The sequence below is a fragment of the Lolium rigidum genome, chromosome 5, assembly GCF_022539505.1.
Source record: "Lolium rigidum isolate FL_2022 chromosome 5, APGP_CSIRO_Lrig_0.1, whole genome shotgun sequence".
In the NCBI taxonomy this organism is placed as follows: Eukaryota; Viridiplantae; Streptophyta; class Magnoliopsida; order Poales; family Poaceae; genus Lolium; species Lolium rigidum.
This window is the reverse complement of record NC_061512.1, coordinates 103,181,910-103,253,998: the sequence shown is the minus strand read 5'-3', so window position 1 is coordinate 103,253,998 and position 72,089 is coordinate 103,181,910. Positions and strand designations below refer to the sequence as shown.

Here is a 72,089-nt window from a genome sequence, read left to right as displayed (position 1 = left end):
AGCTCGTCATCGAAGACCGCAAAGTCAGCACCAGTGTTTCTTTTTTGAAGGTGGTCAGGATCAGTGGTTCTGAAATCTAGTGGTCCGTCCCTGGATTCCAGCAGTAGTTCAGGCTCCAGCACCACGTTGTCAAGTTCCGTTAGTGATTTCAGTTGACGTCCAAGAGAAGCGATGGTCTTCTGGCACTCCACAAGCTTCCCAGCTGCGTTAGCAAGCTCCTTCTCCTATACAAAAGACCATGATTCATGTTTTAACAGGTACAATCTTTGAGCTGCAATAACGTCAGTTGTCCTCATCTATTCGATGACAAACTACAGCTTCATAATGGTGTGTTGGGTTTGGGGACAAAGCAGCCAGATTAAGTGTACAGAGAAATTTACCTGTTTGGTCTTCAGATCTCCATTTGAGTTCACAAGCCTCCAGAGCTTCGCGTCTCGAATATCCCTTGACAACTGAGCCTCCAGCTTTCGGCATTTCTGTTCATAATCCTCTGACAGCAACCTCTCCTGCACAATCTCCCCTTGGAGCAAGCTCACCATGTTTGTCAGTTTTACAACATTGACCTTTGATGCTTCAAGTTGATGCTCCATTGACATTCTCTCTGACTGTACAGCCTCTTCCTTGGCAGTGAGCTCCGCTGCTGAAGTTATCTGTTGCTTCAGTTTCACTTGGAACAACTCCACCTTCTCATTAAGCGTTTGGGCATCCCGTTGCGCAGATTCAACCTCCGACTCCAACACCCTTTTTATGGCCTCTAGAGCTTCTAGCTGCATCTGTAGCTCTTCAGAAAACTCCTTTTCCTTTACTACATCATGCTCAAGCGCAGTCACCATATCACGCAGTTTCACAACTTCAGAGTTGACTAACTGGAGCTCTGCCTCCAGTGATTCTTTAATAGACTCCACAGAATGAGATTTCTCTGCTTCATGTAATGCCTTCACCTTTTCCAACTCGCTTTCTAGTGCTTTGACAATGTCACATAGCTTCGCTACTTCACTATTTGCTGAACATAACTGTGCCTCAAATGATTCCTTAACAACCTCAGAATGAGTTCTCTGTGCTTCAATCTTCATCTCTAACTGTGCTGTCAGTTCTTCATGCTGTGTCTTCTCCTTTTCTATCTCAGTCTCTAATGCTTCGACAATGCCACGCAGTTTCTCTACTTCAGTGTTTGCTGAACACAGCTGTGCCTCCAATGGTTTTTTAACAGCCTCGACAGCTGCTTCAATCTTCCCCGCCAATTGTGTTGTGAGTTCTTCGTGCAGTACCTTCTCTTTTTCGATGTCCTTCTCTAATGCTACGACTACGTCACACAGTTTCTGTACTTCAGCATTTGCTGAATACAGCTGTATCTCCAATGATTCTTTAACATTGCATGCAGCATCTAATTTTGCTTTGTACTGCACAGAAAGAGCCTTCTCGGTTTCAATCCTCTTTTGCAATGATGCCAGTGTCACCCGAAGTTGTGCAGCCTCTGCTGACACCAATTCTAATTGTGTCTCAGATTCCTTCTTTTCCACATTTTCTCCCAATGAAGCGACAACCGCATGTAGCTCCTCAGCTTCTACAGATTTGGACTCCAGCTGAGACTCCAAAGCCTTCTTCTCTTCTTCCAATCGGTCCACATCTCCCAGAGCAATATATTTTGAGTCATTTGCCGAATCCAACTGCATTTGCATTTCAACAAGCCTGTTCCTTGCTGCCACCAGTGCATCACAGGAGATGTCAAGCTGATTTCTAGCATCTATTAAGGCCATCTCAAGCTCCGTCTTCTCGCTTTCAACTATTTCAACCTTTGAATGCAAATCTGCCACATGATTCCGCAATTCTTCATTTTCTATTTTAAAGGAGTTGTTTCTCGTCACAGCCTTATCGGAATCTGTCTCCATATCAAAGGTAGAGCTTGTCTGGTCTGATTCATGCACTGCAGCTAACCTTTCCATCTCGAGGAAATCATCCATTAGGTCGATCTCAACAGGATTATTCGTAGTATTTCTTGCACTAGCCTTCCCATTCCTGAACTGATCAAGCTCGGAAATCAGAGCAGATGCCCATGAGTCAGAATTTCGCAACTCGCTGTCAACAGCAACCATACGTTCTGCACTGTCAGAGTGGCTATCAGTTAGTGATTCCACACATGCATTGCTTGGCAGAGGTCTACAATCATTGACCAGTGCTGTTTTCTGTGTGAGATGATATAACCTTCGGCATTCAGCCTCAACCCTGGCAATCTTTTTTGCACTTTCCAAGTGCTGTTTGCTAGCTGTCTCTGCTGCTTGATTGCTCAAGTCTTTTTCCAATGAGAGTATCTTCAGATCCTTGGACTGTACAAGGAGCTTGGCCTTGAGATCCAAGTTCTCTTTCTCCATTGTCTGAAGCTTTTCGTATAGATCTGGCTGTACAGACAAGGAGGCTTCTGATTTGGTTGCTTCCAGCTGCTTCTTCAGCTCAGCAATATGGTTCCGGAGCTTAGAGTTCTCAGACTCCAACTCCAGAGATGTCTTGGTAAGTGCATCCCGTATTTTCTCCTCTTGTTCTTCCCGTGCCAGGCGCAGCTGCCTGACACATTCCTTGAGAGCCTTATCTAGGTGGTTTACTTGACTCTCTAGATAAACATTCCTCTGGGAAGCAGCTTCAAGCAGCTTTTTGATGGCAGTAGCTTCAACTTCAGCTTGTTCCCAACCTACATAAAAGTTATCAAAGACATTGTTATGAATATTGCGAGTTGCAACATTGAATAATAAAGCTAAGTGCATCAATTTATTTTCTCGCTTACAGTAAGAAATACAGTATATTAACAAAATAACTTTTAAAATTATTGTATGGAATAATCAAATGGCACAAAAATAGCAAAATGAACAGACGAGGGAATAATTCACTTCCCTTACAAAAAATTATTGATAATGTTCCAAAAAGGAGAAAAGATTACCTGCAACAGCCTCTTCTGTGACTTTAGCATGCTGCTTAACCAGATCCTCTTTATCACTGATAGTCAAAAGTGCAGCAGCAAGTTTCTCATTTAAACTCTTCACGGTTTCCTTGTTCTCTTCATCTCTGACATTTGAGGATGTGTATGATTCTATTGACTGGCCATGCTGTGGAGAAAAATCATTTAAATCAACTCTTGATGCTAGTTTCTCATTCAAGGATTTTGGTACTCCAGTTTCTTGGCTGTCATCATGCCTAATCCTTGAAGAGACTCCGGGTGATTGGCCATGATGTGCGGAAGCATTGTTTGAGACAGGCCTCAAAGCCTCCTGGTTAAGCATGAGCAGTAATTTAATTACTTTGAGTAAAATCATCTTTTCTCGTAAAAACAAAATATTTCTTGAAATATACAAGTAGTGTCCAGAGTTAGCAACACATGCCATCTAAATACATATTGCATTTAGAAAGGTACTCTTAGCTACTGAACTAAATTACCTTCATTGCAATGAAAGGGTAAAGATGTCAAGTTAATCACAAAAGGACATACACATGTACTGTTGCAGATCTTAATACCACCGAACTTTAAGTGAAGCATAAATTTCAAAAGCAAAATCAACTAAACAAGGGCCAACCAACTACCGTGGTGTAGAAGTCAAACATGAACTGATTTAACTCCAACAAGGCTGATGTTAAGTACCAAGCATGGGCTAGAAGTCGAACATGAACTGATTTAACTCCAACAAGGCTGATGTTAAGTACCAAGCACTGAGTACCGAGCATTACTATTTTAGAGCAACAACAGAGCTCAAGTTTGTATGAATTAACCACATCATAAATCTGTGAAAGACCTGATCTATTATAGAATTTGATGCATCATGTATTCACATGATGCATCAAGCCCTTCTGACCACCAGAACCATTTAGAAAACAAATAACCTATGTTATTCAGGCTTTCTATTGCCTCTGTTTGCCAATCACTCAGAGTAGCCTATGCCCTATAGTTGCTGAGAGCTCTGGGAATTAAGTAGGTTATTTTGTGAAGTACTGCTAATATTGAGCCATTAGGAAATACACTTGTATCCTGAACTGACTACAGAGTCAAACCTAAAAATAAGAATAAATGGCATCTCGAAGAACAAATACTGCCATAATAATTCACTGGTATCTCCTAAACCTAAATTTTCATGTCTACAGATATTTCCTTATAAGTTGCATGACACAAGAACTACCAATAGTATAAAAACCGATCTCAAGAAAAAGTATAAAAACCTAATAAAATATTTGGAATCCTCTTGTGAATCTTTACTACTCTTTGAATGGGAGTTGGTGACTGTGATGGTTCATCCACACCTCTCACATCCCTTTTCAACCGACAAAAACTAACAAACTAACTAAGTCAAACAGAACAAAGCTCATCCACCTGTATAGTTTTAAAAAAGTAGAGCAGAAATGTATGGATATTGAGCTTTGGGTATTTTATCCATAGCAAAGCACGAGTATTTTGCTAGTAGACAAAGAGCCCCACTCAACATAGTCCCATAGTTCTAGCTAAACAATTCAACATGTAAATTCTATACACCTGGAAGTAATCTTATTAGCATGAGAGTCGACAGGTGACCCACTGCCCTTTACCAATCACAAGATTTAAACATTAGCATCTGAACCCTTGTGCACTACGTGAATCAGGTCAGACTGTGAGTTTTGCATGCTTTATCAATCAGTCCAAGGCAGCGAAAATGACATCTTGCCTATAAATGCTAAAAGCCTTAAAGTGATACTTATGTTCCATTTAAAACATACAAGGTTTTTCCAAGCGCACCTAACATACGAGTTCTGAATTTCTTTTCTAGTACAATTCATTGTTGAAAGACTGAAAATAACGGTACAGTTAGAAAACAACTACGATAAGAACTTACAACTGCTGCAGCAAAATTGTCCTACTGAGGTCAAAATATTTCCAGGATGCACAATTAAGGAATGGGGTTAGAACCTGATCACCGCGGCCGCGTCCAGACTGCGATGACACGGGCACAGAGCTCTCGCTTGCCCCAGGACTATTATCCGATGACTTGCGCCTCCAGAGCCAACTGGCGCGGTCCATAACCATCAACTGTTCGGAAGATCACAATGTGGTTCTCCTTTGTCGGCTAGCACGGTATGCAGGTTTCATCTATCAACATTGTTGCGAGAAGCGACACAGAGAGATCTCCTCGACGTGTTGAGCTAAAGGTCACCGATCTGCGTCAAACAACAGGCAGTAGAAAATCGCAAGTATTAGTTATCACTCGGGAATGATACCAATAGCAGGGGGAAATGATGCAACTCGCAGAGCATCATCCTACCTATATTAAAAAGGAAAGAATATTGCCATTCCAATTCAGAAGAGCAATTTATCAACGACTAGAAAACAACCATGACTTTATTGGAAAAAAAAAGGAAATAACCAGGAACTGGTTGGATTCCAGCAATACCCAGCAATCCCCAATTTTATTTTGGCAAAGCTCAAGAGCGTGCAAGACCAAAATTTACCACCCAAAAAGTTAAACTATGCTATATCCAGAAATTTCGAGCAAGAACATCCAAAAGAACACAGTACTACTGCCCTATCCAGAAATTACTTGCAGAATGGAGAACAGCACCGGTCAATGAAATTACTGGCATAAAATCCAGTCAAAGTCCTCCCTCCTGAACTAGCTCAACGCTCTTCTGCCTTTTACACCAACAGAAGAAGATGCAAGCAAAGCAAAATAGTGCCCAAAAAAAGTTGCATACAGTTTGGTAAGGATTGCCTCGCTGCGAAAGTTGTAGCCACCGACTACTCCCAACTCCCCAAGATAGAATAGAGACCTACCAGAAGTAAATATCAATTTTTTTCTTGAACCAACCAGGGAAACCAAAATCACTGGGCAAGAACAAGCGGCGCCGGAAGCACGCAACCCCTAAATCAGCTCCTGACGCCCGCACAATCCCTCCTCGCCAATCAGCTAAACCCCAAATCTAGACCTAACTTCAAGGGACCAGTCCCGGCGAAGCGGAGGGGGGAGCAGAAAAATAAGCAGAGCAGGCAGACAGAGAGATTTGATGGGGGAAACCAAGAACGAGGAGGGTTCCGGTGCAGGAAGGCATGAGGGGATGGGCTGCATTAATACCTGGGGTGAGATTTAAGCATTACACGGAGGAATGCCTCCGCATCGATAGCAAGAACTCCGTGAACACGAGAGAACAATGCTCCACTGTTTTCCCCTTCCTTCAAAAAATAATTTTGCGCTCTCTCTCTTGCCTGTTTTTCTCTCTCTGGAAGGATTCGGGATGGGATGGGTGTGCAGGCTAGGCTAGGAACGGAAAGCGAGAAGTGTCGGTGAGGCCGCCCAGCTCACGCTCACGCTCACGCACTCGCACAGACAGATCGGAGCAGCGAGACAGGCACGCAAGAAGAAGAATACGAGCCGAAAACGAAAAGCGGAGTGGGGAAAAAGGGAGCTGGAGAGGAGGTGGCCATGGGCGGCGGCACTGCTCCTGCAGCAAACAGCTTGGCCACCACCAGCACCGCCTCGTCAGTCAGCTTTGGCCATGTGAGATGCGCCGATGGTCCTATACTATACCAGTACTTTCCAGTTCCCAAGCCAAGGAGGAGTGAAGCCCCAAGCTCTGGGGTCTGGGCTGTTCAGCGCATCGGAGGAAGAAATAAATGCTCGCAGCAAGAATCCAAGGCCGCTCTTTCCTTCCCCTCATCAATCAACTGAGATAAATAAATGCAGGGAAGCAGCAAGCGAGGATCCGAGGTGCACTCACCCGCGTCAATGGCGCTCGGCCGGCGCTGCTCCCTTCCCGCCCAGGCAGAGGCTCCCCTCTCCCTCTGCCTTGAAGTAGCAGTAGCGTTCGTCAGTGCATTGATACTAGTGCCTTTGTTGATGCAACCACTGGATGGACGGTAGTAGTAGTAGTAGGCTAGTAGGTGGTGTGGTTTGCCGTTGAGTGACGGGCTGCTTGACTACCGCAACGGATTAGGGTTCTTGGCTTAGCCTGCGTATTTCAGCTTAGTTTAGCTTGCCGTGATCTCGATTTCGATTCTCCCGGGCCGGGGAGCGCGTGCGGAGGTTGGGGTTGCGTTGTCGTACGCGCACCTGACGACGCGCGGTTCGCGTCTTGCCCCCGCCTTTTGCTCCGGTTCTCGGTTCGTGTGCCGGCGACGGGGTCCAGCTCAGCTCCCAGCGGCCTCGCCGACCGGCACCCAGAGACGACGGGCCCTGCCGCGCAGAGGGTACGGGGTACACAACGGGCGGCATGCGCAGATGGCCACGATTTGTTTTCTCGGAACTCACGCGGTCACGGTGATGGGACGCTTGAATGAAAATATACCCATGCTCGTACGGCCACGAATTACGGTATCTTGTGGCTGTGTGAGTGCAGCCTGCACTGTATCGAGAGGCTGAAACCAGCGCATCATGTGATTTTTGTTTTCTGAAAAGAACAACACTCGATGCTTTGCCAGGCCCTCGATGTAATCTAATGGAAATAGCTGCACAATTCACATGAATTCGAGGGAAGAGGGCCTGCCTCCATCTAGGATTTGAGCTCCCAAACATATTTCATCTTGTCTATATTGTATACTTGCATCAATTTAGAGATTGAGGTATAGGAATGCAATACATATGAATTTTTCAAGTGGCATTTCATTTGATCCAAAGGACTTAAGAAAAAAAACATGTAATGGAATATTCCAAAATTTCTATGAAAACCCTTCAATCCAAAGAGGCCCCCACGAATTCATTCCCTAGGAATTTCCCGTGAACCTTGCTTGGTTCGTATCGTATGGATCTTCTCTATAATCTACTTTGCATGCAATTGCAAAGATAAATTGCTATTCAAACCTCATGGATATTTTGATGTGTTCAATTGAGAAAAGCTTTTAGTACATATCTATGTGTTTTTAGTTCTAGTGGAAATCAATAAGGCATGGTGGCATAATATTCTACGTTTTTCTTGATCATGTTTTTTATCTAGTATCTTGTGAACCAAGTAGTCCATAAACTCTTTCATTAACATGGGTATTATTCCATGAGACGTGTTTCAAAATTTACCTTTTTTAGGGTTTAAGGCTGGCGCTCTACCAGCCGATTAGATTGGAAAGTAAGTAATTTACATGGGGATCTCAAAGGAAATCAGATTTTACAAAAAGGAGACCGAAGCTAGAAACCTGCTAGGGGCACACAAAAATCTAGCCTAGACGGTCTCCTTGGTCCTTCCTTCAAGGCATAGGCCTCATGATCAATCTGGTTGCGCTCAAGGCATGTCACATCCTGCACCGGAAGCGCCACATTTGTAAAAACTCTTAGGGCGCATTTGGTAGGCTCATGTCTTTGGCGTATGGGTTGAACAATGCTAAGTGGGCTTGGTCGGTCGAATACGAGAGCTAAGCCAACATCTCCGTTTGGTAGGCCGTGGAGCATGCAGTGGACCGAAATGGCAGCCCGTTGAATTGACTGGTTCTTCACATCGAGCTCACAAAAATAGAGGTTCTTGATATTATAACACTAGTAGTAGTAATGACAACTATACATAATACCATGCCATAAGACAACATCTTCATCAGTAATAGATCGGCTCCCCAAGCTATGCACATGTGATGTGCTCCTAGGTGATGGTGATAGCCCTGAAGAGCTTGATCTTGAAGCCCTTCTTATTGTTGGTGTACTTGAAGACGATGACGTCGCTAATCTAGAGGTTGATCTTCCTCGCTAAGTCCCTCCACCTTTGAAGAAGAAGAGCTCGCCCTCGACCAAGCTGTTACACTCCAGCGGCAGGTCACCACTGCGTTCTCTACCTGCAGGCTCCTCACCAGGGTCGGCTTCATCCTAGGAGGGACTTGCAACGCGAGGAGGTCGGAGGCCCTGATCTGCACTTAGAAGCGATGAGTCTCATCCTCCACGGGGCGGTGGCCAGTCCTCAGAGCACGCCCGACGGAAGGCTTTGCCTCCATCTCGTCGACAAGCTGCTGGAGATGCAGAACCACCGGCTTGACGACCACCTCCATCTGACGGATGTAGTTGGCGACATCCTCATGTGGGATGATGCACCTCCTGCACATGTTGAGTGATGTGAATCAGAGGGAGTATTTCAAATTAGTTTGTACACAAATCATGTTGTATGGGGGCTCTGGTTCACTTTCTTCCCCCATCACTCTCCCTCGTCTACAGTACCTTTGAGAGGCGCATGTAGTTGATCGGGCCTCCGATGGCCGCTTCGTCGGATTAGATGACCAAATTTGGTCTTGGATAGGCGTCGGAGTAGTTTTGGTGTAAATATAGGTGTTGTCTTCCTGGTTTTCGGCCGATGCCACATTTTGGGCATATTCCCTGTAGTGGAGATGGAGCTCTGGATCTCCGCAAGATCCTCGACATCGTACGGTTGATGCTACTTCTGTTTCGGCTTCTCAGGTCAAAGCTGAGCATGAGGAAGAACGACACCATCTTCTTTAATAAGCTCTTGGCGGTGGATCTCAGCTGTGTGCCTGGAAGCCAAGACATGGAAGTTTGGCTGCTCTTCTACTCTCGGTCGGCCTTGGTGGCGAGGGGGAGTGCGGGAGCAGGCGGCCGCTCTTCGCTCCAGTGATGAGATCCAAGATCGTAGGTGAGTGTTGTCTCGAGTGGTGGATCTCCAAAGTTCTATTTCTTCTCTATCTTGTCGTGGAGGCGAAGGGAGAGGTGGCGACGGAGTTGCGACCTCCTTAGGATCGTTCTCGTTGTTGCCTACGTGGTGCTACGATGATGAGCTCAACCACGCAAGCGGCATCCTAGCCGCTGCGATCTTCCGCCGGCAGGGCGGTATGTCTACTACCTCCGATGCGGAGGCCCATCTTCGAATCGACCGTTGGAGCTCGACGCCTCTTCGTCACCAATTGGTTTGTCCTCGGTGGCTTGGAGGTGGCCAGGCGTGTAAGGGTATTTTACCTTTATCCATTATTTTGGTAACAATGACACCGTTGCTAGAGTATTCGGACTAATACATGCATATAAGATTATTCTCAGGTATTAGCCAAACAGGCATAATGGTGTATCAATGGAACAAGAAGTTAAAGGGAGACCCCCCCACTTCGACAAAAATGAAGCAACAGGTTTTCTGCCAAAGATCGGTATGTGGTCTGTTGGACCGGCCCTGGGACCGACTGGCCCTGGCGAGTCCAGAAACATTTTCCCTCCGCTCGGATCTGGCCCGGCGCACGGTCCGGTTTGGACCGGATGGTCCGGCCCCTGGCCCGGCCGAACCGGCCTCTGGACCGGATGGCCCGGCCCCTGGCCCGGTTGAGCGGCCTCCTCGACGGTTCGCTGAGCTGGACAAGTCACAACGGTTGGATTTCGTGGGACCATATAAATACCCCTTCACCTAGCTCAGAACACTCAGGCACTACACTACAAACTGTTCTTGAGCTCTCTCTCTCATACTCCATTGATAGAAACACCAAAAGTCTCAGATCTCCCTCCCCCTCCACCCAAACTCGAATCCTCCGGGGAAAACATAGAGGAGGTCTTGATATATAGTTCCACCGAGCCAAATCTTGTTCCTCCTTGTATTCATCGAGATACTTTCTCTCTAGGGTTCCTTGGAAACCTTAGTTGGGCAAGAGTAGTCCGGAAGCATCCGGGCTGTGAATTTGGTCCTGACAAGATTGTGATGGTTTGGAGGCTGCCTCAAAGTCTACCACAAGTGAGTGAGCTATTCCTTTGTGGGATAGGCTCCGGAGAAGAAGGTGAGCCTTCGTGGCGTTGGGGAATCCTTTGTGGGACCCCCACCTCTCCAAACGTGATGTACCTTCTTGCAAAGGAAGGGAACACAGGAATAAACCTTCGCCTCCGCGTGCTATCGGTTATCCCTAACCGAACTCTTTACTTGTGATATAACTGCATGTGAGAGCCTTCGCGCTCGAGTTACTTATATCATCATATAGGGTGCTTCACCTAGTTTGCATTAGGCTCATCTTTATCTTCCGCAAAGCCTACCATTGCAAGGAAAGAATTAAAATTTGTAGAAACCTATTCACCCCCTCTAGGTTTACCATCTCTGAACTTTCAATTGGTATCAGAGCCTGGACTCTTTTTAAGTGCCTTACATCCTTAAGAGTGAGATGGATAAACTATTCGAGGGTCTGGACAAAGATTCTAACCTTTCGGTTAAGGAGATGAAATCCAGATTCTTAGCATATGAGGCTGAGAGAAAGAAGAAGGAGGATGAAGTCCAAAGCCAAATGGCACAAATGAGTGCCATGCTTAAAACCTGACTAGTGGGGCTTCTGGTGGGGCTTTGGTCCCTCCGGAAACTTTCCATGAAGTCAATCATGACTATCCTAGAAACACTTCACCAATGCCTCATATAAACCATAGTGGGAATATTCCCCATTTTTATGGAACTCACTTTTCCTTTTGGAAATCCTCTATGGAGTCCCATATTCGCAGCTGCAGTGTGGAGATGTGGGAGATCATTGTGGATGGATACCGGAAGCCACAAGATCCCATCAGGCTAACCTCCACCGAGTTCTACAACCGCCAACTCAATGCCTTTGCATGTGACAAGATCAGAAGTGGCATCAATCGCAAGCTCCTCGATCAAGTCAATGATATAGACTCTGCAAAAGAGCTTTGGGATCGGATTGTTGTTCTTCAAGAGGGAACCAATCTGATCCAGAAGGCTCTCTATGAGTCAGCAAAGACGGAGGCAACTTTGTTTATGATTAGAGAAGGAGAATCCTTGGCCGATGCTTATGGAAGGCTTGGTGCTCTTCGAGTAAAGGTCAAGGGCCTTGGATGTGAAAAATACAATGATGGCTTTGAAATGAATGAAGAATTCATAAAGTCCAAGGTCATTGCCATGATTGCAGTCAAACAAAAGGACACCAACCTTGCACTCAACTTGCAAATCCTCACCAAGCAAGCAGATCTGAACGCGGATGATCTAGTCTCCTATGTGGCAGCCAATGACAACATGGCCAAGGCAGGAGAGAAGCTCATGGCGATGAACCGTGTCGATGGACCCTCTCACAACCTTGCGTTGAAGGCCAGAGCTGTCCAAGAAAGTTAAGAACTCTATGAGATCGAAGAAGATGAAGAGATGACTTCAACTAGTGACATCGGGATAGATTTTGCTTTCTTTACCAAAAAGTACAAGAAGAATGTTCCCAATGTCCTTCAATGAGAAGAAGAAGAGAACGTGCTACAACTGTGGTGAAGATATTCACTTTGCAAATGAGTGCCCTTATGAGAAAAGGGTAGACAAGCCGAAGTTTGTCAAAGGGCTCAAGCCAAGATTGAAGCCAAACCCAATCAACGAACGATACAAGAAGAACAAGGGAAGAGCCTTTGTTGGAGCTGAGTACATTTCCGATAAAGAGGAAGAAGATGAGGAGAAGGAGGCTGGAGTGGCTGGTTTGGCTTTCTCCAAACCCGGGTCACTCTTCACATATGATTACTCCAAGCATTACTCCACGGAGTCCTCAACTCCAAATGATATTGGTTCTTCCTTCATGGCAAGAACAACTCATGATGATTACTCTCATGACTCTCCCTCCTCTATGATCGTCGGCTCTTGTCTAGTGGCAAGGGAAGCAAAGGTAATGGAATCTCTACCGTCTTTATCTAGTATTCTTGATGATGAAACTAATAATATAGATGAAGTGGCTATGCTTAAGGAGCTTTACAAAGTTAGATGCACTCTTCGTGGTGATGCTCTTGTCAAGTTTGATTACTTAATGGACTCCCTCAATAAGGGACGAGTTCATTGAGGAATTAGAATATCATTTGAATGATGAGAAACGGAGATTCAATCTCCTAAAACAAGAGCTGAAAAACGAAAAGGGCATATCTCAAGGCCTTAAGAAACTAGTTGAAACTTTTGAACTAGATAAAGTTAAGGACCTAGAAACTATTGAAAGGGCTCAATTATTGGCCCAAGAGCTCGATGCTTCAAAGAAGGAGCTTGAAGTTCCTCATGCTTCTCTCACTAGGGATCTTGACCATCTTGAAAAGGCTAACAAGCTTGTTAAGGATGAGCTCAAGAAACTTAGAGATAACCATGACCTACTCCAAGAAACCTACAAGAAGGCTCTTGGATTAATGAATGATCCCATTATTGCTGAAAATGTTGCTAGTTCCTCCACACCATTTACTTGTGAGCATGCCAAACTTGTTGAGGAACATGTTCGCTTGAAAGAGGAACTATCTCTGTATGTTGAGACCAATACATATTTTGAATCCGTGGTAACCAAATATGGTCTCAACTATCATCCTATTGACTCGGCTTGTGAACAAGCAACTATTCTTGAGGAAAATGCTATGTTGACAAAGAAACTAGCCAAGTTCACCACCGCCAAGAATAAGATGAGATTGGATGACCTCTTGAGTAAGCAAAGGTCAAACAATCAAAAGTATAGACTTGGGTATGTTCCCAAGTCTTACAAGAAGAAGAACTAAAAGAAGGAGAAACACGCTCAAGAGAAGAACAAGAAGGCCACTAATGGTGGCAAAGCCCCAAAAGGCAAAGCCACTAGTGGTGAATGCACGGGACCTAACAATCACTATGCTTTATTTGTTGATTATTATGGTGATATTTATGTTGAATATGTTGGTCCTCGTAACGGCTATGATTATATAGGGTACTTGATATGGGTACCAAAAGAACTTGTTGTCATTACAAAGGAACCCATTAATCGATGGGTTCGTAAATCCTCTACTTGATTTTGTAGGTGTATTCCTCCAGTGGTCCAAAATGGGTGTTTGATAGTGGATGCACCAATCATATGACCAGAGGAAGAGGTGTGCTTGACCAATTCATAGAAGATGTTAACAAAAAGTCAAGCATCACCTTGGTGATAATTCAAAGGGAAAGGTACTTGGGTATGGCAAGGTGGCAATCTCTAACGACTTGTGCCTTGAGACGATCATGCTTGTTGAATCCCTTGGCTATAATTTACTTTCTATATATCACCTTGCAGATGTCGGCTATAATTCCTACTTTACTAAATATTGTGTAAAAGTCTTTAGGAGTTATAATCTCAGATTGGTCCTTGTTGGATATGTGGGAAAACAACCTTTATGTTGTTGACCTCTCGAAAGAGAGCCCGGAGAACTCCTCTCCCCCACATGTCTAATGGCCAATCATGACGAAGGTTGGCGGTGGCACCGCCACCTTGGTCATGTCAACATGAGAAATCTTAAACAACTCCTAAAGGGTGAGCACATTGTTGGACTAACCGACATTTCTTTTGAGAAAGATCGTGTGTGCAGTGCATGTGTAGCTGGAAAGCAACTCAAGAAGAGACATCTTATCAAGAGTATCGTCTCCACCTCGAGGCCTTTGGAGCTCCTTCACTTGGATCTCTTTGGGCCATCTCATTATGATACTCTTGGTGGAAGTAAATATGGACTGGTCATTATTGATGATTACTCAAGATACTCTTGGGTCTTTCTCCTCAAGTCTAAGGATGAGATCCATAGAGAGTTCATCATCTTCGCCAAGAAAACTCAATGGATGTATGAATCTGAGATCAAGGCGATAAGGACCGACAATGGAACCGAGTTCAAGAACTACACTATGCAAGAGTTTGTTGATGATGAGGGCATCAAGCATGAGTTTTCAGCTCCATATACTTCTCAGCAAAAAGGTGTTGTTGAAAGGAAGAACCGGAATATTATTGAGATGGCAAGAACCATGTTGAGTGAATTCAACTCACCCCCATAATTTTTTGGGAGAAGCCATCTCTACAGATGTCCACTACTCCAAACGGCTCTTCCCTCGTCCCCTAGATAATAAAACCTCATACGAGCTTCTCAGACGTAACAAGCCTAATTTCATGTACATTCGTGTCTTTGGATGCAAATGTCTTGTTAAGAACAATAAAGGGAAGCTCGGTAAATTTGAAACTAGAACTATAGAGGGTACATTTGTTGGATATGCAGAGAACTCCCACGCCTATAGATACTACAAAAAGTCCAATGGGACTATTGAAGTATCTTGTGATGTGGTGTTATTGGAGGATAATGGCTCCCAAGTGGAGCAAGTTGTTCCATGTGCTGCAGGTGATGGTGATTGATACGTCCAAAACGTATCTACTTTCCCGAACACTTTTGCTATTGTTTTGCCTCTAATTTGTGTATTTTGGATACAACTAACACGGACTAACGCTGTTTTCAGCGAGAATTGCTCCGGTGTCTCGTTTTTGTGCGAAATTCAACTTTCGGGAAAATCCTCGGAATTTATGTCGAAGGGCTTATTTTTCCGGAAGAATCATGGAGCCGGAAGGGCGGGCTCGGGGAGGCCCGGGGCCCCCACACACTAGGCCGGCGCGGCCCGGAGGGGGGCGCGCCGCCCTAGCGTGTGGCCCCCTCGGCTGGCCTCCGACGCCCCTCTCTGGACTACTTAAGGGTTTCGATCTAAAAACGCGAGACGAGAAGTCGAAGTCGCCAGAAACCATCCAGTACACCGCCACCGTCGCGAAACTCCGTCTCGGGACCAGAAACTCCGTTTTGGCACTCCGCCGGGACGGGGAATTGGAGGAGATCATCGCCATCATCACCACCGACGCCTCTCCATCGACCAGCCATGTTTCCCCCATCCCTGTGTGAGTAATTCCTCCGCTGTACGCTGAAGGGGATGGTAGGGATTGGATGAGATTGGTCATGTAATAGCATAAGATTGTTAGGGCAAAGTGCCTAGTGTCCGTAATTGGTACTTTTATGATGTTGTTGCAACTTGTTATGCTTAATGCTTTTCACTAGGGCCCGAGTGCCATGATCTCAGATCTGAACATGTTATCAATTCATGATGATATTCATTGCTTTATGATCTTACCTGCAAGTTGTATACACGTATTGTTGTCCGGAACCCGAGGCCCCAAAGTGACATAAATTGGGACAACCGAAGGGGAAGGCGGTGATATGAGGATCACATGTGTTCATGGAGTGTTAATGCTTTGCTCCGGTGCTCTATTAAAAGGAGTACCTTAATTTCCAGTAGATTCCCTAGAGGCCCGGCTGCCACCGGCTGGTAGGACAAAAGATGTTGTGCAAGTTTCTCATTGCGAGCACGTACGACTAAATATGGAACACATGCCTATTGATTGATTAGTACTTGGATACCGTTTTATTATTATCCGCAAATGCCCTGCCTTGATTGTTACATGAGTTTCTCTCATCCATGCAACGCCCGTTCATCCATCCCTCGTGCCTACGTATTTTAATCCTCGCTGTTTACTATAACCACTACTCGCTGTCTTTGTTACTCTGCTGCTCGTTATTTCACCACTGCTATCGCTATAAAACTCGTTACTACTGATAAACTCTTGCGAGCAAGTCTGTTTCCAGGTGCAGCTGAATTGACAACTCCGCTGTTAAGGCTTTCAAGTATTCTTTGTCTCCCCTTGTGTCGAATCAATAAATTGGGTTTTACTTCCCTCAAAGACTGTTGCGATCCCCTATACTTGTGGGTTATCAAGACTATTTTCTGGCGCCGTTGCCGGGGAGCATAGCTTTATTTGCAAGTTCACTTGGATTGATATAGTTCGCTGCAAATTCTCCATCATGGGTAAACCTCGCGATCCTAAAGTCGCCATATTACCATCCACTACAAGAAAAGGTACAACTCTGAGTACCTCTGCTGCTCTTGATTCACCATCTGTGATAGATAAACTTGTTTCACCACCACAAGCTTCACATGCTGGTACTTCTGCTAGATCTGAAATTCCTCTCATAATTTTGATGATGCTTTTGCTGTGCTTGATAATGATGGTTCGTTAGGATCTTTTCTAGATGCTACAATTGCTAGGTCTAGACAAATTGAAAGTACTGAAACTCCTAATGAAAATGCTGCTACACCTGTTAATTCACACTAGTCTGTTGAATACTCTAGTGATGATCTTGATGAAGATTATGTAGAACTTGATGATGATTTTATTGATAAATGCAAAGCTACTACTAATGCAAGAAAAATTAAAAAGTAGCTTGCACAACATACTGTTAGATGTAAACTGTCTCCTGATCCTAAATTTGCCACATCTCCTATAAACATTAAGGATAAGGATTATGACTTTTCTCTTGATTTATCTCATATATCTATTGTTGAGAAAACACCTTTTTGTGGTACTGAAAAAGAAAGTGTTGTAGAACACATGATTGAGCTGTCTACTTTGAGTAGCTTGTTTTCTGATGATGTTAAGAAGCGTACTTATTTCGTTGCTAAAATTTTCCCTTTCTCATTAAAGGATGATGCTAAAACTTGGTATAATAGTTTGCCACCTGATTCTGTTAATAGTCCAAAAGAATTGCTTGATGTTTTCTTCCGGAAATACTTTCCTGCTAGTGCTCAACATATTGCTTTGCAAAGAATTTATAATTTTGATCAGGAAGATGGAGAGAAATTGCCTGAGGCTTGGGCGAGATTTTGCTCTCTTATTAGAGCTCAGCCTGAACATGATTTGGAAAAGCATGATTTACTTGATATATTTTATAGTGGACTAACCATTGAGTCTAGGGCATACCTGGATAGTTGTGCTGATTGTGTTATCAGGAAAAGAACTCCAGACGACGCTGAAGAGTTATTGGCTAGAATAGGCCGGAATCATGATGATTGGTCTACACCTGAACCAACCCCGACACCAATATTGAAGAAGAGGGGTATGATTAAAGTAAATGATGAAGATATGAGGGAAGCCAAGAAATATCTTAAAGAGAAGGGTATTAAATCTGAAGATGTGAAGAATTTACCTCCCATAGAAGATTTAAGTAAGATCACTCCCCCTTCATCCATGATTGAGGTACACTCTCTTGAACGTTTTACTAGGGAAGATATTCCGTATTCAAAACCTCCTGCTCAATGCTTAGATGAGTTTGATAATTATATTGTTAAGCAAAGTAATTTCAATATGAGAGTAGAGAATCATTTAATGGAAAATTCTCGAGCTATTAGTGAATTGCATGGTATTGTGGAGAGAACCTCCAATGATGTTAAGATGCTTGTTAAACATTTTCATATGATTCAAGCTCAAATTGATCAACTCACTAAAGTGCAAAATGACTTGTTAAAAAATAATTCTAAAGAAAAACATGCTTACGAAGTAACAACTAGAGGCGGTGTTTCTACCCAGGATCCTCTATATCCTGAAGGGCATCCCAAAAGAGTTGAACAAGATTCTCAACGAACTAAAACTAGTGCTCCATCTAAGAAAAAGAAAAAGAAACATAAAAATGTTGTAGAATCCTCTGAACCTGTTAATGATCCTAATAGTATTTATATTTATGATACTGAAACTGAAAGTGGTAATGAACATGATAAAGATAATGATAAGAATGATGCTTCTGATAAAGAAGAGGTTGAAGAAGAACCTGAAAAGCATGCTAAAAATAAAAAGTATACTAAAGAAGATTTTATTGCTAAGAAACATGGTAATGAAAGGGAACCTTGGGTTCAAAAGCAAATATTAACCGATATATCTACTATGACTAGGATCAAAACAAACTATACACAGCAAGCAGAAGAATACTCACATAATGACGGCCAGGAAACAAGATCCTTTCGACTGATACGGGAATAGCTTCAGCTACATCCTTGCCGTAGCTAACTTGACGGCTTTCAAGATTCTACAACAGTGGTAGAATAAAGCAGGTTGCTCACCCTCCAGGCCCCTATCACCAAGTCAAATCGACCAAATCTACCAATAAATGATGCAATTCTATCATTAGTGAGAGACTTCACATCAGCAATCTCAATTAGCGTGCCAGTTTGTGCCTGATCCCACCAACCCCTCAGAATCCTCCTGTTATCTTCACTTGCCTTTTCCTGCTAAGAAACTAAAATCAAAGGAAGAAGAACACTATAACAAATTCCGTGATTGGATGAAACCTTTATTCCTGCAAATCCCTTTGACTGATGCTATTAAATTGCCTCCTTATTCAAAGTATATGAAAGATATTGTCTCTAACAAAAGGAAAATTCCTAATGAGGAGATTTCCACTATGCTTGCTAATTACTCTTTCAATGGCAAAGTTCCAAAGAAGCTTGGCGACCCTGGTATACCGACTATTCCTTGTTCTATTAAGAATAATTATGTTAGAACTGCTCTATGTGATTTGGGAGCGGGTGTTAGTGTTATGCCTTTCTCTCTTTATAAGAGACTTTATTTAGATAAGTTGATACCGACCGATATATCTTTACAAATGGCTGATAAATCTACTGCTATTCCTGTTGGTATATGTGAGGATGTTCCTGTTCAAGTTACTAATAACTGCTTGATATTAACCGATTTTGTTGTGTTGGAAATGCCTGAAGATGATAATATGTCTATTATTCTTGGGAGACCTTTTCTTAACACCGCAGGGGCTGTTATTGATTGCAATAAAGGAAAATTTACTTTCAATGTCGATGACAAGGAGCATACCGTTTATTTTCCCAAGAGGATTGAGAAAGCATGTGGAGTTAATACAATTTCTAATGTGAGAACTATCAAAGTGGGAACTATTGATTGTCCAATATATGAGCCTAAAGAAGAATATCAAACTCTTGCGATTGGATCCATATCAATACAATACAAGGTAACATGATTGATTTGAGGTTTATTTCTTCTTATGCTATGTAAAATTTATTTGGTGGCAAGACTTGATCAACCTTGTTAACAAATTCATTTTATATGCATAGAGGAACTAAACAACATCTCTTTCTTCCTCCACTTGTTTTACTTGCTGTAGCACTTTTGTTTTGCAAAGTTCTTTAGTTAATTAGAGATTTCAAAAATCTTTTTCTGCCCAGTAATAATAATTTTGACACCCAGAAATGTGCATTTTTCAAAGTTTTCAAAAATTCACAAAAATTATACCGTTGGTTTTATTTTTCGAAGAGGCACCTGGGAGCACCTGGGGATGACCAGTGGGGCACCCCAGGGTGGCACCCCATAGGCCGGCGCGGCCAGCAAGGGGGGCGCGCCACCCTGTTGTGTGGGGCCCTCCTTGCCCCACCACTTCATCTCTTTCTCCCATCTCATTCTCTCTCCCGAAAAAACTTGCACCAGCTTTCTCTCACTCGCGTTTCTGCTCAAGAGCTCAAGATTTCTCGATCTCTTTGCTCAGCCTAGATTTCTGTCTGAAATTTGGCACATTTGCTCTCCGGTATGTGACTCCTTCGATTATCCAAGTAGAATTTTGTTTGATGGAGTATATCTTGAATATTTTGCTGCTGTAGGTAACATGTTTAGTGAGCTTGCATGCTTGTTCTAAGTGGTAAAAACTAGTTTTGATGCATGTTTAGTACTCTAGCAAGTTCCTATAGTAGTTTCCCTCAATTATATGTCACCAAATCAAATTTTATATTGTTTGTTGAAAAATTTCAGAAAAGGAAGATGGATAATTGTAATTTTGGAGAAGTGTTTGAAAGAGAGACGACAAGCACGGGGAGGCCTTCTAGGACCGCCACCCGATTTAGGCGATCCTATAATGAGGACGTCATCGCACCGAGCTTCGAACCCGAAGAGGACAATGGAGTCCCTAACGCTTCATCCTTCCCATGTTATGACTTTTTGAGTAATGCAGGGTTGTTGGATGATTTCTTGACCCTCGTCGATAAGGCGGGCTTAACCACCTACATGGGAGATGAGAGGGAGCAATACCACATGCTCACTAAAATCTTTGTGGAGAGCTTTAAGTTCAACAACAAGCACTATCACCCGACAGTTGCATTAAGGATCTATGGTAATTCTATTACTATGAAGTTGGAGGATTTTTGTACTGCATTGGATATTGCCCATGTAGGTACAGCAAGGAAAATCGAGGACAACCCCAAGGCTTTGCTGGAGCTCTATCGAGAAATCACCAATGATGATTGCCGCACCATTCAGCGTGGCCAGATAAGAAACATTCAACTCCCCGCCATTAAGTATTTTTCTTATTACATTGCTACTAGCATTCTTGGTAGGTCGAACACTAGTAATATTTCTAGTTATCATCTTACTTTCTTGATTGCTGCACTCACTGGAGAGACACCTTATCATCTTGGTGCTCTTGTTGCTCGCCGCTTGTCTAACAAGGGGCCTATATTTGGAGGAATTATTGCATCACGCATTTTAGCATATCTAGATCTTCCTCTTGACCCTACCGATGTGAAATTAACTCCTATAAGGCTTGATATTGCTGCTATGAAGAGTCATCAATTTGTTACATCTGACTCTAGTTTAGATAATATGGTCTATAGAATGTTGTTTGCTGACGGGGATGAGAGGGAAATCCTTTTGCCGCAGCCAGATTTGTTCAGTGTTGACAGGAAACCATGGTCGCGCTCTAAGGAGGAGGTGGATGAGAAACTGAAGATACAGGGCTTCCACCAGCAGCATGACTCCGAGGACGCCGAGCCCTCTTACGACTACACCGTCACGTATCCGGGTGATTCTTCCACCACATACCCGGAACAGGATCCATCTTCGTCGTACTACGGAGGTGCTACTTCATGGGCACCATGGGATTGATCTCCACTTAGGACAAAAGCCTAAGCTTGGGGGAGGTATACCAGCATCACTCATTCTTTGCATATTATAGTTGCTGGATACTTGTACATACTTGTTTAGTTTGTTGAAGTGGTTTTCTAATAAGAGGGAGATCATATTTGGGGAAGTGCTGATTGAAAACAGATTCTGGACTGATACCAAAAAAATTCTCAAAAACAGCGAGAACGTTATTTTGCGAAGCCAATTTTTGTGCATGTTCCCCAGGTTATTATCTAACTTTCATTAGTTGAACACTTTTCTATCTGAGCAGCGGAAGAATTTCTTAAAAATCGATTACTGTACTGCTGTCAAGTTTGACGAATTCCTGCTGCTTTGTGTTTATGTGACTCTTCTAGTTTTCATTTTCTTGTTTTTGCTTTGTTTCTTTCCTAAAACACAAAAAGACCAAAAATATTTCTGTTGTTTCTCTTTACCATTTGTCTATTTTGGTTTCTTGCTTTTATTTTGTTTTATTTGCTATTGTTGGTTTGCTATAAGAAAATCCAAAAAGATTTTGATTTGTTTGCTTGTTTCCTTTTATCCTTGTTTCCAATTCGAAAACACCAAAAATATTTGCTGTTCTTCTTCGGTTTTGTAAAGTTCATTATGAGTTCAATGGTCTTCGGTGGCGGGAGCTTGGTTTTCGTTCCATTTTATTCAAGCTACACAAGTGAAAGGCAATAATGACGATCTACGACAATTCGACTGTGGTGAGAGGCTGGTATGAACTCTATTTGTTTTCATTTTTGTACATATACTCATCCATGTGAGCATGCTTGGTTGGTTCATGTGAGGTATACGCCATTTAAGAAAGTCTAGTAGTTCATGATCTCTCATGTTTAGCTCCAATTTATTAATATGAGTAGCATGTCATAAATATTTGCTTGCATTGTTCTATTCATAGATAGATATGACATTGTGGTATCCTCCTCTGAATAATTCACTTGAATCAACTTGGCACATGCTCACGCATGCATATGACTGAACAAAAAGTCAATTAAGTCTCGATGATTTACTTTACCTCAGAGTTCTTGTATCACTTTTATGCCTCTGTTAACTTATTTTGTCGCAAGCATGATTATGACAGTTACTGCTCTCTTGATTTTCGCTTCCCAGTCTATTGCTAGCCTTCACTTGTACTGAGCGGGAACGCTGCTCGTGCTTCCAAACCCCTGAAAACCAAGTTATTCTAGAGTGTCCATCATAAATACCTATGCATGGCATTTCAAACCATTCCAAGTAAATTCTCACGTGCTACCTTTAAACCTTCAAAATACTTCTTAATTTGTGTTGATGTTTTATAGCTCATGAGGAAATATGTGGTGTTTATCTTTCAATCTTGTCATTTACTCCTGACAGACTTTCATAATGCACTAGTGGCACATCCGCTTATCCAATAATTTTGCAAAAAGAGCTGGCAACGGGGTTCCCAACCCCAATTAATCAACTTTCATTAATAATTCTCTTCACATGTTTTGCCCCGATTTATCAGTAAGCAACTTAAATTTCAAATAGACACTCCTCCATGGTATGAGATTGTTGGAAGGCACCCGAGGATTCGGTTAGCCATGGCTTGTGTAAGCAAAGGTTGGGGGGAGTGTCATCCATAATAAAACTAAAGTACGTGTGTAAACAAAAGAGAAGAGGGATGATTTACCTTGCTGGTAGAGATAACGTCCTTCATGGGAGCCGCTTTTGAAAGTCTAGTTTACGAGGTAGTTAGAGTACCCACTATCATTCGTTGACAACAACAAACACCTCTCAAAATAATTTTACTCCTGTTTTACAAATGAAAAGCTCTAGCACATGTTAATCCCTGCTTCCCTCTGCGAAGGGTCAATCTTTTACTTTTACATTGAGTCTCCATCCTTTCTTTGAGCACCTTCTTGAGAGCACAATTGTCATTCTTAGTATAATATGCTTGTCCCAAAATGTGATTAACTGTGGTATAACTTTGATGCTTTTATCTTTGATAATCTCTACTTCCAGTCTTTCCATGAACTTCAAAGGTGCCCGAGCATTTATGTTTTGATGTACAAATACGGGCAAGCGAGATACCACTTTATCATATCCTTTTATGAACATTGCAATCCTGCTAATAGACATGATTCATGATGCTTATTGTTAATTTTTTGGTACCTTTTCCATGATTGACATAGTTGTTAGATGATTTTATTTGCATGTATCTTATTATGAATTGCTTAAGTACTTGCCATATCATGAGAATATTTACATCATATGAATAAATGTGTTCGTGAAAGTTCTTTTATCGCACTCAGTTGTTAACTGAATTGCTTGAGGACAAGCAATAAGCTAAGCTTGGGGGGTTGATACGTCCAAAACGTATCTACTTTCCCGAACACTTTTGCTATTGTTTTGCCTCTAATTTGTGTATTTTGGATACAACTAACACGGACTAACGCCGTTTTCAGCAGAATTGCTCTGGTGTCTCGTTTTTGTGCAGAAATTCAACTTTCAGGAAAATCCTCGGAATTTATGTCGAAGGGCTTATTTTTCCAGAAGAATCACGGAGCCAGAAGGGCAGGCCTGGGGGAGGCCCGGGCCCCCAGACACTAGGCCGGCGCGGCCTGGAGGGGGGGCGCGCTGCCCTAGCGTGTGGCCCCCTCGGCTGGCCTCTGACGCCCCTCTCTGGACTACTTAAGGGTTTCGATCTAAAAACGCGAGACGAGAAGTCGAAGTCGCCAGAAACCATCCAGTACGCCGCCACCGTCGCGAAACTCCGTCTCGGGACCGTAAACTCCGTCTCGGCACTCCGCCGGGACGGGGAATTGGAGGAGATCATCGCCATCATCACCACCGACGCCTCTCCATCGACCAGCCATGTTTCCCCCATCCATGTGTGAGTAATTCCCCCTGTAGGCTGAAGGGGATTGTAGGGATTGGATGAGATTGGTCATGTAATAGCATAAGATTGTTAGGGCATAGTGCCTAGTGTCCGTAATTGGTACTTTTATGATGTTGTTGCAACTTGTTATGCTTAATGCTTGTCACTAGGGCCCGAGTGCCATGATCTCAGATCTGAACATATTATCAATTCATGATGATATTCATTGCTTTATGATCTTACCTGCAAGTTGTATACACGTATTGTTGTCCGGAACCCGAGGCTCCAAAGTGACAGAAATTGGGACAACCGAAAGGGAAGGCGGTGATATGAGGATCACATGTGTTCACGGAGTGTTAATGCTTTGCTCCGGTGCTCTATTAAAAGGAGTACCTTAATTTCCAGTAGATTCCCTAGAGGCCCGGCTGCCACCGGTTGGTAGGACAAAAGATGTTGTGCAAGTTTCTCATTGCGAGCACGTACGACTAAATATGGAACACATGCCTATTGATTGATTAGTACTTGGATACCGTTTTATTATTATCTGCAAATGCCCCGCCTTGATTGTTACATGAGTTTCTCTCATCCATGCAACGCCCGTTCATCCATCCACTGTGCCTACGTATTTTAATCCTGCTTGTTTACTATAACCACTAATGCTGTCTTTGTTACTCTCTGCTCGTTATTTCACCACTGCCATCTGCTATAAAACCGTTACTATCGATAAACTCTTGCGAGCAAGTCCGTTTCCAGTGCAGCTGAATTGACAACTCCGCTGTTAAGGCTTTCAAGTATTCTTTGTCTCCCCTTGTGTCGAATCAATAAATTGGGTTTTACTTCCCTCGAAGACTGTTGCGATCCCCTATACTTGTGGGTTATCATTGATCATTCTAATGCTCTTAAGCATATGGGCATTGGGCACATTCAACCCATTGAAGTCCATAATGATAATGATCAAGCTAGTGGAGAAGAAATCTCAAGCTTAGCCCAAGTGGAGTCTAACTCAACTCAAGTTGAACCATCAAGTGCAACCCAAGAATTATCCTCTACTCAAGATGAGCCGGATTCCAAAGAACAAGAAGAGAACCCTCAACCTCATGAGCAAGACCAGGATATTGATCAGAATTACCCTCAACCCATGGTCAAGCTCAAGATGCCCATTGATATGTCTCAAACGTATCTATAATTTCTTATGTTCCATGCTAGTTTTATGATAATACTCACATGTTTTATATACACTTTATATCATTTTGATGCATTTTCCGGCACTAACCTATTAACAAGATGCCGAAGCGCCGGTTCTCGTTTTACTGCTGTTTTTGGTTTCGTAAATCCTACACAGGAAATATTCTCGAACTCGGACGAAACAAAAGCCCACGGTCTTATTTTCCACGGAGCCTTCCAGAAGTCCGAAGAGGAGACGAAGAGGGGCGACGAGGCGGCCACACCCTAGGGGGGCGTGGCCCCACCCCTGGCCGCGCCGCCCTATGGGGTGGGCCCCTCGAGCGTCCCCCGACTCTGCCCCTTCGCCTATTTAATCTCTCCGTCGCGAAAACCCTAGTACCGAGAGCCACGATACGAGAAAACATACTGAGACGCCGCCGCCAATCCCATCTCGGGGGATTCAGGAGATCGCCTCCGGCACCCTGCCGGAGAGGGGAATCATCACCGGAGGGCTCTACATCACCATGCCCGCCTCCGGACTGATGCGTGAGTAGTTCATCCTTGGACTATGGGTCCATAGCAGTAGCTAGATGGTTGTCTTCTCCTCTCGTGCTATAATGTTTAGATCTTGTGAGCTGCCTATCATGATCAAGATCATCTATTTGTAATGCTACATGTTGTGTTTGTTGGGATCCGATGAATATGGAATACTATGTCAAGTTGATTATTGATCTATCATATATGTGTTGTTTATGATCTTGCATGCTCTCCGTTGCTAGTAGAGGCTCGGCCAAGTTGATACTTGTGACTCCAAGAGGGAGTATTTATGCTCGATAGTGGGTTCATGTCTCCATTGAATGCGGGGAGTGACAACAACCCCTAAGGTTGTGGATGTCTTGTTGCCACTAGGAATAAAACATCAATGCTTTGTCTAAGGATATTTGTATTGTTTACATTACACACGGTACTTACTGCAATTGTCTGTTGTTTGCAACTTAATACTGGAAGGGGTACGGATGCTAACCCGAAGGTGGACTTTTTAGGCATAGATGCATGCTGGATAGCAGTCTATGTTCTTTGTCGTAATGCCCTAAGTAAATCTCATATTAGTCATCATGATATGTATGTGCATTGTTATGCGCTCTCTATTTGTCAATTGCCCAACTGTAATTTCTTCACCCAACATGCTATTTATCTTATTGGAGAGACACCACTAGTGAACTGTGGACCCCGGTCCATTCTTTTACATCTGAAATACAATCTACTGCAATCATTGTTCTCTGCTTGTTCTTTGCAAACAAACATCATTCTCCACACCATACGTTTAATCCTTTGTTTACAGACAAGCCGGTGAGATCGACAACCTCACTATTAAGTTGGGGCAAAGTATTTTGATTGTGTTGTGCAGGTTCCACGTTGGCGCCGGAATCCCCGGTGTTGCGCCGCACTACACTCCTTCACCAACAACCTTCACGTGGCCTTCATCTCCCTACTGGTTCGATAACCTTGGTTTCTTACCGAGGGAAAACTTGTCTGCTGCACGCATCACACCTTCCTCTTGGGGTTCCCAACGGACGTGTGCTTCACGCGTTATCAAGCTCTTTTTCTGGCACCGTTGCCGGGGAGATCAAGACACGCTGCAAGGGGAGTCTCTCACATCCAATCTCTTTAGTTTGTTTATTGTCTTGCTTTACTTTATTTTATTTTCTGTCTTGTTTGCTTTCTTCATATAAAAAACACAAAAAAATTAGTTACTTGTTTTACTTTACTTAATTTAGTTTGCTTTACTTATTTTTATTACTGTTAAAATGAATACTCCTGAGAACACTAAGTTGTGTGATTTCACTAGCACCAATAATAATGATTTCATATGCACACCTATTGCTCCACCTGCTGCTACAGTAGAATTTTATGAAATTAAACCTGCTTTACTAAATCTTGTTATGAGAGAGCAATTTTCTGGTGTTAGTACTGATGATGCTGCTACCCATCTTAATAATTTTGGTGAACTTTGTGAAATGCAAAAGTATAAAGATGTAGATGGGGACATTATAAAACTGAAATTGTTTCCTTTCTCCTTAAGAGGAAGAGCTAAAGATTGGTTGCTATCTTTGCCTAAGAATAGTATTGATTCATGGACTAAATGTAAAGATGCTTTCATTGGTAGATATTATCCTCCTGCTAAAATTATATCTTTGAGAAGTAGCATAATGAATTTTAAGCAATTGGATAATGAACATGTTGCCCAAGCATGGGAAAGAATGAAATCTTTGGTAAAGAATTGCCCTACCCATGGACTAACTACTTGGATGATCATCCAAACCTTCTATGCAGGATTGAATTTTTCTTCAAGGAACCTATTGGATTCAGCTGCTGGAGGTACTTTTATGTCCATCACTTTGGGTGCCGCAACAAAGCTTCTTGATGATATGATGATCGACTACTCTGAATGGCACACTGAAAGGACTCCTCAAGGTAAGAAGGTAAATTCTGTTGAAGAAACCTCCTCCTTGAGTGATAAGATCGATTTTATTATGTCTATGCTTGTTAATGGTAGATCTAATGTTGATCCTAATAATGTTCCTTTAGCTTCATTGGTTGCTCAAGAAGAGCATGTTGATGTGAACTTCATTAAAAGTAATAATTTCAACAACAATGCTTATAGGAATAATTTTGGTAACAACTATAGGCCATATCCTTCTAATAATGGTAATGGTTATGGTAATTCTTACAACAATAGTAGGAGTGTACCCTCTGGTCTTGAAGTCATGCTTAAAGAATTTATTAGTACACAAACTGCTTTTAACAAATCTGTTGAGGAAAAGCTTGGTAAAATTGATGTTCTTGCCTCTAAGGTTGATAGTCCTGCTGCTGATGTTGATCTTTTAAAACTGAAAGTTATGCCTAATGAAACTAAAGATATTAAGTCATTTGCTACAGCAAACGCTATCCAAGTTCGAATTAATGACAATATTAGATTGATGGCTGAATTGCATGCTAGGTGGGAAAGAGAAGAAAAACTAGCTAAAGAGAATAATGTAGCTAAAGTTTGGACTATTACCACCACTAGTAATGTTGATGCTTCACATGTTGCTAAACCTCCTACTATAAATGGTAAAATAATTGGTGTTGGCAATGTTTCTACTCATAGTACAAAGCGTGCAAAATTGCATGAAACTGCTGAAACTGTTTGTGATAAAAGTGCTGAAATTTTTCAGAGTATTGGGGACAATGATCCCATTGCTTTAGATCATAATGGTTTAGATTTTGATAATTTTCATATCTCTGAAGTTATTAAGTTCTTGCAAAAACTTGCTAGAATTCCTAATGCTAGTGCTATAAATTTGGCCTTTACAAAACATATTACAAATGCTCTCATTAAAGCTAGAGAAGAGAAATTAAAACTTGAAACTTCTATTCCTAGGAAGTTGGAAGATGGTTGGGAGCCCATCATTAAAATGAAGGTCAATGATTTTGATTGTAATGCTTTATGTGATCTTGGTGCAAGTATTTCTGTTATGCCTAAGAAACTCTATGATATGCTTGACTTGCCACCATTGAAATATTGTTATTTGGATGTTAATCTCGCTGATAATTCTATAAAGAAACCTTTGGGGAGGATTGACAATGTTCACATTACGGTTAACAATAACCTTGTCCCCGTTGATTTTGTTGTCTTGGATATTGAATGCAATGCATATTGTCCTATTATTTTGAGAAGACCCTTTCTTCGAACTGTTGGTGCTATTATTGATATGAAAGAAGGAAATATTAAGTATCAATTCCCTCTTAAGAAAGGTATGGAGCACTTCCCTAGAAATAGAATGAAGTTACCTTTTGATTCTATTATTAGAACAAATTATGATGTTGATGCTTCTTCTCTAGATGTTACTTGATTTACACTTTCTGCGCCTAGCTGAAAGGCGTTAAAGAAAAGCGCTTATGGGAGACAACCCATTATTTTATTTCTGCAATTTTTGTTTTATATTTCAGTCAACGTGCTTGTTACTACTGTAGCAATACCTTTGTATCTTTACTTTATTGCATTGTTGTGCCAAGTAAAGTCTTTGATAGTAAGGTTGATACTAGATTTGGATTTCTGCGTAGAAACAGATTTCTAGCTGTCACGAATTTGAGTAGATCTCTCTGTAGAAAACTCTAAAAAATCTGCGAAAATTCATGAGTAATCCTCAGATATGTACGCAACTTTCATTCAATTTGAGCTTCTTCATCTGAGCATGTTAAGTGCCTCTAAAAAATTCGTCTTTACGGACTGTTCTGTTTTGACAGATTCTGCCTTTTATTTCACATTGCCTCTTTTACTATGTTGAGTGGATTTCTTTGCTCCATTAACTTTCAGTAGCCTTGGGTAATGTCCAGAGGTATTGGGAATGACTGTGTCCTCTCTAAACATGTGAATTTTTTATTATGCACTAACCCTCTAATGAGATTGTTTTGAGTTTGGTGTGGAGGAAGTTTTCAAGTATCAAGAGAGGAGGATGATATAACACGATCAAGAAGAGTGAAAAGTATAAGCTTGGGGATGCCCCCGTGGTTCATCCCTGCATATTTCAAGAAGACTCAAGCATCTAAGCTTGGGGATGCCCAAGGCATCCCCTTCTTCATCAACAACTTATCGGGTCACCTCTAGTGAAACTATATTTTTATTCTGTCACATCTTATGTGCTTTACTTGGAGCGTCTGTATGTTTTTATTTTTGTTTATGATTGAATAAATTCGGATCCTAGCATTCCTTGTGTGGGAGAAAGACAAGCTCCGCTTTTTCATATTTAACACTGGTGTTCTTAGCTTTACTTTTAATGTTCATGGCGAAGGTTGAAAACCGCTTCGTTTATTGCTATTTGGTTGGAAACAGAAAATGCTTCATGTGGTAATTGGTATATTATCTTGAATAATTTGATACTTGGCAATTGATTTGAGCTCTCAAATAGATCATGTTTAAGCTCTTGCATCATGTAGTTTAAACCTATTATTGGAGAACTACCGTAGAGCTTGTTGAAATTTGGTTTGCATGATTGGTCTCTCTAAAGTCTAGATATTTTCTGGTAAAAGTGTCTGAACAACAAGGAAGACAGTGTAGAGTCTTATAATGCTTGCAATATGTTCTTATGTAAGTTTTGCTGTACCGGTTCATACTTGTGTTTGCTTCAAACAACCCCTGCTAGCCAAAGCCTTGTACCGAGAGGGAATGCTTCTCGTGCATCCAAAACCTTGACCCAAAACTTATGCCATTTGTGTCCACCATAACTACCTACTATGTGGTATTTTTCTCGCCATTCCAAGTAAATTGCTTGCGTGCTACCTTTAAAAATTTCATTCCTTGTCTTTGCAATACATAGCTCATGGGAAAGTAGCTTAAAAACTATTGTGGTAAAGAATATGTCGCTTATGTATCTTATTTCTTATAAGTTGCTTGTTGAGCGATAACCATGTTTCTAGGGACGCCATCAACTGTTACACCTTTGTTGAATATCATGTGAGTTGCTATGCATGTTCGTCTTGTCTGAAGTAAGGGTGATTTGTCATGATTAAATGGTTTGAGTATGCATATTGTTAGAGAAGAACATTGGGCCGCCAACCAAAGCCATGTATCATGGTGGAAGTTTCAGACTTGGACATTTATCCTCAAATCTCTTATGAGAATATTATCTCGTTGTTGAATGCTTAAGCATTAAAGAGGAGTCCATTATCTGTTTTCTATGTTGTCCCGTATGGATGTCCTCAAGTTGAGATCTATCAAAATCGAGAAATCAAATGCGATTTATCTCCTTGGACCTTTGTACGGGTGACATAGAGGTACCCCTTTGTGACACTTGGTTGAAACATATGTAATGCAATGATAATCCATGGAAATCCGAGCTAATTAGGACAAGGTGCGAGCACTATTGGTATTCGATGCATGAGGCTTGCAACTTATAGGATGTTTTATGCATAACACATATGAATTATTACTACCGGTGACAAAATTGTTTCCATGTTTTCAAAATAAAAAGCTCTAGCACATGAGTAATCCCTGCTTCCCTCTGTGAAGGGCCATTCTTTTACTTTATGTTGAGTCAGTTTACCTACTTCTTTCTATCCTAGAAGCAAACACTTGTGTCAACTATGTGCATTGATTCTTACATACTTGCTTATTTGCATTCATCATATTACTTTGTGTTGACAATTATCCATGAGATATACATCTTGAAAGTTGAAAGCAACTGCTGAAACTTATATCTTCCTTTGTGTTGCATCAAAGCTTTCTACTAAGAATCTATTGCTTTATGAGTTAACTCCAGTGCAAGTCTTACTGATGCTTGTCTTGAAAGTACTATTCATGAAAAGTCTTTGTTATATGATTCAGTTGTTTAAGTCATTGTCTTTACCATTGCTTCGAATCACTTCATTCATCTCATATGCTTTACAATAGTATTGATCAAGATTATGATAGTAGCATGTCACTTCAGAAATTATCCTTGTTATCGTTTACCTACTCGAGGGCGAGTAGGAACTAAGCTTAGGGATGCTTGATACGTCTCAAACGTATCTATAATTTCTTATGTTCCATGCTAGTTTTATGACAATACTCACATGTTTTATATACACTTTATATCATTTTGATGCATTTTCCGGCACTAACCTATTAACAAGATGCCGAAGCGCCAGTTCTGTTTTCTGCTGTTTTTGGTTTCAGAAATCCTACACAGGAAATATTCTCGGAACTGGACGAAACAAAAGCCCACGGTCTTATTTTCCACGGAGCCTTCCAGAAGTCCGAAGAGGAGACGAATAGGGGCAACGAGGCGGCCACACCCTAGGGGGCGCGGCCCCACCCCTGGCCGCGCCGCCCTATGGGGTGGGCCCCTCGAGCGTCCCCCGACTCTGCCCCTTCGCCTATTTAATCTCTCTGTCGCGAAAACCCTAGTACTGAGAGCCACGATACGATAAAACATACTGAGACGCCGCCGCCGCCAATCCCATCTCGGGGGATTCTGGAGATCGCCTCCGGCACCCTGTCGGAGAGGGGAATCATCACCGGAGGGCTCTACATCACCATGCCCGCCTCCGGACTGATGCGTGAGTAGTTCATCCTTGGACTATGGGTCCATAGCAGTAGCTAGATGGTTGTCTTCTCCTCTTGTGCTATCATGTTTAGATCTTGTGAGCTTCCTATCACGATCAAGATCATCTATTTGTAATGCTAAATGTTGTGTTTTGTGGGATCCGATGAATATGGAATACTATGTCAAGTTGATTATTGATCTATCATATATGTGTTGTTTATGATCTTGCATGCTCTCCGTTGCTAGTAGAGGCTCTGGCCAAGTTGATACTTGTGACTCCAAGAGGGAGTATTTATGCTCGATAGTGGGTTCATGTCTCCATTGAATCTGGGAGTGACAGAGCAACCCCTAAGGTTGTGGATGTGTTGTTGCCACTAGGGATAAAACATCAATGCTTTGTCTAAGGATATTTGTATTGTTTACATTATGCACGAGTACTTAATGCAATTGTCCGTTGTTTGCAACTTAATACTTGGAAGGGGTGCGGATGCTAACCCGAAGGTGGACTTTTTAGGCATAGATGCATGTTGGATAGCGGTCTATGTTCTTTGTCGTAATGCCCTAAGTAAATCTCATATTAGTCATCATGATATGTATGTGCATTGTTATGCCCTCTCTATTTGTCAATTTCCCAACTGTAATTTGCTCACCCAACATGCTATTTATCTTATTGGAGAGACACCACTAGTGAACTGTGGACCCCGGTCCATTCTTTTACATCTGAAATACAATCTACTGGAATCATTGTTCTCTGCTGTTCTTTGCAAACAAACATCATTCTCCACACCATACGTTTAATCCTTTGTTTAGAGCAAGCCGGTGAGATTGACAACCTCACTGTTAAGTTGGGGCAAATTATTTTGATTGTGTTGTGCAGGTTCCACGTTGGCGTCGGAATCCCTGGTGTTGCGCCGCACTACACTCCTTCACCAACAACCTTCACGTGGCCTTCATCTCCTACTGGTTCGATAACCTTGGTTTCTTACTGAGGGAAAACTTGCTGCTGTACGCATCACACCTTCCTCTTGGGGTTCCCAACGGACGTGTGCTTCACGCGTTATCACCCATCATGATCAAGTACTAGCAAGAGATGAATTTATTGATCACGAAGGAACCATTAGGAAGATCAAGGCTGCTACAAGGGCAAGTGACATTAAAGTAGATCAAGTCCTTGGTAGCATCTCAAAAGGAATGGTAACTCGTACACACCATGCATTACTTATCACTTATTGTCAAAACCATGCTTTTGTGTCTAGTTTTGAGCCACTCAAGGTACATGAAGCCTTGGTTGATCCGGATTGGGTAATTGCCATGCAAGAAGAATTGAAATGTTTCACCCGCAATGAAGTATGGTCTCTAGTTGAGAGACCCAAGGATCATCGCATCAATGTCATTTGGACCAAGTGGATATTCAAGAACAAGCAATATGAGAATGGCATTGTCGTAATAAATAAAGCAAGGTTAGTGGCGCAAGGGTTTGCCCAAATAGAAGGTATGGATTTTGAGGATACCTTTACGCCGGTAGCCCGTCTTGAAGCTATTCGTCTTTTTCTTGCATTTGCATCTTTCCACAATTTAAAACTATATCAAATGGATGTGAAAAGCGAATTCTTGAATGGTCCTCTAAAAGAAACTGCATATGTGGCTCAACCCCCGGGTTTTGAAGACCCATGCAGCCCCAACCATGTGTATTTACTCCATAGGGCACTCTACGGACTCAAGCAAGCTCCACGTGCTTGGTACGATTTCCTTAGGGATTTCTTACTTCATGATGGGTTTAGCATGGGTACGATCGATTCCACCCTTTTCACCAAGCGGGTTAAAGGGGGTGGCTTATTTATATGTCAAATATATGTTGATGATATTATCTTTGGTGGAACTAACCCCAATCATAACAAAGCTTTTGAGCTATTGATGACTAGGAAATTTGAGATGTCCATGATGGGAGAGTTGAAGTTCTTCTTAGGCTTCCAAGTGAGGCAACTTGCAAAAGGCACCTTCATCTCTCAAGAAAAGTATGTGAAGGACATGCTCAAGAAGTTTAACATGACCAAAGCAAGCCCAATGAAGACACCCATGCCCGTGAAGGGGCAGCTTGGCTCATGTGATGGTGAGAAGGATATGGATCAAAAGGTATACCGTTCCGTGATTGGATCCTTGCTCTACCTTTGTGCTTCTAGGCTAGATATCATGTTAAGTGTCGGGATGTGTGCTCGTTTTCAATCTGCTCCTAAGGAGAGCCACTTGGTGGCGGTCAAACGGATTTTAAGATACCTTGTTCTCACTCCTACTCTCAGGATGTGGTATCCAAAGGGGTCAACCTTTGAACTAATAGGCTATTCGGATTCCGATTGGGCTGGTGATAAGGTTGACCGGAAGTCTACCTCCAGGGCTTGCCAATTTATTGGCCGGTCATTGGTGAGTTGGTCATCTAAGAAACAAAACTCCACTACCCTATCCGCCAACGAAGCCGAATACATATCCGTGGCATCTTGTTGCACTCAGTTGTTATGGATGAAGCAAACCTTGAAAGACTATGGTGTGTCTCTTGGTACGGTGCCTCTTGTATGTGACAACAAAAGTGCAATAAAGATCACCAATAACCTAGTTCAACACTGTGCCAAACATATTGACATTCGCCATCACTTCCTACGTGATCATGTTGCCAGTGGGGACATTGAACTCACTCATGTGGGAAAAACATACCAATTGGCGGATATTTTCACTAAGCCTTTGTATGAAGCCCGGTTTGTGAACTTGAGAGGAGAACTTGGTATTCTTGATCCTAAGAACTTAGATTGAACAACTTCTTGCATTATATTCTTGCATTTAACTAGCTATCTAGCTTATTTGTGCAACACATATGGGGATAGTCATCTTACCATGTCTAGGTATGATGCATACCTATGTGTGCAACATTTATATACCCAATGTCATAATATGGACCCAAGCATGTATCTTCGTGGTCTCATGACATTTGTGCTTTAACATAGGGGGAGTAATCCCCCGCCCCTCATTTAGCCTCTATTTACAAAGTGACTTAATTCTATGAGGCTAACTGATCTTATTGCAAAAACATTTCTAAAATGTTCTATGATTCTTGATATATTTCGAATCATGCCCATTGTTGCTATTTACATGTTGTTTGGATTTCACTCCAATGGCTATGCCTAGAAAAACTTGTGTTTCCTACCCCATGTATATGCTCCTCTTATCACATGTCTATCTATCTATATTGTACATGTCATCCTATGATCATACACACATCTTTACACAAAGAAAAAAAGCAAAAAGGGGTAAAAAGTGCTGGTCCGGTCCCTGGCCCGGTCCAACCGGCTCCACGACCGGGTGCCCTGGTCCCCAGCCCGTTCGGCCGGGCCGAGCGCCGGTCGATGGCTGGATAAGTGGGGACTTGAGGGTACCCCTTGGGTCTTCCTCCTCACTTCCCCCTTCCACCACAGCCACCATTGGCGCCGCCCTTCACCCCTCCACCACTCCATAGGGCTTTCCCACCACCAAACGCACTCCAACTCCAATCCACCATAGATCGGGTACCTTTGAGGATCTTCACCAAGGGATTTGGTCCCTCTCAAGACACATTTGGAGATTTGGGGTTTTTGCCCCTCAAGCTTCCTCTTGATGTTCTTCTTGTTCCCTTGAGCAAGGAGGGCAATGTCTTCGGGTAATTTCCCCTCCCCATCTTCCCTATGTCTCGTTTCCTCATACATTTCACATTTGTTGAGGGGATTTGAGAGAACTAGGGTTAGGGTTAGGGTTTGCCTAGTACCTCATTCCATTAGAATGACATACACCTCTATGCACAGGTTCCACACTACATTGTTGTAATATATGTACAACTATATGAGCTTTTGCATGATTTTGTGTTGTAAAAACTGGAGTTTCACCATGATTCATCAGTACCCGGCCTACGGCCCGGTCAGCCGGCTCACAGTCCGGTCGAGCCGGCGTGTCGCCCGGCCAACCGGCTGGTCCGATCTGCAGCCCGGTTTGGCCGTCCGATGCGCCGACCCGCCCAGTTTTTCGCACAACTTTGTCGAAACACTTGTATATATGCTATAATTTTTGGCCTCCTTATTTCTGATGACATGTACACTTATCCCACTGCTATGCTCGCTCTATTTGCTCTCCCACATGTGATTCAAGTGATGGCACTCGTACTATTGCCAAGAGAGGCAAGCATGAGAGGCCCCCAGGGTGTCGTACAAGCACTCGTATGCCTAGCAGAGCAGCTCAGGGCAGTGGTCCAGGTAGTTCAGCTGGGGGTCGAAGTAAGACAACAGGGGAGAAAAGGAAAGGTAAAGAACCAGTTCCAGATGATGATCTTGTGGAGAGGGTACCAACAGACAACATTGGTACCTTACACATTTCTGCTTGTAGAAGGCTCCGAGAAGAATCCCTATCGGTTCTTGGAGAGAACCTACAACAGTGGAGAAAGGGAATTCTGGACCAACACTAAGGTGAACATGTGGGATGACTTCTACAATTGTCCAGAACTCATGAAGAATGGTGTCATTGTGCAACCCAAGGCCATCAACAAGGAGGAGCTCACCATGTATGAAGCCTCAAAGTATCGCTTTGTGGTTGACACCTTGAAGAAGATGGGACTGTTTGACCTTGTGTGTTTCAAGCCTGGCAATACTAAGGGTGTTGGGGTGTATTTCCCAATACTTGTCCGTCAATTCATTGCACAGTCTTCTTTCATGATGACGATGCTCGCACTATGACTTGGATGACTAGGCACGAGCACTATACTTGCAACTATCTTGACTTTTGTCAAGCAATGGGTTTTAGTGGTGGCCATGCTCATGGTTTTCGGGTTCATTCTCAGGAGCAATTCACTCATGGCCACATTGCTTTCTTCTATCCTCCTGAGCCTACACATGCTCCTCCAACCATCACAGGGATGTACTACTCCTATCAAGTGCTTGCTAAGATATTCCGTGAGAGTCTCATCAGCAAGTCAGGAGACTCAAGTGAATGCCGAGGTTATCATCTGAATCTCATGTACTACTGTCGTCCTGAAAATGTCAGGACAATTGATGGATGTGACTTCTATACAGTGAACTGAGACGCTCTATTCAGAACCGTATGACTCCAAGCTTTGCTTAGTATGTTCAGCAGCTCATCAACGCAGTTGTGCCAACGCCTAACAACAAGAAAGATCAATTAATAAGGATGGCACCGTTCAAGATTCTTCAGTCGGGGAACTTTGTGGACATTCCTGAAATGATGCCTTCGGAGCAATGGTCCAAGGAAACTCATGACCCTGCTGCTAGCTCTAGCTCCTCCATGCACCCCAAGAGGGGTGTGTAAGGGTATTTTACCCTTATCCATTATTTTGGTAACAATGACACCGTGCTAGAGTATTTGGCCTAATACATGTTTGTAAGGATAATCTCAGGTATTAGCCAAAGAGGCATAAATGGTGTATCAAAGGAACAAGAAGGCTAAAGGAGACCCCCACTTCGACAACAATCAAAAAGGGGTCTACGAGCGAGAATCCGGTCACGAGCCCGGTTGGACCGGACCGTGCGCCGGCCGGCTCCGTCCCTGCTGCCCGGCCGACCGGGCTCACGGCCGGCGCTCCGGCGCCGACCGGCTCTCGCGCCGATGCCAACCGGGCGACCTACTGGAAGACACAAAGTGCCCCCGGTCGGGGTCCGGTCTGCCGCCCGGTTTGGACCGGCGGGTCCGGTCCCTGGCCCGGTCTGACCGGGCTCTCGACCGGGCGCCCCGGCGCCACCCGAGCTCTTCGCTGACTGCAACCGGAGGGAGTACTGCGCGACATTTCGAGGGTCCGGTCGTGGTCCGGCCTGCCGCCCGGTTTGGACCGGCGGGTCCGGTCCCTGGTCCCGTCCGACCGGCCCCCGCACCGGACACTCCGGTTCGTGGTCCGGTTGATCGGGATTCTCGGGAGAAAGCTGATGTGTCAAGTGACCAACGGCCATATTTCAAGTGACACTATAAATAGCCCTTCTCCTACCTCTGAAGAGTTAGGCACTACACTACAAGATGTTCTTGAGCTCTCTCTCTCTCATACTCCATTGCTAGAAACACCAAAAGCCTCAGATCTCCTTCCTCCTCCACCCAAACTCAAATCCCTCAAGGGAAACGATAGAGGAGGACCCGATCTACTGTTCTACCAAGCCAAATCTCATTCCCCCTTGTATTCATCAAGAAGCTTGCTCTCTAGGGTTCCTTGGAAACCCTAGGTGGGCAAGAGTGGTCCGGAAGCATCCAGGCCGTGGATTTGCTCCGACAAGATTGTGAAGGTTTGGAGGCTACCTCAAAGTCTACCACAAGTGAGTGAGCTATTCCTTCGTGGGATAGGCTCCGGAGAATAGGGTGAGCCTTCGTGGCGTGGGGAATCCTTCGTGGGACCTCCACCCCTCCAAACGTGACGTACCTTCTTGCAAAAGAAGGGAACACGGGAATACATCCTCATCTCCGCGTGCTATCGGTTATATCTAACCGAACTCCTTACTTGTGATTTAACTGCCTGTGAGAGCCTTCGTGCTCGAGTTAGTTGTATCCTCATATAGGTTGTGTCACCTAGTTTGCATTAGGCTCACCTTTATATTCCGCAAAGCCTAATATTGCAAAGGAAGAATTAAAATCTGTAGAAACCTACCATCTCTAATCTTTCAGGGTGCCTCTTGCTTTCTAGCTACTATGTGGCAGATGTGCAAGAATACCAATGATGTGGCTCATCAAAGTCTTGCCTTGAACCAGGAGACTCGGAGGCGCCAAAATGAATTTATGGCTGCAAGAAACCATCTCGTTCCTCCAGCTGGTCCTGAACTAGAACCCGTGGTTGCTCATACTTGGGCGATGCCTCCTCTTGAGGATGCCATGTTCCAGAACTTTGATCTTTCCCTGTTTGCTCATGGTGGTGTTCCTCCTCCTAGAACTAGGTCTGCTCCTGCTCCTGATACTTCTGGGTCTGGAGATGATGAAGCCAATGAATAGTATAATGAGGATGATGATGATGAGGATGGCGATGAGGACTCTCCTCCTACCGAGACAGAGTTCTACTGATGGGAACGCTAGTATCCCTACTCTTTACTTCACCTTTTTGGTGTTCCGATGCCAAAGGGGGAGAAGAGAGTAGAGTCTAGGGCGGGGTTCTCGGTTGTTGGTGCACAAGCCATTGCTACTTTATTTGCTTCTTATCTGGCTTGTGCTATTTGCTTGCTTTTATTTCCGGAACCATTTGCTACCTTGAATAATTCATGTATGGACAAGATATTGTATGCTTAATCTCTATGCTAGGATGATTATGTTTTATGCTTATATCTTTATATATTCTTGTCTATACCATGCTTGCTTCCTAAAGATATTGGAGGAGCTTCTCATATTCTACAAATGGTGCACTTTGCATTCAAACGCAAATTCTCCAAGTGCACACAAATTTGGGGGAGCTGTCTCAGTATCTCATATGGAATCAAGATTTGAGCTTATCATAATATTTATATGTGACTCTAGCTCGGTTTATCATCGTATACCAAAAAGGGGGAGATTGTAAGGGTATTTTACCCTTATCCACTATTTTGGTAACAATAACACCGTTGCTAGAGTATTCAGACTAATACATGCATATAATATTATTCTCAGGTATTAGCCAAACAGGCATAATGGTGTATCAATGGAACAAGAAGGTAAAGGGAGACCCCCCACTTCGACAAAAATGAAGCAACGGGTTTTCTGCCAGAGGCCGGTCTGTGGTGCGGTTGGACCGGATGGCCCGGCGCCGACCGGCCCTGGCGCCGGTGCCAACCGGGCACAATCCAGCAACATTTTCCCTCCGCCCGGATCTAGCCCGGTGCACGGTCCGGTTTGGACCGGATGGTCCGGCCCCTAGCCCGGCCAAACCGGCCTCTAGACCGGCCAAACCGGCCTCTAGACCGGATGGTCCGGCCCCTGGCCCGGCCGAACCGGCCTCTGGACCGGATGGCCCGGCCCCTGGCCCGGTTGACCGGCCTCCTCGATGGTTCGCTGAGCTGGACAAGTCACAACGGCTGGATTTCTTTGGACCATATAAATACCCCTTCACCTAGCTCAGAACACTCAGGTACTACACTGCAAACTGTTCTTGAGCTCTCTCTCTCTCTCATACTCCATTGATAGAAACACCAAAAGTCTCAGATCTCCCTCCTCCTCCACCCAAACTCGAATCCCTCCGGGGAAAAGATAGAGGAGGTCTTGATCTATAGTTCCACCGAGCCAAATCTTGTTCCCCCTTGTATTCATCGAGATACTTGCTCTCTAGGGTTCTTTGGAAACCCTAGGTGGGAAAGAGTAGTCCGGATGCATCCGGGCTATGGATTTGCTCCTGCAAAGATTGTGAAGGTTTGGAGGCTGCCTCAAAGTCTACCACAAGTGAGTCAGCTATTCCTTCGTGGGATAGGCTCAGGAGAATAAGGTGAGCCTTCGTGGCGTTGGGGAATCCTTCGTGGGACCCCCACCTCTCCAAACGTGACGTACCTTCTTGCAAAGGAAGGGAACACGGGAATAATCCTTCGTCTTCGCGTGCTATCGGTTATCCCTAACCAAACTCTTTACTTGTGATATAACTGCCTGTGAGAGCCTTCGCGCTCGAGTTACTTGTATCATCATATAGGGGCTTCACCTAGTTTGCATTAGGCTCATCTTTATCTTCTGCAAAGCCTAACATTGCAAAGAAAGAATTAAAATTTGTAGAAACCTATTCACCCCCTCTCTAGGTTTACCATCTCTGAACTTTCACAGCGTCGCTGGTTCTTCGTCGGAAGGGGCCAATCGAGCATTCTGGTATTGTTCCTTGGCGGCGACGCTTGGAGGACACCGGCGAGAAGTGACGGAGACACCCAGTGTCTTGATTGTGTTTTATATTTTCTTTCTAGGGTATTTTTTGTAATAGAGTAGGCCTTATCTTCAAATTCGAGGTTCTTTTGGACGAGTATGGTTTGGGGCCTCCTTGTAAAATGTACCTGCCACATGTTTAGTGAATGAAGCACCACGCCGGGGTCTAGAACTTCTTTGTTCTTAGGGCACGTTTGGTTGGCTAGGCGCCCTTTGGCTCGCATGTGCCCCGCAATTGTTGGGCTGTTTGGTTTCATGGGCTCCTCCGCGTTGTCGCACCGCACGGGCCTTAAAGCACCTTCGGGACAGGTCCTGGAGGAATGCCTAGTTTGACAATTTCTCCAGGAACATGCCCTGGGGAGAAGAAAATCGATAATACCGTTCACGCAAGCGCTCCGCCTCGGCATGGCGGGAGAAGGTGAAATCCGAGCTGCGTTGCGTGACAAAGGTAGGGGTAACCTCCCTCTTCGATTACCCTCTCCATTAGTCCCCCTCCAAAATTTCCCTTTCCCCAATTTTCGCACCGGCGGTGGCTGCGGCGACTCAGATCTGGCAGCGCGCATCTCCCTTCGGTCTCCGGCGTCGGAGCAGGGTCATCGTTTCCAGCCGCGATGGAGCCTGCGCACATCTGCGGTGGCTTTCGGTCGTGTCCATCGCCTGCCATGAAGGGGAAACTCATCTGCTCTATTGTAGTGTTAGATTCATGTTGCTAGAACTAGTTGGGTTCCATAAGACCGTTCGTAATGCATAGATCTTGTTTGAGTAGACCGACCAGCTCCAGCTTGTGCATCACGCCGCAACACTCATCATTTGCATACAAGCCTGGATCTTGATGGTGCACAAGAGAGCAGTTAGGCATGCTGCTTTTCCTCATGTCTGTTACAGTCGTATGTTAGAACGAGATCAGGAGAGGATTGCCAACCTAAACTAGAGGCTATCCAGATGCTTCGGATGAGAAGAGCCCCTTTCTATGCACTTGTGAATATGTTCAGGGATAGAGGACTGTTGTTTGATAGCATCCACACCTCTGTCGAAGAATAAGTCACAATGTTTCTTCACGTCGTGGGTCATAACCAGAGGTTCAGAGTCATCCATAGCACATTCAGACGATCCACCGAGACTATCTCTTGGTACTTCCAGCAGGTGTTGTATGCAATTGGGGAGCTCAGAGGTGACATGATCAAGCCAACATCATCGAACACACCACTCAAGATCAAGAACATCTACATGTGGTTCCCGTATTTTAGGGTGAGTACAAAATCATGTTCGTTCTACTTATCAGATGTGTGGTACTGTCAGAAACATGACTGTGTGCTAATTTTTTGATAGGATTGCAATGGGGCTATTGATGGTACTCATGTGACTTCAAAGGTACCGAGATCAATGTTTGCTGCATTCCATGGGAGGAAGCACTACACCAGCCATAACGTGCTAGCAGTTGTGGATTTCGATATGAGGTTCACATGCTTGTTGGGTGGGAGGGTTCAGCACATGATGCGAGCATCCTGGCCGACAACTTATCAAAGCATGATGGGTTGCAAATCCCTGACGGTAAGTTCTACCTTGCCGGATATGCATGCCGATCTGGTACTCTGCCTCCCTTCAGGAAAACAAGGTACCACCTCAAACTAGTTCTCTCCAAGGCACCGACCTCAGAATGCGAAAGAGTTGTTCAATCTGAGACACTCAAGCCTTAGAGTCACCATTGAGAGTGCCTTTGCTGCATTGAAGAACAGGTTCAAGGTCCTTGACCAGAAACCGTTCCACACTTTTGACACTCAAGTAAAGTTGGTCCTTGCTTGCTGCATTATTCACAATTGGATCCTAGGTGGGAGGTGAGGATGAGTTCTTCCAAGAGGTTGACACTTTTGATGAAGTAGATACCAACCATGGCGTGGAGGCGGGCGACAATGAAGCCAGCCTGAAAGAAGAAGAGGCAAGAGTGGATAGACACAAGGTGGGAAGTCATAGGCAACACCACCATTTGAGAAGGAAGAAGGAACCCCCTTTGATCACTTGTTTCTCGAACCCCAATTTGATCCCTGCATGTTGAACTACCCCGTGATGATAAACTGTCATTCGTAGTAATTAGGGAGCATCGTTATGAACTAATATTCGTACTAGCTAGGGCTGATTTTGTGAACTGCTAACTTCGTAAGTCTGTAACTGTCATGAACTGAGATTTCTGTGTCATGGAAGATGATAGTATGGTAAGGCTACCAATTGTATAGAAGAGATGACTTTAGGCATGTCTGTATGGTACCAAACATGCGTAATCTCATCTCCATCGAGATTTTGGGGTTCGCTGCAGGCAAACAAAAAAAAAAGGCTTTTTTGGTCCAAAGCCCAACCTACCGAACGCGCAGGTACCCTTACATCATTGCGCTAGTGAGCCATGAATCAGGCTACCAAAGGGCTCTTAATAAATCAGTTTGTACGTGTGAATGTTGGACCTGAGCGTTTAAGCTCTTTCGGATAAGCTCCTATTTTGAGAGGGTCCTAATCCTAGCTAGACACCCCATATGCTATCACAAACTAACTAATCAATGTATCGACCACATTATTTTGTTAGTTGCCATACCAACTACTAACATGTTGCTGGTACAAAATCGAATCTTTGTGCCCCTATAATGTACTCCATATTCTCTCACTGGAGCAGTCATCAACGCAGCTTTCACACTGAACATTCATTAATTAATCAGATAAAACAGTACACTCTTCCTCGCTTACTTCAGCATATCCGAATTCAAATTTTGCAGATTAACCAGATATATATGCAGGAACCAGAAAAGATTATGTACTCCCTCCATTGAATCAATTAATTTAGATCGGGGAGTAATATATTTCCCAGCATCATTTATCACACTTAAGTTGTGACTCTCAGCAAAATCATGACAAATTGTGGAAAATTGTAGTCTCCAACCAAAATCGTGACAAATTGGGGGAAAATGTAGTCTCCAACCAAAATCGTGACAAATGTAGTCTCCAGGCCAGGCTAATATTTGATTATACAGGATACCAACCAAAATCTAACTCTTCGGCATATCTATTCTAAGTATATGTGTATGTACTATCTCCATTCCGAAATATAAGCATTTTCGAAATGTAGTAGCTTTCTAAAAAAAGGCTTATAATTCGGAACGGAGGTAATAGTATCTAACCCCAATTGATAAAATAGATATAAATAAATGTATTTCACTAACACAGAAGAACAGATATACAATGCATGCACACACACATGGCTGTAAACTTGTAAAGTTTCTATCTGACCATAAAGCGAATGCAGCACATCCGGCATGAAAGGCTGGATATCATTGCCTAATCCAAACACTGTCTTTCAAGCTACAGAATCAAGTTCGTGATGGTTGGAAGAGAAGCACGAGATGGATGATCGACTCCACTCAAAGCCACCCTAGCCTAGGGAGGTTAAGAAACTACCAACCACCTCAACAAAAAGGATGGCCACTAACATGTGCAGCCAGCAACCATAACTTGACCCACACACTAACCCAAGCCCTTTTTACTAATCATTCCTTCATCATCAATCCATCACATGTACAAAGGGTTAATTAGGGGGCACACTGTTCTACTGGAAACAGATAAGATTTTGAGGGGCCCATGATCAAATAATAGTGGGCATTTACTTTTAAACTGTGGACTTACATTAAGTCATACATGAATTGTTTGTAGCCTTGACTTTTCATGACAAAACTTGTTGATAATAATTGTTGTGGTCTGTAGGAGGCTAGCAACGGTTTTGAGTTGGTTGACACATAATGTAAGAATCTAGTGTTCTAGAAAGAAAGAAGAAGACAAGAATCTAGCCACAGGTCAGCCGATGAGAAAAAAGAGACAGGGTATTCTTGTTTCTTGTACTTCAAAGATTGATAAACTGCCACAAACCCATATGCTGTTATGCTCCGAAAAGAGTTAACATCATCTGTTTATCTACAAACGAGTGCAAAGTATGAACTAGGATTTCCAATGATGTTTACATGCTTCATCGTAAGCCTGCAACTATGAAATCATTGATATTTCTGCAAAATGTGGAGGCAGGGCAAAGATAAGCAGCTCCTTCTGCCCAATATTAGACCTTTCAATCACCTGAGAAACTTGCAACAAGTAGACTGCCTCCACGCTTCCGTTTCTTGGTACACAATGATACCAGCATAGCAAAAAGTTTTAGAGCTAATGGACGTCAGCTGCTGGAAATGCAGGTTTTGGAAAATCATTGATCTGTCTGGTAATCACACCCTAGATCGTTTCAAGTACACCATGACTGCTGCGCCACCAAGAGCAACTGTACCAGCCATAAGCCCAAATTTAACAGTAGACAGCCCGCTCCTGCGCGGAGGTGCTAGCTCCTGCAATGGTTTTACCACCTCTGCTTTCGAACTTAACTCGTCCTCAATATGCAACTTCAAAACCTGACAGGAATTTTCACTTCGATGAGTTGGAGAAAGCAAACACCAAATACTCCTGGAATTCACAGTATCTACATCCTATAATGCAGAATACCTTCAGCCCAGATGATTTGGCATGGAGCACTGCACCAGCAAGATCGGTATCAGTAGTTAGTAGCACTCGGTCACCCTCATCATCTTCATACTACATTCAACATCAGGATTAAAAAAATAAGTTAGGCAGTGCAGGCAAATATTTTACTATCAAGTGGGAGTTAATGAATGATGGCTGAAAAGATGACTCTTGCAATCTATATGTAGCATCGCCAATGAGGTACAAAGAGTGCTGATGCTAACACAAGAATCATATAACATATAAGCATATAAGGATCACTTTCCTCTTTAAAGTGAAAGGCATTGATTTCATCACTGACAAGACAGAGAAATCGAAAGCTTCACCTTTACTATCAGACTCAGACACACTTAATCTCTGTAGTTCTACAAGCCTACTGTAAAATTGGAAAGCTTTCATCCAAAATAGTTAAGTTTACCAAGAGTTGTATGCTATCCTTTCCATCAACAATACTCAATCTTTGCCTTACAGAGGACACAAGCTCGTCCAAGGACTCCGAGCCTGTAGCATCAACATTATACAAGTTAAGAACTGGTTATATTTGGAGCCATGAAACAACATCAACATATTTGTGCAAACTATCAATCGACCACGTACCACAAGTGAATCTATGCACACGCCCCTTCCGGTCATGAAGCTTAAAAGCAAACGAATTGCCAATAATAGGAGGATATATACTACTCTTTCCATCCCCAAACTCTGATGCCACAATTAAGGATGCTTCGCTGATCCAGGTATGAGAGCACTGTATTAGGGAAAAAACAAATAAAATGCAAAATCCACAAAGTACCATCAACGAACCTACGGCTATCAAATTCATCATCTGGAGGATCCAAAGCAAGAGCAGAGTCCCAGAACCTCTGCATCACTGAGTTTGCCACCTCATTAGCAGTCCCACTGCCTCCTTCAACCTGAAAATAAAGAATTATATTCTAAAATTTAGGATAGGAATCTTTGGCAGAGCATAAGAAAAGGGCTGGAAGGAGTTAGGGATCACCAATTGAATGGCTGCATGTGTAAGTTGCAGGACATCCAGGCATGCAGCAATTTGCCCCTCTGTTCAGGAAATTGAATATATGTACCAGATGAAGTACCAGGAACTCAAGATCTATTCACAGCTGAGACAAGAATCAGATCATACCTCTGTCAAGAACGGGAATGTGCAAGAATTTTCCATCATGCATTATATGTAGCGCATCAAGAATTGTCGTGTCTAATGTAGCACAATCTGGATTTGCGGTCATCACCTTTAAAGTCACAATTAATACAGTAAGTTATAAGAAATTATACAAAATGGTATGCCATTTCAAGCAAGACAAATTTAAGTAGGACGGGGAAACCTTTTCTACTAGGGTCAATTCAGGCGAAAGATTCTGTGAGACAACACGCATAAGAACATCTTTTGAGCTGCATTTCAGAATCACGTATCTATAAGAAACTGGAATAATAACAATATCGTTATTATTAACAACAATAATAACAATCATATGGTGCTACTCCAGGTTACTTACGTAAAGATTCCCTGCACCGTGTTCCCTGTAGTAACAACCACTGAATTTACTCGAAATTCACGCATTTTTTGTGTTGCCACATACACAGGATCTGAAGGTGAGACAATTGCTACCCTGAAAGTTGAAAGTGTAGTGCCTCTCAGTATCCAAACATTTTGCTGACAGTTAAGAGAAAATAGTCAAAACAAACAAATACTGTACTTTGTGCTCTCCGTGACTATGGTTGACAGAGAAGGTTTGAACATCCGCTCCCTTAGAGTTTCTATGAAAGCAGAAGGAGCTGTATGCAAACAGTTAAAACCTTGAAGTGATTGGTAAGACAAGACTACACCAAAATATAGGTACGTAAGGACAAGTAACATGCTTAAGAAAATCAAACATATGCACGTTAGCATAATACAAACATACAATGTAACTTTGCATTACAATATGATATACTTGATACATTAGCATAATAAGGACACACTTTTTTTAAGACAGATAAACATATCATGCTTATTACTCACAATATAGACCATTCCTATTATGCACCAGGGACCAGGGTACTACTTCCAGGATCACAGAAATTTAAATTAAATATAAATATGTACATAGCAAGACCTGTAAAATTGCCTCCCAGTTGACGCTCAACCCCCTCTACAGCCGCTGCTATTGCACTCCCTTGTTCAGCTGCTTTTTCCAATCTCGCTATAGCGTCATAAAGGCATTTTGCAATGTCTAGCATAGCCATAACCTCGCCATTTTCTACAACTGGGAGGTGTCTAAATTTACCTTAAATGTGAAAAAACATACAGAAAAATAATGTTAGTGGAGAAATGAAGAATGAATCCAAACAATTTCTCTCTGCAAGAACATTAAACAACAACAAGCCCACATATACATCTGCTAGTATGCTACTGAATTCATGATGTCGGAAACTCGGCAACATTACACAGAAATCCATAATGCCCGACCAAATAAATCCAGGAGTCATTTTTTATTGATTGAAATGATACACGGATACAGCTAACTAGACCTAAAATTTACCTAAATTACATGTTTTCGTTACATGTGTGAAAAAGGGCAACTTGAGTTGGACACACAATGATTCACCAATATCACATGATTCGATTTGAATATGGTATTCCAACCAAAGATTGTATATAAACGAATGAAACTTCAAATATAATTCTTATGGAAACACCAAAAATCAAGAGTTATACTTTAACTTTAGGATGTAGGTAACTTAACAGTTAAACATGTACATGCAGAGAGCCTCACTAACTAAGAATAATAGCACGAGCAATTCACATTGCATGTAAACTGAATTTCTTCATGATACTCTCCATTTCCAGTTGTTGAGATGAAGCGCCACCCTTGCATCAAAGTTAGTGCTCCGGCAAGTAAAGGGGGTTCTAATATATATTGGTTGTGCTTGAAAGGCAGTTATGAATCAATTGACTAAGCCAATTGCACTATCTTGATTTCGAGCAACAATGCAGCGTGAAACGATATATATCATCTGCTAATACATGACCAATTACTGAAATCCATTTATTCACACATGTGCCAGTTTTAGTAATTAGGTGCTCCCAATTGTTCAACCGAGTCCCTTGAGTTAATTATAACTGAGTGTGATACTCTGGAAAGAGATGGTGAAAAATCATTCAGAGTGATACTACTGCTTTCGATTTTGCTGTTTGCTCGTTTCTGTAAGTCAGTGTCCTGGCAAGTACTTGTTGTATCAGTTTCTCTACTAAACTGGACCATTCTATCCTTTGGAAAGCAGGACCATTCTGGTCTTTGGTTTAATCTTGAATGTGATACTGCTGGTAATACAAATGACTAATCTGAAACAATCATATATGTTAAAGACCAGACAGCAGAACTGTTTTCTGAAAGTTCAGTTAATTTCTTTGTCAATATTAACTAGGATATACCTTGTCAATGTTAACTTCTTTGTCAGTAAAATCCTAAAATATTTAGCAGACCGAGCACAATAATGGGAATGCCAATATTAACTAGGATATATACCTTGAACCATCTTCTGCAATGCCTCAATTGCAAGTGAGTCAGAAGTGACATAAGAAGGATTCCGCGTCATGATCTTGGCCATGATGGTTTGCTCCACCCGCAGCCCCTCTGCAATTACTCGTGTGGATATATCCTACACCCCAATTAAAGATTGAAAAGTACCTCAGGTTGAAAGCAGTAAACATAGGACATGAGCCGCTTGGCATGATATCGCTATCAAGTATTTCCAATTCACTATGCTGTGATTCATTTTAGTAAAAAGTACAGTACAAAGCACAACTAGCTAACACAAGTCAAACACAAACTATCCATGCTTTGCCTGAACTAATTAGTTCGTTTAGCAAGAAACTGCTACTAAACAAGTAGGGTAACATCTGCTTCCAGTTTCCTAACAGAAGGAAAAGAGAAGCCAAGGAAAGATTCACAGCAGCAACTCAAAATTCCAATGAGTGGGCAACATTTGGTCAAGAAATGACTTGATCAAAAGCCCTAAACCGGAAAAAAAAAGGTCTATTTGTAAGGTGGCTTATTTTTTCTTAAGCATAATTTACATTTTGCTCCCATGGGATCAACAACTAATCAAGCGACACCATCATCTGCACAAATCCAATGGCCACAAAAATTAGCTTGCAAGCAACTATCAGAATTCAGAGTTGTTCTGTTTTAACAGAAAAGGCCACGTGCTAAGGTCCAAACCAAAGAATCCAATCCAGATATCGGTGTTTTCAAAAGAAAGGTGAGAATAGATACTATCGTCCATTCCTCGCAACATTGATCTATCGTCTTGTTCATTTTCATAGCTAAGAACCACTACGAGAGCATATCCCAGCCACAAAACTCCACCATATAACTAAGAAAGGAAGAGGAATTCACCTTATCGGTGACTATGCCAGATAGGAGGCCCTGGGCGTCGGTGAGTAGCACCGCATCGACCCGCCTCGCCGCCATCCTCCGGGACGCGTCGTACACCGTCGTGCCCTCCGGTATCGTCAGCGCCTTGGACAGCCTCAGTTTCTTCACCGTCCTCTCCCCTCTGGCCAAAACCCAGTAAAAAAAATCCAATCTTCAGCAATCCCCGTACGTACCGAGGTGAACGTCGGAAGGAGAGACAAAGCATAGAGGCGCTTACGGGAGGTGCTTGGGAGAGGCCAGCCTCGGGGAGGTCTTCCCATTTCCGTTGGCGCCGGCGGCTGCGTATGGGTCCTCCGACTTGCGGGAGGAGGCAGAAGACGGCGGCCGGCTGCGCGTGCGCCTGACCGGTGGCGCCGGAGCCGCCGCGGAGCTCATGTAGGTGTTTCTGTGGAGAGTCCAACACACTTACGGCGGCGGCGGCGGCCGGCGAAGTGGGAACAAGAGCAGATTGAATGGTGTTTCTCCTTCCCTCCTGTCCTACCCCTTCGATAGCGCGTGGGTAATTTTATGTTTCAGTACTTCTAATATTATTTTTGCCGGGACAGTCCTTCTAAGCTCGAATTATTAAGTGTGCTCGTGGCGTAGACTTTCCAGTTTTTTTTTTTATAATTAACTCGAGGAAAGGTTTCATTTTTCAAGTAAAAAAATATGCATGAGTTCCACAATGTTTGTAAATCAAATTTATTTATACGGTCTCAGCCTAAAGTGACAAGCTTTTAATAGTGCTAACTACATGCCAAAATATGTACCTCATGTCTAAATTAATTAGCGCAAGACGTTGCAAGACGTTACGTAAATTTATTTTGGACCCGGGGGAGTAACTTGTTTCAAAAACGATTCGAGAACGTGTTTGATTAAGTGTAATATTTGGATTGATTGACCTCTGGCAAGTTTTGTGGGATGCTTACAATAGAGTATGAAGTGCCCAAGAAAGGCCAATACTGGAGAAACTCAATTCGGCTCCCGGGTGCGTATGATCCCTCTACCATAAAAACATATTTCCAAGTGTTAAAAAATTTAGACAAAAAATTTTACATGTACATCTCCATAATATATGTGTATTCATCAAGTTTCACGAAAAAATGATATTTTTTGTAGTCTAAGCGAAAAAGAGAAAATTTATCTTGTGACAAGTCTTTGTTTCAGCACCGAATTTTGTCTTTTTACACACGCTACATGACATGTCGATTTTTCATGAAACGACTTTGCGAGCGCGTAGCACATGAAGATGTACGTGCGAAATTTTTGTTTCAATTTTTTTGACATCTTAAAATGTGTCTAACATGTATTTCAAAATAAAGGGAGCTCCCATGTGCCAAAACATCACTCCCACAATACTGTAACTACTTCCGACGGTGTGTAGCTCAGGTGTTACACATACTAGTGTTTGGCTTGTCGCGTTTTCAAAATGATCCGTTCTGAATCTTCACTTATTTGCATATATGTTGGTGATATAATCCCTAATTTCGCATTATCTCTCTAGAAATGGTCAATAAATTTATACAAATCTAAGACATATTTTTATAAACCAAGGGAGTATCAGATTACTCGTCCATTCTTTGGCTAAGAGGGCAGAGTAAATTGGAACAGAGCGAGTACCACCAAAAGAATATTTGATTCCAAATTGAAATCCAATGCCATATTTTCAGCACATGTTGTTTGTAATGTCCGGACTCGCGATATGGAATGACCTTGTATATCGAAATGGGTGAAGGGCCCTTGGTCTTAGCAAGAAAATAAAGAGAGAGCAACGACGAATGCACAACAGATACTATTTTGTCGGAGATGCCAATAAGTACGATTCGTGCGTGGCAAATGCAGGGTCGGATCTAAAAATTACGGTAATAGGTCGCAGAATATAACAATGCACGCACAGCACAGCACAGCACCATATTAATTCGGCGACGCGTGAACCATGACCGTGTGTGGAGCGGTCGAGCCTCGTAGGCCGCGGTTTCGGCTTAATTTTGAATCCACGGCCCCGCGCAACGGGCAACCAGCCCCGCCAGCTTTCTGGATATCTCAGATATGCCCTCGGAGGAAGTGCATCAAGATTCAGGGTCGGCCGTGGCAGAGCCAGTCATGTGGGCATGTGGCCACGGGTAAGCCGGCGAGGCGACTGGTGGAACAAACGGATGGAGGGTGAGGTGCGTGGGGAGCAGACCGGCCGCACGAGTTTGGTGGTTTTGGGGTCACGCTGTCATGCCGTGGATTGGATGAGAGGCATGAGACAAATCTTGAGGAGCAAGCGACAGAGCAGCTGCAAGTACAGGACAAATGCAATCCACTTCAACGGATGAGCCTAAAGAGAAAATTCAGGACATGGCTGATGCCATCTCTGGCTACCCGATCGTAAACGGATAAAAACATTGTTTGCGTTTATGCGGATAAAAAAAGTCCTAACGGGTAGACGCAAAGTGATTACGGCGTCCGCGAATGTGTTGGACCGTTAGAGATGTGGCCTGCTTTTTGGAGTCTGAAAATGGACACTGTCAAACAGACATAAATTATGTCCAAAAAGCGTTGGACATACCATGATTTAAGGGCATGATTGTGTACTCTCTGCGTTCCAATTTATAGGCCTTAAAGCATCTCAAAAAGTGTTTGTTTGGTCTATTTAGGTTAGCCCATGGATATCAAAATCATATGAATCAGTCCATATGATGCTTCCGTCCAGGACAACCTAGCGATCTAACCTATTTTTCTACAGCACCATCAACGGTTGGTAATGGCGATTAGCGCCCCGTCGACTCATGTCGCCGGTGATTACTGATTCCCACGCAAGGCTTGCCAACTCCCGCACTCGGTGGCCGATTCGGGCGCAAGAAGCTTGGCGCGCGCCCGGCCTTTCCGCCATTCGACGGCATTATTAATGGGGCAGCGACACCCAACGATGAGGGCAAAACCCAAGCAGTCATGGCCAAGCACAACCGCACCTGGAGTTGCCTGGCCGATATGGCGTGTGCCTGCTTTACGGACAATCCGGGCTCCGCTGACATGGCAACGACCCTACAGGCGGAAAAGGCGCGCTGGGACGCCTCTCTGGAGCAGGGACAAGCATGACGCAGAGAGTAGGAGGAGTCGAGTCACCGCATCCATGATGTCGCCCTCACGGCAGCGGAGCGGACCTTCCGCTGGCCCGCCACCGGGAGGCCAGCATGGCCCGCCATTGTGCTCAGGACGAGCAGGAGGTTTACGCCTCATGGTTGTGCTCCGACGGTGTCGGGCCATCAAGGCATACCAATGGTTCCTGACTGCCAGGACACACCGGCGGTCAGTAGGCAACGCGATTGCGACCATGGCAGGCCGCACAACAACAAGTAGATAATGTCACCTAGTTTAGAGTATCTAATCCTTTAACTATCTGTGTAACATAATGGCTCTGCAATGGTACGACGGCGGTATATTGCTACATCATTATAAGTGTAGGTAGAATCCCCCCGCCCGCCGCCACGCCCCCAGTTCGCCTTTTTAGTTTAGAAAAAAATATTAGAAACATCAAAATTTAAAATTATTCGAGATTCCATATGTTATGTAATTTAATTGTAATGAAAAATGGCAAGCATAAATTTTGACATATTTTGCAAAATGTCGCCATGTTTCAATAAAATGCCTCCGAGATCCTCACGGAACGGAGAGAAAGAGGGAGCCGTAGGACGAGGAGTCACAGGGATGGGGATACACGAGTTACCTAGCTTCGGAAACCTCACGATGGTGGTGAGGCCCTACTGATGCTTGTTTAAATTATCGGCAACAAGTGTAAGATTACGATGAGTTGTGTTGTGCTTTAAGAGCTTTCAGGATCCGGCTCCAGATCTAGAGTTACATGAGTAGAGTTCCAACCGGATATGATTAAGTCCTATGATACGCTAAGTAAACATTGTCAGCCACGCCACGGATCCAACCGATATTAACCATGGGCCGGATAGTGTCTGGTTTGGGCTCCTTCACCTTGGTTCTCCACTGGGCCGTCCTGTTGGGTCATAGGCCTCACCACCATCTGCGGGCCACCCGTGTTGCCGGAATTAGGACCTCACCGTGGTATATCTAGTTGGCATATCCACAACAGGACAGACAAGTTGACGTGTGGGCCGGCGAAAATCTTGTGTCGTTGGGTCCCCTATAGCCTCCCTTTGAACAGGGTTCGCTTGCTGGTCGCCGACGTTTCTATTGGAATGGTGACAACGTGGATTTTATATGAGAGTGGACGGTATGAGCATTTTTTGGTTTAGACTCCAATAGATATTTAGGGGACACTATTAGGATTGCTCGTGATTGTGAGCTCCAGGAGCGAGCTTCCAGCGTCTCGAGGCAGACTCATCCTTGCTCTCGATTCGGTGGTGCCGATGTGCGATGTGCTCATCTCTTCTGTCTTCTGGTCAGGCAATTGATTTCTTTGAATATATATTTTACATCACTGCTGACGGATGATCGGCGGCAACGGCGATGCTTGCTTTGATTGATCAGCTAGCGCTGAAGGTGCTGCGGCGGGAAGCGGCAGAGCTACCTAAGATGCCGCTCGCCGTCGCTCGCTCGCGGACATGGCCGTCGCGTGGCGGCGCCATGCTCAATCTGAATAGCGATCACTTCACCTTCTTAATTATCCTTGCACAATAGCGGAGCGTCCTTTTTTTTTCTTCTTCTCATTGGTTCTGCGGCTATTCTTAGTTTCTTACGCGTCTTACGTCCGATCGCAGCCGCCACGTCGCACTACACGTTTTCCCGTAAGATTTCCCGTAGCGGCTCTCCCACGAATCTTGAAATCCGCCGCTCTTCATCATCGCCCCGAAGTAGATTCGCCAGGGTTCGCCATGGCCGACGAATCACCAGCAGCCGCGAGCGCCGCCTACCCAGGACCCGCCTGGGCCATGATCGACTGCAAGCCCACCGTATCTTCAGAGATCGACAACGCCACCACCTCGGCCGCGTGCGAGACGAGCGCAGGCATGCTGATCCGCGTTTCCCTCGACCTCGCGGTGCCGCCACGCATATCCTACGTCCACCTACAAATTCCTGGCTGGACCACGCGGTACCGGAACACGTATGGGATTCCGCTTGTGATTGGCGGCGACCGCGACCTCCTCCTCCTCAAGATGAGCGTCCCCGCCAAGGGCGAATGGTCAAGCACCATCGATCTCTTCGTCTACAACGCCGCGGTCCAGCCCCCATCGCTGTCGCGGCTGCCTCCCTCCCCGTTCGATAACCCCAGGTGCCAAACCACCGGCATCGTCCGCCATGGTGACGGAGAGGAGTATGCCGTGGTGATGTTCGACAAAAAGATCTTCAATAATCCGCTTCATTGTTCCGGCGTCGAGGTAGCCGTCTACAAGCCGGCAGCGGGATGCTGGGACACCAGGGAGTTGTGTTTCCCCGACTCCCATGAAGGAGTAAGCCCTAGCACCTGGCAAGCAGACGTGGTCATCCCCTTCCCCGAGCAGCGGTGCGTGTGCTGGGTGGATTACTCCAACAGCGTGGTCGACGAGTTCCCCGTGCCGACGTTCTATCAGCTTCCCGCGACCGACCTGAAAGCTCGTCTCCGCCGCCATTGCCTCCGGGAGCACCGCCGTACCGTGTGCGTTAGCCAAGGGAACCTCTGGTTTGTGGACGCCGACTACGGCGCTGATCCTCAGCAAACCTCTGGATTCACCGTCTCGAAATGGACGTTCAGGATGTCCCCTCAGGAGTGTAGCTTGCCACACTCCTGGTCCTGGGAGGAGGACGGCGATGCGCTCCAGGTCGACCGTCTCTGGGCTCACCCTCAGTATCGAGAAAAACATCTGCCCTCACTAGTGGAAAACAGGCCTTTTGATCCGGGTGGTTAGGGCCTTTTGTCGCGGGCGGCCAGCCGCGACAAGCAAGGCGCGATAAAAGGGTGGCCTTTTATCCCGGGTCACTTACGACCCGCGACATAAGGTCCACCACGTGGCAGCCGCGGGGCGCGCAGGGCACAGGACCTTTGTCGCGGGCGGTATTACCACCCGCGACAAAAGGCCTTCTACGTGGCGCGCGCACAACGCTTCGCTTTAGGGTTTGAGGGGTGCAGCACCCCTCCCCCCCCCCGCCCCCGACCGCCTGTTATATTTGTACGCTACTAGAAGTTGTACACATTCATTCATTATATATATATAGATCGATCAAACAAATATTGGAAGCAGAAGTCGATTCCCCTTACACATATTCGTAGGTTCCCTACATATATACATGGAGCTCACGATCGACAAACGGTACTAACGACCGTCTATTTGGAGGTAGAACAACTATTTGGACTAAACAAGCCTTTCTTGTTTATTACTTCTCTAACCAAAAGTCCCGCCAGCTTCCTCCGCGATTCCTAGTGCGTGTTCCTTTGGTTGGAGTCTGTCCCGCATGAAGTCGACCTATATACGATAATGAGATGAGTATGACTATATCAGTCTTGATAACGAAATATTGATGATAATAAATAAAGTTGTGAATGTTATTGCTTACTTTGAATTTATTTCTGTTCTGCTTCTCAGTGGTTAACATGCGAATGGACTCGCAAACGTAGTATCCACATAGATTCGTCCCTTGTGGCTGCTGGGGCACGCTACGAGAGTAAATGTTAGCTTCGTTGCAAAGGTAATGTCCTTATGAACATTCTTCAAAGCTTGCCAAGCCCTGCCATGCAAAAGAATGATTGAATGAGTGGATAATTAATTGATATCTCACGAAAGATAAAGCGCGGCGATGAAGGAAATTACACTTGGAGCAACCTCGCAAGTCCCGGAACCCGTCCAGTGCCTCTACTCAGTGGGTCTCTTACTTCAACTACTCCCTTATCGGGTTGAATGTCTAGTAGAATCCAGTGGAAGCTGCACATGTTATGCATATACGTCAGGAATTACACTTAACATCGAGTAAGAAAAATTGAATGTGCATAAAAGATCATTAAGACTCTCACTCGTAGTTGTAAGGAAACAATATTGAATCACAGAAATATTGCTGCCCCAAAAACCTTAGTAGGTTTCCCCCAGTATCTTGGCGTTTATGCTTCACCGTTTCAACATGTATTTTATCTCGGGTCAACAAACCCAACATTGATAATATTATTACTTTTGCACTCACCGATCTTCGGTCCGCAAAAGAGAACACATAAGATATAATGAGTATATATATGCAATGAAAACGAACATGAACTGAATGAAAATGAACTTATATGTAGTTAACAACTTACAAGCAATAGCAACTCATGAGAGATTTGTCGAGGGCATCTAGATTGAATAACTGCCGAGTTCATTCATCTCAATATGGATCTCCTCCTCTCGGTAGTAATATTCCCATGGTATACTCGCCACGATGAACCTTATGTTCTCCTTGCATGCATCAAGGTACCACTGATGCAAATTCCGCATATGTGTTGGCAGTTTATGCACCTGCTCTCTGCTGATCAAGTCGGCCCCGTAGACAAATTTAGGAGCTATATCGGCAGTGGGTACTCGCAGCATCCGCTGCAGACAAGCAATTCCTCCACGGTAACGTCACGAGCAGCCGCTAGCTTTGCAGCTTCTTCCATATCGAAACCACCACCATGTTCCTCGTACACCTTGGGAACATTAAGCACTTTGAGTGGTGGGATCGATTGTTTGGGCTGAGCACCGAGGAGGGGAACTTCCTTTCTCTTTTTGCCTTTTGTCGTTTGCTTGGCCTTGAGGGGTGCACTTGTTGAAGTTGACTTATTCTCAGTTGCACTTCTAGCTGATGATTTGCTCGTGCCAACAATGTCCTTCTCCTTAGCCTTTTCAGCCTTCTTTGTGTCAATTACCTTCGCAAGAGTGCGTGTATAGTCATCCTTCTTCTCGTGTAAGTCATACTGCGATGGTGTGTTCAGAAAACTAGTAGCATATGCTATTTGCTTCTCTGTGTATGGCTCTGGCGCTGGAGGTTTTGGCTTATGGAAATGATCATAGTTGTGTTTCGCAACAGCGGCCGCATTTTCCTCGACAGTAAGATCCCAAGGACGGGGGAGGAACCTTTGGTACTTTTGGGAGGGGCGACCTCTTGGGGACGAGGACTCTTGAAACGCTTCCGGCTGGGTGCATTCCGAGTCTTTTTGGGCGGAGGCGGCGGCGCGGAGATGGAGATGGAGTACCGATGTCGTGGTCGACGTCGTACCCACGGGGTGATGGTGTCGACATGTGATCAGTAGGAGGAGGTGATGGTGGCCTGCGATCACTCGGAGGAGGTGATGGTGACCTGCTCGGGACGACCGGTACTAGGTGCTACCCAGCCTGGCAGCTGATGTTCTTCTTTTCCCGAGAGAATGATTTCTCCCGAGCACCTCTCTCGAGTGTAAGCCCCCCATCACCTCCGGGGATATGGAGCTCCAATGTCTCCCATCTGCGGGACAACCGAATCCACCCCGACACGAGCATAGCCAGCTGGAATCGGATTGCCATGCCATGTTGCCGGCTCACCTTCGGGTCCAAATGCCGGTAAGACATAGCCGACCGCCACCTTAACGAAACCTTCCCGAACACCTCATGGAGATCACAAGGTGTTGTCTCCTTGATTCCATCCAAGGGGTCGCCGGGACCGGCATCTATCATCATCCGTGTAGGAGGGGCCTCCGAGTCGGCCACGCTGCTGTCTCGTCGCTGAGATATTTCAGCGGTATTATCCGGCGGCGCCTGTCCTTTTAGTTCATTTATCTCCCGCTGCTGCTGCTGAAGCTCCCGCTGCTGCTGGTCAAGTCGGCGTTGGAACTCGGCCATCTCGGTCATTCTGCACCTCCAGCTGGCGTTGTTTAGCTCTCGCTCGGCTTCTATAAGTCTCCGCGTCGGCCGGAAACCCAAGCGACCACGGAACACTAGGGCCGAAGCCTCTTGTTCGTCCTCCCTTCTCGGGATTACCGAGGACAAGCGTCGCAAGTCTTTCTCTCTATCGGGAGCAAACTTTAGTTTTCCCGCCTTTATATCTGTCGTCACTTCAATCCATTTTTGCCTCGGGTACCCTAACCCTGGTGTCACTTTCAACAATGTTCCCTGTCTTCATGTCATACTCACGGCCATGCGCGAGGAACCAATTTCGAGCCCTTGTGTCCCATCCTTCTCGCGTGGGTTCCGGAGTGATCCCGTTCGGCTCCATCTCAGCCTCTTGTGCATCCCACTTAGGCATGGCTCTTCCGTAGCCCCTCGCCCCGTATGATGGTGATATTTCTTCTCGCTTGCATTCTTCTTGTTTTTCGCCGACAGAGTTCACGGCCTCCTCCGATTCTTTGTACCTCACAAATTCTTCCCGCTTATGCTCCTCGCTTCGCTAGGTAGTTCTCGAATCACCGGAGGCTTCTTGTCTTTCTTATAATTTTTCCATAACCGGTTCTTATACGCCCGGAAAAGTTCCCCCATCTTCTTAAGAGCCCATTTCTTCACTAGCTCTCGCTGCTTAGCCCGAGGGTGTCGGCGACGCTAGCTAGTTTGCGAGAGAGGGTTTCGGTGGAGGGTGTCGGCGACGCTAGCTAGTTTGCGAGAGAGGGTGTCGGTGGAGGGTGTCGGCGACGCTAGCTAGTTTGCGAGAGAGGGTGTCGGTGGAGGGTGTCGGCGACGCTAGCTAGAAGGGAGTGACTAATCGTTCGCGGTTAACTGATACCATCGAATAACAATGTTCTTCATCATTTTAAAGTTGCACTATCACACATTACATAAAAACTAACAAATTAACTATTAAACTAAGTACTAATTACATAAAAACTAAAACAACTAACAAATTAACTAAAACAACTAACAAACTAAACCTAAAAACTAACTACTAAATACATTAACTAATTAACTAATTAAACCTAAAAACTAAAACAATTACAGAAAATTAAAAACTAAATTACAAAAACCTAAAAACTAAAACAATTACGTAAATGTAAAAACTAAATTAAAAACAATTACAGTAATTAAAAAAAAAGAAAAAAAATGTGTTCCTTTGCGGCCGCGCGCGGGCGCTACTCAGAGCCGGCGCGGCGGCGGCCCGAGGCGCGGCGGCGGAGGCCGAGGGCGAGGCGCGGCGCGAAGGCACCGGGAGACGGCGCCGGCGGCGGCGGAGGCAGCAGAGGAGATGGCCGGCGGCGCGCGGCGGAGGCGCGGCGCGACGCGAGCGCGCGGCGGCGGCGCGACGCGCGGCGCGGCGGCGGCGCGACGCGAGGCGCGGCGGTGGCCTAGGGCGAGGCGCGGCGACGGCCGAGGGCGAGGCACGGCGGCGGGGAAGACGGCCGGCGGCGGCGAGGCGCGGCGCGAAATCCGGCAGCCTCGGCGGCGCTAAGTCGCTAGGGTTTGGCCTCCGGGTGTTGCGGGTGGGCGGCCCGCCCGCGACGCGTCGCTTATATACCTCCACCCCTTTTGTCGCGGGTGGTGGCTCAACCCGCGACAAAAGGCCCCCCTTTAATCGCGGGTTGAGCTACCACCCGCGACAAAAGGGGGGGTCTTTTGTCGCGGGTTGAGCCACCGCCCGCGACTAAAGGCCCTTTTGGCCGATCCGTGGCACTCCGCATCCAACGGCTCCGGCCGTTTGAATCCAACGGCCTGGAGCAGTTGGACACGGATCAGCTCTGTTTTTTTTTCTTTTTTCTTTTTTCCTTTTTTGTTTTTGTTATTTCAATAACTTTTAAATGGTAAATCAAATAGAAAAGTGTTATATATGAAAATTTGTCAGAAAAATACAATGAACATGAATATGACATCCATATAACTAGTTGCATCTTCCACGCGTCGCCGCCTCTTCCACGTGTCGCGCCACATGCCGCCGCCGGCGTGCGACGTGTAGCCACCGCTGACACGTGCCGCACCCCGCCGACGCCGGCGTGCGACGTGTAGCCACCGCTGACACGTGCCATGCCCCGCGTGCACTATATAGAGCGACGAGTGCGGGCGCAACCACACGTCGCCACCGCCTCCGCTCATTCATCTCCGGGATGCCTCCATGTCGTCGAGGGGCGTCCGGTTTCCGTGGCGTTCGAGTGCATCCGAGCGGTAGGTTCACCGCCGAGATACGCGCCGGTGGCTTCCGCCTCACCCTCGGCACGTACAACACGCCGGAAGAGGCGGCGCGCGCTTACGACGCGGCGGCGTGGCGCTTTCGGCGGCCGGGGCACGACATGAACTTCCGGATGTTGAATCGCTAGAGGAGGCGGAGTTCCTCGCGCCACCGCCGTGCCTCGTCACCGACGAGGACCGTCGCCGGCATCGCCGGGTGCAGCGCAGATCGCCATCGCCGAGCGCGACGAGCGGCTGATGCGCCGGTGGAGGGCGCGGTCCCCCGACGCGTTCTTTGCTAACCTTAGGGCACAACGCAGGTCCAACAGGCGGCACCGTCGGGCCGTCGCCGCCTTCGAGCTCGAGAACTCGAATACAACTTGGACCGAAAACGACCCTCGGTGGGATGACCTTTGGACTGGAGACAACCTCCGACGACGAGTAGAGACTAGACTAGTAATTTATCTATTTTATTGTAATTTCAATAAAGTCGTTGTCGGTTCTATTAGTTTAAATTTAGTTTATAAAGTCGTTGTCGGTTGTTTTTGTTCAATAAAGTGGTTGACACGAAATTTATTACGATTGAACTGAAATTAAAGTACAGAGCTCAACCGAAAAATAAGATACATGGCCAGATTCGAATGTTGGAGCCATTCAATCATAGTCGTGCCTAGTCCTATACACGTCGCCACTGTAGTCATCAAAGTCGCCGACGTCATCGTCGCTAGCATCGGGGTCGCGGTTGTCGAACCTCGGCGGATGACCACGCCCGGGCTGGGATTGAGGGTAGCGCAGGCGGGGGCCACGATAGGCCAGGACGCTCTGGAGAGTCCGGCCGCGCCACCACATCCGACGGCCGGCCTCGTTGAAGTTCGAAGGAGGAGGGCCGTCCTCCTCGTACTCGGCAACCGCCCTCTCACGCCGATTGATGAAGAAGCTGTCCCAAGTCGGGCTGTAGTCGGGATGCCACCGGGGATTCCTCCGCCGCTCGGGCGTGAGCTCGAAATAGTAGTGGTTCGTGATGGCCATCTCGCGTGGCACACCTACGGGGATAGGAGGGACCGGTACGCCTCCGACGCTCGGCAACCAGCCGGTCGGGACGCGGTAGCCGGGCGGGCAGGGTAGTTCGAGGCGCAAAGCGCCTCCGCCTCCCGGGGTGTTAGACATACGATGGAAGCCATGGGAGAGAGTGATGAGGTTTGCAGATATGAGAGTCCAAGCCTACATATATATAGTGGAAAAATGGCGGGAATGCGGGAAGAAAATAGGCGGGAACGAAGTGGCGCGCGAAACTTTCATCCCGGGTGGAGGCTCAAACCGCGACAAAAGACCGGGGAGGCTTATCTACGGGGGCCTTTTGTCACGGTTGGTGGCTGCAACCGCGACTAAAGCTGTCGGCAGGATAAGGATGTGTCGGTAACCTTTTGTCACGGTTGGTGGTCTGCAACCGCGACTAAAGGTGCTCGGCAGGATAAGGACGCGTGGGTGGACGCACCGCTCGATGAGATAAAGCATGTAGCGCACGACGGCCCTGTCGAAGGAATAAGACAAAGTAGAAGCGGTGCCGTGCCTATAAAAGGAGCATCGATACGCCTTGCCAAGCGGATCAACAAGCCAAGCACGGTTTAATCTTCATTATTACATAAATGTAGAGATTGTCTTGGGAACTATATATGAAGAATACATTATTACATCGCCATCTAGTGTTGTGATCTTCTACGCCGTAGCCATGGAGAATCTTCATCATTTAGCAAGATGCTTGGGTCAATTTTCACCGTGAAGGGCGGAATTTCTTTAAACTTATTATAATCTTCCGACATGTCTGTCTTGTCATCCACTCCCACGATGTTTCTTTTCCCCGAAAGAACTATGTGGCGCTTTGGCTCCTCGATTGATGTATTCTTTTGTTGATTTCTTTTTCTTGATTTGCTAGACATGTCCTTCACGTAGAAAACTTGAGCCACCTCGCCGGCTAGGACAAAAGGCTCGTCCAGTGCACGCAAGATTGTTGGGATCCACTCGTTATCATACCGTACTTATCGTCAATATGTATAGCGCTGAGCTTCACCCATTTGCACCGAAACAAAGGGACCTTAAAAGTGGGACCATAGTCAAGTTCCCATATCTCCTCTATGTATCCATAATATGTGGTGGTCTGCCCATTCTCGTCTGTTGCATCGAAGCGGACACCGCTGTTTTGGTTGGTGCTCTTTTTATCTTGGTCGATCGTGTAAAATGTATTCCCATTTATCTCGTACCCTTGGAATGTACATATGTTTGAAGATGGTAACTCGGCCAACAAGTACAGCTGCTCCACCGCAGATGGGTCATTAATGAGATGTCTTTGCAACCAACTGCCGAAGGTATTCATGTGTTGACGTGTAATCAAGGACTCGGGCTGGCCCGGTTTATTTCTCGTAAAACATTCTTATGTTTCTCGATGTACGGTGCCACCAAGCTGGAATTGTATAGAACCGTGTAGTGCGCTTGATTGAAAGAAATCTTGTCCCTCCACACCGTTGCTTTCCTTCCTAGTGTGCCTTTTCCAGTCAGCCTCCCCTCATACCGAGATTCGGGAACACCAATCGGCTTAAGGTCGGGAAGAAAGTCAACACAAAACTCAATGACCTCCTCGGTTCCGTAGCCCTTTGAGATACTTCCTTCCGGCCTAGCTCGGTTATGAACATATTTCTTTAAGACTCCCATGAACCTCTCGAAGGGGAACATATTGTGTAGAAATACAGGACCGAGAATTCTAATCTCTTCAACTAGGTGAACGAGGAGGTGCGTCATAATATTGAAGAAGGATGGTGGGAACAACAACTCGAAGCCGACAAGACATTGGACCACATCTTCCCGTAATCCCGACAAAGTTTCCGGATCCATTACCTTCGAGAAATTGCGTTCGGGAATGCACATATCTTCACAATGGCTAGTCGAACATTTTCTCGGTAGAAGTCCCCTCAATGCAATCGGAAGCAATTGTGTCATAAGCACGTGACAGTCATGGGACTTCGGGTTCGGAATTTTTTCTCCTTCATATTTACTATCCCCTTTATATTCGACGAGAAACCGGACGGAACCTTGATACTGAATAGGGCTTCAAAAAGATCTCCTTCTCTTGTTTGGTAAGAGCATAGGCGGCAGGCCCTACAAACTGCCCTGGATGATTGCCGTTTCGTCCTTTATGAAGTTCCTCGGTCCTCCCGTGCTTCGTTTGTATCTTTTGTCTTTCCATACACGCCTAGAAAACCTAGAATATTCACACAAAGATTCTTGGTCAGGTGCATCACGTCGATTGCGGAGCGGACTTCCGGGACTTTCCAATATTCTAGCTCCCGGAAAATAGATTTCTTCTTCCACATGGGCGCGTGTCCGTCATCGTCTTTCGGAACGAGTCGACCGCTCTGGACCCTTTCCAAAGATAACATTTAAATCCTTGACCATGTCAAATATATCAGCACCACTACGGGGGACGGGCTTCGGACGGCGGTCCGCCTCGCCATCGAAATGCTTGCCTTTTTTCCTTAAGGGATGCTTGCGCGGAAGGAAACGACGATTGAACGGGTACACAACTTTTCTCGCTTTTTCCCAAATATTTACTTTCAGTCTCATCTAAACAGTGTGTGCATGCATTGTATCCTTTGTTCGTCTGTCCTGAAATGTTACTGAGAGCGAGGCCAATCATTGATGGTTACGAATAGCAACGCTCGTAGGTCAAATTCTTGCTCCGTGTGCTCATCCCACACACGTACACCCGGTTTGGCCCACAACTCCAAAAGTTCATCGACTAATGGCCTTAGGTACACATCAATGTCGTTGCCCGGTTGCTTTGGGCCTTGGATAAGCACTGGCATCATAATGAACTTCCGCTTCATGCACAACCAAGGAGGAAGGTTGTAGATACATAGAGTCACGGGCCAGGTGCTGTGACTGCAGCTCTGCTCCCCAAAAGGATTCATGCCATCCGTACTTAGACCAAAGTATAAGTTCCTTGCCTCACTCGCAAAATCCGGGAACTCTCTCCCGATGTTTCTCCACCGCCGACCATCGGCGGGTGCCTCAACATCGCGTCTTTCTTACGTTCTTCCATGTGCCATCGCAACAACTTGGCATGCTCTTTGTTTCTGAACAAACGTTTCAACCGTGGTATTATTGGAGCATACCACATCACCTTCGCAGGAACCCTCTTCCTGGGTGGCTCGCCCTCAACATCACCAGGGTCATCTTTTCTGATCTTATACCGCAATGCACCACATATCGGGCATTTATTCAAATTCTCGTACTTCTCACCGCGGTAGAGGATACAATCATTAATGCATGCATGTATCTTCTGCACATCTAATCCTAGAGGGCAGACAAGCTTCTTTGCTTCATATGTACTGACGGGCAATTCATTATTTCTTGGAAACAGACTTCTTTAATATTATCATCAATTTCTCAAATCCCGAGTCAGTCACACCGACCTCTCGCCTTCCATTTCAGCAATTCCAATATGCTACCCAGCTTTCTATGCCCATCTTCACAACCCGGGTACAACAATTTGTGGTGGTCCTCTAACATCTTGTCGAACCGCAACCTCTCCTTATCCGTGTCACGCTCTCTTCTTGCATCGAAATGGCCCGACGAAGATCATCATCAACGGGATCATCCGATGCCTGTTCTTCACCTCCTTCTTCTTCATTGTCGTCCATTGCGGTATCAAAGCATTCAGAGAACATAGATCGATAGTACTTCTCATCATTATCTTCTTCCTCATCGCCGTCTTCCATCATAATCCCTTCTTCTCCGTGCTTGGTCCAAACATTATAACTGGACATGAACCCAAACCGAAGCAGTGTGGCTCTTAATATCTCTTGAGCAAGAGTAATCCTTCTCGTTCTTACATTTTAGACATGGACAGCACATAAAACCTTGCTTCGACTTGTTGGCCTCGGCCACAAGCAAGAAAGAATTCACGCCCTCTCTCGAAAGCGGGAGCACATCGGTTACCGTACATCCATGGATGACTCATCCGCATCATAAGCACAATTATATATGTATCAGATGCAATCACCTTGCTAAAATTAGTATTGTACGGACTATGCATATATATATATAGTCGAGAAAATAGTTGCTAACCTTTTTGGATCAAAAAGAGGAGAAATCTTATCAAATAAACCAAGTGGCATCCCTCTCACAAGCATTCCATCAAACACCTCTTGTGCACATGTAGAAAAAATGAGCTAGCATACACCTCCACCTTCACCACCAAGGAAAAAATGAGGTGGGGGGTGGGCTGGCTGCTTCTATATATAGGGCGGGGACATTTTGTCGCGGGCCGTATTACGACCCGCGACAAAAGGGGTGGCCACGTCGCTCTCTAGCCCCTTTTGTCGCGGGTCGTAATACGGCCCGCGACAAAAGGCCGCGACAAAAGCCTCCGCGCGCTCCACATGGTTTCGAGGCGACGTGGCCAGGCCATTTGTCGCGGGTGCAGGCGCGCCCGCGACAAAAGGCTCCCACGGAAGCCCTGTTTTCCACTAGTGCCTTGTGGATACCAGAGTTCCCCGTCGTTAGCAAGCAGGACCACCACATCGTCTACTTCCTGGTGCAGGACCCTGAAACCTTCACGCCCGCTTCGTTGATTACCATCGACATGCGGACAATGGAGCTTCTATCATACATGCCATATACCAACGCGCAAGAGGATGGCAGTCTCAAAGACATCTGCATGTACACAGCCTTCATTTCTATTGAGCTCCCCAAATGCCACAAATTGTTGTCACAGGGACGTGTACTTGTTCACCATGCCTAGGTTCTTTATTTTAGGTTGTGCCATTTTAGTACTATTGTCAAACATAATTTGTACTAAATTATTTTTGATCAGATTGAAAAAGCCCTCGCGTCGCCCGCAGCGGGCGACTCGGGGGAGCCGCATCCGCGCCGCCGCCGGCACCCCAGGCATCCTCCTCGCCCCCGCCGCTGCCGCTGGCCTCGCCGCGGTGGCGGTGGCCCCCGCCGCCGAAGGTGACCGGGGGAGAGCCGCGGTGAACGTGGGTTTGGTCGGCGCCCCGCTTCTGTCTGCTCCGCCTCGCGCGGCGGCCGGACGGCGGTGGTTAGCGTCGGCGGTGGAACTTCGGCGTCGGCGAGCGGAGCTACGCGGCAGGCGTCGGCGTCAGCCCCTCTGCGGGGTTGCTGCTCGGTGGTGCTGCCGGGCTCGATCTGGGTCTGGGCGGGCCTGATCTGGGCCTGCTCGGGGTTGGTGCTCGCCGGTCGCTCGCAGGCTGGGGCGGCGGCCCCGGGGACGCGGTGGTGGCGGGGTTTGGGCGGCTAGCTTCTCCTCGGCGCGGAGGTCGCGCGGAGGCCGCTGGTTTTCGCTGCGGAGGGCCACCGTGGGTGGCAGGTCTGGCACCTGTAGGCCCGTGGCGGAGGTGTGCCACGGCGCAAGGACGGCGGCGCGGCGGCGCCGCATCTGGTGGGCGAGGCGCGGTTGGTTGGAGAGAGGTGCTGGCCTATCGTGCGTGGAGGCCGGAGCGGCGGCTCCGGGATTCAAGGTGGTGCTGCTGGCATGCTCCTGGCTGTGTGGGCGGCAGGGCATGCTTCCTTGGGCATGGGCGGCGTCCCTCTTGCCGGTGGCTCGCGCTCGTTTGTAGTCTGGAGGTGCTGGTTGTGGGTCTCCAGACGAAAGTCTTGCCCGACTTGGTCGGTGCCGGCAACGGCGGCGCTCGTGGGCGTCGTTCTTCCTCCTTGGAGGCGTTGTTGTGGAGTCTCGACACCCCTCACCCATCATTCCGGGGTGAAAACTCAAATCCGGCCTGTCGGATTGGATGACGGTGGCGTTTTTTGGACGTCGTGACCTCCTTGGAGGAGTCATTTTTTGGATGGTTGGGAGACTCGTTGAGTTGCTTGGCCTACTGGTTGGGTCGACGTCCTCGGGTTCCGTCGGTGCGCGATTGCCGCTGGCTTGCTTCTCGCGACCTGCCTCTCCCCATGAAGCTGGATTGGCCTAGCCGTTTCCTTCGGCTCTGACTTCCTCTCCAGGGACGTGGACCGGGCAGCCGTGGTGCTCGCCATTGCCGTCGTGCTGGTGTCTTCCGGCGGCTCTCCATACCTAGTTCGGCTAGGTTGTGTGGCCATGTGTGGTTTTCGCCGGTTTTTCCTGAAAAACTGCGCCGTGTTGGTTTTTCTTGTCTGGTTTTCCTCATAAACCGGACACGTCGGGTGTCGTGTTTGTTTCGGTTTTCGGCCAGTTTTCCTTATAAATTGGTCATTTTCCCTCTTCTTAATGAAAAGGCAGAGCTCCTGCCGGTTACTCCAAAAAAAAAACCCCTACCTAACAATTTATTAAAAGGGAGCTAAGGCAGCTCAAGGTTTTACACCAACCCTATGACACAAGGGTGAGATCATGGCAAGAAAAAGAAGAAGAAGAAAAAGGAAAAGAAACAGGTGGTATGTACAAATGAACACCAAGAGAGGGGAGAAGCTCAAAGGTGCCACTCTGCAATCCAGAGAAGAATTGCATCTCTCTCATCCCTCCTGGCCCTATGCGACCAAAGAATTTGTACTAAATTTGTTAAAATCTCAAGAGATGTGTAGTCCCGTTAGTTTTCTACTAGCAAATTTATCTGTGTGTCGGCGGGATGCGGTGTAACTAATAGGAAAGGAATCTGAGCATGAATATAATAAGAATGCTAAAAGTAAAAAAAATGTTTTGCCCTATGTGATCGTGCTGTTTATGTAGTTATAAAAAAATAACATTGTACTACACCAAATAGATCGATCCGTATACTCCGTTTTTCCTCGTTTATGGAGCCGAAGCAGTTCTACCAGCCGATGTTCGCTTTGAAGCCCCTCGGGTGACTGCATACACAGAAACAAACTCCATAAATGCACTGCAAGATGCTGTGGATCTCCTAGACGAAGCTCGGGACATTGCCTTAGCAAGAACAACTGTGTACCAGCAGGCGTTAAGAAATTACCATAGTCGACGAGTACGTAATCGAAGCTTCAGTGTTGAAGATATGGTACTACGATTAAAGCAAGAGAGACCCCTGAAGCTCGAATCTCCGTGGGAAGGGTCGTTCATAGTCACTAAAGTGATACTAGGAGGAGCTTACCGTCTCAAGAACCCAGCCTCGGGCGAAGACGTTGAAAATCCATGGAATGTTGCACATTTGCGACGATTCTACGCATAGGATTCAGCTATCCCTTATTTGTTACGTGACAGCTTCTTAGCCCGTCCTATATTATGAATAAAATTCTTGATTGGGCTTCCACTCTTATTGTTTCAAGCATTATCACTCGAACGACTGTTCGGGTTCTCTCTTATTGGCTCTTACTCCCATCGGGAGCTTTGGCTAAAATTACATTTCTTCACAGTTAACTCGACAATATTCGAGTGCCACGAGGAATTATTACAGTATCGATAACTAATTAATATTCCCATCGGGAGCTATGGTTATCAATACGCAGCAAACCATCCAAGCCTCAAGACAATACGCGAGTGCTGCAGTTGATGGACATATTATTACTTACAAAAAGGCTCATACCGGTGCACCGTGTAACAAAGTCAAGCGCCTAAATCCCTTGTTTACTCGATGGGTGTCGCTCTTACAAGAATTTACATATCGACTCTGCAAACCTTGCAATTACAACGGGGTCATCAAGTGAGCAGGCTGACTTGATCACTCAGCCGCCCTTGACAAAAACTTACTAATTGAATTAACAAATTCAAAGAAAAGTAAATGATGTATAAAACACGCATCAAGATACATACGGGATTACCCCTTGCAACGCAAGGTCACTATATATATGTACACAACTTTATGACAGGTTTTCTTGATCTTCTCGGGCCTTCAGATCCCTCTCAATCCCTGTTTCCATCTGGGAGATAATGACATATGCAGGATTTCTAGCAATATCATAATACTGGTCTAATCTCCTATCGACATTTGCTATGGCCTCCAAATCTAAGGTCGGATAACACGCTAAAACTGAAGCAAGAGCAAGTTCAGTCCCGGCCAGAAGTTCCTTCCGCACCAACAATCGAATTCTTTCTGGAGTCTTGAATCGGTTGAACAAAGCAGATAAAGTCTCGGGTGCCTGATATAATGGAAACAAGGTTCTCCATACCATCGAGAGATGAGCATTGTACTTATCAAAGTAGTGATGCACCTTCTCCGCTCGATGTTCAAATTTAGCCATGGCAACGGCTTTTGGTCGATTGGACCATAATTCGTGCTTCGGGTGAGCGACATCAGTCATCGCTTCAATATTTTCATGGATCCTCCTATTTTCTTCCGATTCATCGAAGGCCACGACTGTTGAAGAACAAAAGTCAGTTAGAAGAAGGGTGTTCAAGTAAATACTTCAATAAAAATCGGAAGCTGGACAGATACTTAGAGCTCAAGATTTCAGTAGCAACACGGAGACGATCAAGAGCATGTTGTTCGATTGCGGTAGCAATCTCGCTTTTTCTTTTCACCAATGCTGCCATTGCGTGAAGGGTGGTTATGTCTCTGTTTAGTCGGGATATTTGATCATGCAAACGACGAACAAGACCGGATTCATCGTTAGCCGAAGAATTTAAAGAAGGATCGGCACGAGAAGAAGTTGAAGGAATCTGCAGCACAACTCTCGGTTCAGAAAAGCATTGATAAAAACTCCCATCGGGAGCGCAGCGCATATATTACATTCAAAAGATTGTTGACACTGGCAATAGAGCCAGTACAAAACAGTACTAGATTAAATTGTATCAAGACTTAATTACAGCAACAGAGCAGGAATCCAATCAAGGGAGAGCCGATGATGAACCAGGAGCAGCTTCAGGCACAACTTTGGTCTTCTCTTCGTCGACTAGCTTAAGGAGCTGGTTAGCACATATCATTGCCGATTGTTTGAAGGGTTCAAGGTTGACTAGGCAATTATCGTCATCTACGGGCAATGCCTTGGACAACTTTTCTAATTCGGATCCTAGCCCTGACCCATCAGCAGTTGGAAAGTAAGAACCGCCCCAAACAAACGGGAGCGCCACTTAAGTACCTCTATAGGCTCAGAAGGGTCGACGAAGAAAGCGTCTGCCATCTCGCCAAGAGTCTTGTCTTGCTTCATTTTCGGGAATATCATCAAGAATAATTTCGACAATGCTCCCTTGTTTTTTTGCAAAATACCAAGGACTTGGATATTGGAGTCAGTAGCAAGGGAAAGGGCGTCAGACATTGAATCTTCCCGAAGCTTGTGGGCTCGATTGATAGGCACATCCACAGCATCTGGAAAGGAATGAATAAGCAATCTAGAGGATAGTATTAGAAAAATACCATGCATTAAGCACAAAGGAACTTACTTAGCAAGTTCGTAATAGATTCACGGAGAGCGTCTTCTTTTTCATCGGCTGCAATAGCAGCCTCGCGTCTAGCGTATTGCTCGTCCTTCATCTTCTTTTTCAGCTTCTTTAGCTCATCTTTCAGCAGGATGTTTTCATTCTGAGCATCGGCTGTGAGCTTGTTAGCTTCCAGCACTTGGTCAGCCGAAACTTTGATGGTCTTTCGAAGCTGAACATCTCTGACTCCAGGCGAGTAAATTGATCAGAAAAATCTGCCACGGCGTCAACTGTGGCATAAATTGGCTACGAGAAAGGAGATAAAGAGTCTCAGCCAAGTGTGGAAATCTACCGTAAAAGGAAATTAAGATAAGTGGTTTACTTACATGATCACGGGAAGCTGGAAGAACGGGGGTGCTAGCAGAAGGAATAACCTTCGACACCGGAATCTTCACCACAGTCGTCCT

General features: G+C 45.1%; 2 protein-coding genes across 2 annotated transcripts in view; both read right to left on the bottom strand.

Moving 5' to 3' along the window:
- The window catches only part of LOC124654608 (filament-like plant protein 3), a 7,623-nt gene extending 648 nt beyond the window's left edge, over positions 1-6,975 (bottom strand). Inside the window, exons 1-5 of the mRNA XM_047193602.1 lie at positions 6,721-6,975; positions 4,919-5,166; positions 2,930-3,257; positions 381-2,683; positions 1-224 (exon numbers count right to left, since the gene is read on the bottom strand). The exon at positions 1-224 is cut by the window's left edge and continues 648 nt beyond it. Of these exons, the coding sequence (XP_047049558.1) occupies positions 1-224; positions 381-2,683; positions 2,930-3,257; positions 4,919-5,035 (2,972 nt within the window). The 5' untranslated portion in view covers positions 5,036-5,166; positions 6,721-6,975. The remainder of the gene's footprint in view (positions 225-380; positions 2,684-2,929; positions 3,258-4,918; positions 5,167-6,720) is intronic.
- A 38,262-nt stretch (positions 6,976-45,237) lies between these two features.
- On the bottom strand, positions 45,238-50,741 carry LOC124651955 (CBS domain-containing protein CBSCBSPB3-like). The gene is made up of 14 exons (XM_047190973.1): positions 50,564-50,741; positions 50,308-50,467; positions 49,435-49,567; positions 48,022-48,192; positions 47,623-47,701; positions 47,422-47,535; positions 47,251-47,317; positions 47,052-47,157; positions 46,908-46,966; positions 46,712-46,821; positions 46,508-46,635; positions 46,329-46,411; positions 45,893-45,982; positions 45,238-45,801 (listed from the first exon to the last, which is right to left on the bottom strand). The coding sequence occupies exons 1-14, from the start codon at positions 50,719-50,721 to the stop codon at positions 45,622-45,624; spliced, it is 1,638 nt and encodes a 545-aa protein (XP_047046929.1). The 5' UTR covers positions 50,722-50,741; the 3' UTR covers positions 45,238-45,621.
- Between the last annotated feature and the right edge of the window lie 21,348 nt (positions 50,742-72,089).

Coding starts and splice junctions, on each gene's coding strand:
- LOC124651955 (XM_047190973.1), bottom strand. CDS start 50,721: ATGAGCTCCGCGGCGGCTCCGGCGCCACCGGTCAGGCGCACGCGCAGC. Junction 49,568..50,307: donor CTGGCATAGTCACCGATAAG/GTGAATTCCTCT, acceptor ATTGGGGTGTAG/GATATATCCACACGAGTAAT. Junction 46,636..46,711: donor GATGAATTTGATAGCCGTAG/GTTCGTTGATGG, acceptor TACCTGGATCAG/CGAAGCATCCTTAATTGTGG.